The 70,168-nt window shown below is 36.3% G+C and overlaps 7 protein-coding genes and 1 non-coding gene across 13 annotated transcripts; 4 read left to right on the forward strand and 4 right to left on the reverse strand.

Moving 5' to 3' along the window:
* The first annotated feature begins 424 nt into the window (after positions 1-424).
* Positions 425-13,962, forward strand: eif4g2b (eukaryotic translation initiation factor 4, gamma 2b). The gene is made up of 21 exons (XM_053500105.1): positions 425-495; positions 1,976-2,086; positions 2,205-2,270; positions 4,346-4,471; positions 4,620-4,722; positions 8,322-8,453; positions 8,536-8,602; positions 8,689-8,840; positions 8,936-9,046; positions 9,140-9,322; positions 9,434-9,572; positions 9,703-9,857; positions 10,011-10,109; positions 10,370-10,483; positions 10,595-10,699; positions 10,827-11,042; positions 11,171-11,429; positions 11,568-11,772; positions 11,894-12,102; positions 12,203-12,324; positions 12,768-13,962. Exons 1-21 carry the CDS (start codon positions 425-427, stop codon positions 12,831-12,833), a joined length of 2,811 nt encoding a protein of 936 aa, XP_053356080.1. The 3' UTR covers positions 12,834-13,962.
* On the forward strand, positions 10,148-10,298 carry LOC128528401 (small nucleolar RNA SNORD97). The gene has a single exon (XR_008360953.1). It is a non-coding gene; the product is annotated as a small nucleolar RNA SNORD97 (small nucleolar RNA).
* A 234-nt stretch (positions 13,963-14,196) lies between the features above and the next one.
* LOC128527482 (uncharacterized) lies at positions 14,197-14,826 on the reverse strand. Its single transcript, XM_053499883.1, has 3 exons — positions 14,736-14,826; positions 14,576-14,643; positions 14,197-14,484 (listed from the first exon to the last, which is right to left on the reverse strand). Exons 1-3 carry the CDS (start codon positions 14,799-14,801, stop codon positions 14,325-14,327), a joined length of 294 nt encoding a protein of 97 aa, XP_053355858.1. The 5' UTR covers positions 14,802-14,826; the 3' UTR covers positions 14,197-14,324.
* A 436-nt stretch (positions 14,827-15,262) lies between these two features.
* Positions 15,263-17,395, reverse strand: LOC128527642 (cytadherence high molecular weight protein 2-like). Its single transcript, XM_053500106.1, has 4 exons — positions 16,828-17,395; positions 15,961-16,101; positions 15,605-15,805; positions 15,263-15,454 (listed from the first exon to the last, which is right to left on the reverse strand). The coding sequence occupies exons 1-4, from the start codon at positions 17,101-17,103 to the stop codon at positions 15,263-15,265; spliced, it is 810 nt and encodes a 269-aa protein (XP_053356081.1). The 5' UTR covers positions 17,104-17,395.
* Positions 17,396-19,741: 2,346 nt separating this feature from the next.
* lyve1b (lymphatic vessel endothelial hyaluronic receptor 1b) lies at positions 19,742-22,540 on the forward strand. The gene is made up of 6 exons (XM_053500640.1): positions 19,742-19,895; positions 20,062-20,230; positions 20,392-20,531; positions 20,739-21,149; positions 21,248-21,326; positions 21,439-22,540. The coding sequence occupies exons 1-6, from the start codon at positions 19,811-19,813 to the stop codon at positions 21,596-21,598; spliced, it is 1,044 nt and encodes a 347-aa protein (XP_053356615.1). The 5' UTR covers positions 19,742-19,810; the 3' UTR covers positions 21,599-22,540.
* Positions 22,541-22,683: 143 nt separating this feature from the next.
* rnf141 (ring finger protein 141) lies at positions 22,684-29,650 on the forward strand. The gene is made up of 6 exons (XM_053500008.1): positions 22,684-22,794; positions 24,693-24,890; positions 25,046-25,154; positions 26,191-26,372; positions 27,068-27,175; positions 27,264-29,650. The coding sequence occupies exons 2-6, from the start codon at positions 24,754-24,756 to the stop codon at positions 27,412-27,414; spliced, it is 687 nt and encodes a 228-aa protein (XP_053355983.1). The 5' UTR covers positions 22,684-22,794; positions 24,693-24,753; the 3' UTR covers positions 27,415-29,650.
* Positions 29,651-30,361: 711 nt separating this feature from the next.
* ampd3b (adenosine monophosphate deaminase 3b) lies at positions 30,362-47,791 on the reverse strand. 5 transcript variants are annotated; one of them, XM_053500003.1, is made up of 17 exons: positions 47,585-47,791; positions 47,015-47,059; positions 46,776-46,857; positions 39,942-40,164; positions 39,663-39,840; positions 38,729-38,894; positions 38,391-38,610; positions 38,105-38,234; positions 37,430-37,624; positions 37,219-37,350; positions 36,948-37,111; positions 36,728-36,854; positions 35,608-35,771; positions 33,937-34,057; positions 33,166-33,339; positions 32,956-33,066; positions 30,362-31,766 (listed from the first exon to the last, which is right to left on the reverse strand). In XM_053500003.1, exons 3-17 carry the CDS (start codon positions 46,855-46,857, stop codon positions 31,590-31,592), a joined length of 2,364 nt encoding a protein of 787 aa, XP_053355978.1. In that variant the 5' UTR covers positions 47,015-47,059; positions 47,585-47,791; the 3' UTR covers positions 30,362-31,589. The 5 variants fall into 5 exon arrangements, with proteins under 5 accessions (XP_053355978.1, XP_053355979.1, XP_053355980.1 ...); XM_053500004.1 differs by lacking the exon at positions 47,015-47,059; XM_053500005.1 differs by lacking the exon at positions 47,015-47,059 and having other exon boundaries at positions 46,776-46,869.
* Positions 47,792-55,643: 7,852 nt separating this feature from the next.
* Positions 55,644-58,251, reverse strand: admb (adrenomedullin b). Of its 2 annotated transcripts, XM_053499997.1 has the most exons (5): positions 58,101-58,251; positions 57,600-57,721; positions 57,413-57,508; positions 56,559-56,830; positions 55,644-56,205 (listed from the first exon to the last, which is right to left on the reverse strand). In XM_053499997.1, the coding sequence occupies exons 2-4, from the start codon at positions 57,707-57,709 to the stop codon at positions 56,572-56,574; spliced, it is 465 nt and encodes a 154-aa protein (XP_053355972.1). In that variant the 5' UTR covers positions 57,710-57,721; positions 58,101-58,251; the 3' UTR covers positions 55,644-56,205; positions 56,559-56,571. The 2 variants fall into 2 exon arrangements, with proteins under 2 accessions (XP_053355972.1, XP_053355971.1); XM_053499996.1 differs by having other exon boundaries at positions 55,644-56,830.
* Positions 58,252-70,168: the final 11,917 nt, after the last annotated feature.

Below are 70,168 nucleotides of genomic sequence, written 5' to 3' on the forward strand. Positions count from 1 at the left end.
GTGCAGTCAGAGAGTGAACCCAGTAGCGGCGGGCTTTCATATCCAGTTCCCGACACACTGCCCCCACAGGTTAACACACAAACTACAATTTGGGCTGCAGGCTGACGTTAAACTGAGACAAACGAACGCCGGTGTAGAAGTCAATCCAGCGCCACTACAAAAACGCAACATAAACGTCTAGGACTTTCAGAGCAAGTTTGTTTACCCAAAAACTAAACGCCCGTGTGTACAAGGCCTAACAAACTGATGCTTCACAAGAGCAGCATGATCGTTTCATTGTCAAATATGCAAGAACAGTACTATAACACAGGGAATCAAGCAACCCAAAATTATCCCTGGCTGGCATTAAAGTGAGAACTGGGAGAAATGTAAGGTACGGGATGCAGTGGACCAAGCTGGATTCTGGCGACAGCAGGGAGCCCTGATGGGGGACAGTGGCACCCAGCTGAGCAAGACTTGCTGCCTTTGCAACATCCTGCTACAACCCAGCCCTGGGTAAGGACAGGTTCCAGCTGGCCCAAGAGAAGGTGATAGTCTGATGGCAAGTTGTAGTGCGGACTGCGTAGTCTGCTGTGGCGACCCCTTGCTGGGAGCAGATGGTGGGGATGTATCAACAATGTGCATGGACAAGATGGGAACTGGTGTAAGATCTTCTGGTCCAAGTTTTGGCATGCTAATTCTTTCTGCAAGTTTCTGTCCAACCAGGGTGTCAGAAACTGCCTTTGTCAGAGCAGGAAAGACGCTACAGTCCCTGACGAAGACATGGGGAAGTAGCTCTAATTCTCAGAGACCACTTTAAAGTCAGACTCAATGCTGCATTTTAACACATTAAAGGAAGAGGCCATGCTGAAGCTTACAATGCTCTGGGTAGAGATGATGGAGGAGGCCAGAGAAAGTGAGCTAAAAATGTAGAACTGGTGGAAGTTTGCAGCAGTGCAATAAATGCATTGAGGCTTCTGGTTGTGTTAAGTCGATATATTTATTTTTAAGCAAGGTGAGCACTTAGATTTTTTATTTCAATGTAGTCAAAATATTATCAGTTTATTAATTTTATATCTGATTATGATATATCACCACACCGGTATATCGTTACATCCGTGTGGTGACGTCATATGCGCCGTCGTGTTGTGTAGATAACTAGCTGGAGCGCTCTGCGAGGAGAAATCTCGTGATTCCTTTTATACAGATTAGCGTGGATTCAATTTAGCCGGCTTTTCTTTGTATATATATATATTTTTAAACAATTTTCTCTTTTTGGTTAGAAAAAAAATCGTCAAAGCTGAAGTTGCCTCGGTAAAGGTAAGGGCGGAATGTATTGTAGGTAACCGTTTCAAAATGGCTGTTAGCTGATGTTCAGTCCCTGCGTTGGCTTTGAGCAGCATTAGCTTTCCGAGAAAATAACGCAGTTAGCTGCTAGCTAACTATAAAATGGCGTCGGGTTCCCCCCTAACAAAACCGGTGTATATACCAAGTCATACAGTTTAAGTATTTCAGTTGTAACCATTAAATAATGTATTTAACTCGGTTAAAGAGCTGGCTCAGAAGATGGGAAGACATGCTGTTTGTTAAAGGTTAGCCGGTTAGCTGGAACTAGCTTAGCTGCAGTGTGTGGTGAGAATGCGCAGTTATTAAATGCGACACATTTAGATTGACCAAGTTTAAACTGGTAGCATTTGTTAATTGTTGAGAGAATACTTCTTGACCAACTTATAGATAATTCAATTGCGGTTAACATGTCATTTACTATATTGACTATTTTTTCCCCTGTAAAAAAAATCTTGCAGGCCAAGGATGCTAAATGGCCTTTGCGACATGCTGAAACTTCATTAGCGCTATGATCGTGTGTCATTAAGGAAACATGTGACGTGAATCTAGATGATTAGCTTAGTTATTATTAGTGATTAGTAACTAGCATAGGTGATGCTCGTCCTCTTGTGCATTTCTCTAACGCTGTTTGTGCTCCTGTGTGGTGCAGCTCGCTCTTTCCTCCACCCCACCCTTTCTTCTTTATTCTTTGGAAGATTCATCGTTATCAAGCCGCCAAAGTGGAGAGTGTGATCGCAGAAGGGGGTTCTTCTCGTTTCAGGTGTGTAAACTCAATGATTTGGTCTTACCTTTTAATCAAAATTTTGTTCATTTATCTATCAGTGAATGTCAAGCCTTGCAGGGATTATTTGTCGAGCTGTGATTCTCTTTTGTTCCAGTGCTTCTTCGGGCGAAGGAGGAGGTAGGGGTGCACCTGAGCAGGATCCCAAGACTGCTGGAAACAGGTGAGTAATTAATCAGTGTGTGTATATATGTGTGTGTATATTTATTTTTATTTTATTTTTTTAATTACAGGTTGTTGATAATTTGTGTATTATCAGCCTAGGTTATGCAGCACTACCTGTTTTATCAAATTCCTAAAAAAAAAAGCCTTTGTTTTGTATATTGTTGTACATATCTCATACTTCCCAAATTTGTTTTAAATCTGCAGTTTTAACTTTGCACAGAAGTCCCTTCATGATATATATATTTTTATTCATATGTAGGTCAGTTTTAATAAAGAATGTACATAAGAAGGGAACAAGGCATTTGTCTGTTGTATTACCTTGGCGTTCAATCTGGGGACGATTTTAAATGGATTTGTAATTTAACTCCTTACACATGTTAGCTTAGAAATGTAAGTACTGCCTGCATACTGAGGTTCTAATAACCAAATCTTAAGTTAGTTAAAAGAAAAGTGAAAAGAAGAAAAGGGGAGACCAAACCTAGCAACCGGCCGATTATCGGCCATATTTTGAAACGTGGATGTAACTGCCCCATTTCCTCTTTTTGTGCAAGTCTTTCCATTTGATTCATAAGCACTTTTTTGTACATAGACTAACTAAGTAACAGAAGTACTGTTGAGTGATTGCTGATATTCGTTATGATTCTGCTATTTTTTTTTCTTGTTGAGAAATCTGAGGAAAGTAATTTTCACTTCTGATATCTAAACAAATTTCTCTTTTTTTATTTTTTATTTTATTATTATTTTTTTTTTTACTTTAACACAGGTAGAAATATAAGTGGAAAACATCTACCCTAATGCACGTGTAAGATTTTTCCCCCTGTTAGTTGCTAAATTTAAGTCATGAGCATAGCCGTTTACTATCTCAAGCTGTTGGTCAGCAGATGTTGCTAATCTTCCTTTCCTACTAGTTCGTGGCGTGATTATATTAGAAAACAGAACACCACTACTGAACTAGCTCAGGCAGCGCTACAAGGCCGCGTACTACAGGGTTATTGAACAACTAGCTAATCTTTTAATATTTACTATAGTTCTTGCTCAGTTCAGAATTGCGTTCATCTTCCTGATGAGACCCAGGTTTTTTTTTTTGGATACAGATTTTCCTACATAGGTCTTTTCTTTACAAAGTAACGCACGTAACCCTTTAAAACCAGCAGGAGCACTGGTGATATAAATTTCAAGTCTGCAGTTAAATGCCATTGGAATCATAATCAAATACTGTGCAATAATTCTTTTTGAAAACACAATCAGAAGCTTTCCACATTCATGTCAAACCTCCAGCATGTCCATGTGACACCTCCCCAACCACCCTTGCGTAAATCTGTTTCTAACAAAAACACAAAAAAAGCATTTAATGTCCTTTCATGCATGTTCTATAGATTCAAGGTGTGTGTATACATCACACGCATGCCATAGACATGTCTTGTGTGCGCATGCTACCATGCTTGCAGTGACATCACAGACAAACATTTGATTCCTCACTCTTTCTTTGCTGCGTTATGTTTTTCTTTTATTTTTGTTCAATCCTTTTTGGCACAAATCTCATTCCATAGTACAATTTAACTTAAGAATAAACATTTGACTTTCACAGTTTTAATGACAAAAGAAAAACTTTAAACAACCCATCTGCCTCAAAAGGAACAGAAATGGTAAAAATGGACTTTTTGAAGTACATGCTGAAATAGTATTTAATGGTAATGCATTCAACCTTACACATCTATTATTGAATGCTCTTTTCATCAAAATACTGTAGAAAGGCAAACTAACTGTTTTTGTTAATGAGGTTTGTGATGCAAGTTTATAGTTGATATAGATAAAATCTTCAGAAGGCAAAAGAAAATCTTTCACCCGTGTCCTTTTACTGAACTGCCCTTTCTCTTGAGAAAAAAAACTGCTTTAGTTAGAAAAGCAAGTGTTTTTCCGGGGTTTTTTTTTTTTTTCCTTTTTACTGTTGCAAAACTTATAAATGCTACAGCTAAACTGTACATGCTGGCATTGTCGTGTATCCATTTTTGCAGACACTGCACTATAATTAATGCAGTGCTACTAAACCTAACCCTGCCTTTTCCTCCTTAGCGAGTACCTGGGGAAAACCCCGGGGCCTAGCGTTCAGAAATGGGTTCCTTCACGAAGCACTAGACGAGATGTCAACTCCACTGATGAAAAAGAGCATCAGGATGCAATCTTTAGAAAAGTAAGAGGGTAAGTGTCGAAGCCTTTTGTTAAATTGTTTTTTAAATCCACTGATATAGTCTAGCTTAGATATTTGCAAGTATATTTAAACATGATGGATAATATTTTTGGTCTTTTCTGTTTTTTTTTTTTTATTATTATTATTTTTTTTTGGTAGGATACTTAATAAACTGACCCCGGAAAAGTTTGACAAGCTATGCCTTGAGCTCCTCAATGTGGGCGTAGATTCGAAGCTCGTCCTCAAAGGAATCATCTTGCTGGTGAGTGAAATTTTCTATAATGACATCTCTGAGAGCATTGCAAGCTATAAACAAATCATTATAATTGTATTTGTTGCAAAATGGTAACACGTCTAATATATGTACACTACCAGTCAAAGCTTACGCTTTTTTTTTTTTTTTTTTTTTTTGTAAAAAAATTATTGAAAGCATCCAAAATGTACAATAATCTCCTTTTGAAAAGTTGATATTGAGAAGTCTGCTACTTATCCTTTGTAAAGCATTCATAATGGCTATATTCTCCGGTGAATAATCCCTCCACACACACCAAAATAATTGGACATTGGGTTTCTCACCTGTTCCATGGTCTGGTGTGGTTAATGTAAAGTCAAAGAAGCGGTCCCTGCCAGTAACCAAAGTTTTCATACGGCTGAATTTTAAAACCAGCTGCTTATAGGGATAGCATAAACATTTAGTGTTGTGGCTAACAAAATGGCCAGGAAAACTGTGGTTGGTGATGAGTTCTTTAGTTGGTAAAGAAAAACCTTATTACAACTGTTGGCCAAATCAAGAACACCATCAAAGCCATCCGTTAAGTTAAGTGGAAACGTCCCTAGATAAATACAGAGGGTTTACCACAAGGTGATGCCTGCTGGTAAACTGGGGAAACAAAAGACTAGATTAGAGTTTTCCAATAAAAGTTTAGCTCAAAAAGACAGGAAGAAAGATTAAGTCGAGTTGAAGGAGGGAACTTGCCTTGATTTGAATCATACCACCTCGTCATATGGCATGGGTGTGTATGGCTGTATCTATTAATATGACTGCAAATGAGCAGCCAGATGAATTATTAAATGTATGATATAAAATAAACCCAAGATACTTTCAGGTTAAAGGAGTAGAGTGGGAGGGCCATTATAGTCACCATACCTGAACTCTATTATGTGCATTTTTGCTTGATATAATTCAGACACTGTGTATCACCAACATGCGTTGCTACTCAGTGGAAATAACTTGTTCAATATAAATGTTTTCGTGGATCTGTTAAGAATTGTATAAAAACAATTATGATGAGCACATATTAATAACAATGTGTAACCTTTGAAAATTGCTGTCATATAAGAGAAAAAAATTGTTGTAAAATTGTAATCTCATGGTTTCTCAATAAATTGAGTAAAATATTTATACAAGCTTTTCTTTTTCTAAAGTGTGTATATTGTTATATTTTATATATGTCATTTTGTTTGCTGAACCTGTACATGTTTTTTTTTTTTTTTTTTTTTTTTTTTTAAGTGATTGTGCCAAAACCAATCGATATGTTGTAACATTACATTAGATTATCGGTAGTCTTAGGCCTTGTACTAACTGCAGGCAAATCCTATTTGCTTCAGAAATCTGATCTTTAGGACAGACTGTCCACACTGTTATTTAAAAGTGATCAGTTTTGATTTGGCTCTGTTCAGACTGGCAGCCCAAATCTGACACCCTATCTGCATTGGTTGCTGTGGTAACAACTACCAATCTTCGTGTGTGTGTTTTTTTTTTTTTTTTTTTTTTTTTTTTTTTCCAACTACATGAACGCAACCTGATTCCATGTGGCAAAAATTGGATTTGGGCAGGCAGTCTGACCAAGACCTTAATAATGTCCACCATTTTAATGTTTATTAAATTAACATGTTAACTTTAGACACACAAGCTTGTTTAATAGTTACCAGGGGTGCGTTTCCCGTACAACGATGTAGCTCTTTACTTAACCACCGTTGTACGATGCAACGTTAAGGAAAATAACTAACTAGTCACGACTGTTTCCCAACACCATAGTACCTGTGTCGCACTTCTATCGTTAAAACCATGTTGGTTTAATCTGTCGTTCTTCTTCTTCTTCGATACAATGGCGGAGTAGTGCCAGAGGCACATATTGCCCCCTACTGTAAAGTGTTTTTTTCTCTCTTTTCGGCTTGCATTCAATGCGCTTTCGCAGTGACGTTACGTAGAAGTGGTGTAATAATGTCACAAACGCAACATTCATTATTTGTACAATAAAACATACATAGGCATACACAGTTTAAATGTGCTCTTTTCGAATAACAAAGTCTATAACTTTTAGTTATATTTCATTAGAACTCATTTTTATTTGTTATTGATACATAAGTACAATTAAAAATAAATTATGAGTTTTGAAAATGCTGGGATTGTGTTGTGAACACCTGTTACCTATTTTGCTCAAGATCATTTCCTATATAAGTCCCTTTACATAAAGCCATGTTTTAATGAGAGTTGATCTGAAAAAATGAAACGGAAACCGCAATTTACTAAAAAAAGAGCTTGCAGTTCTTTTGGAGGAGGTGGGAAACAATCAAATCTTGCTTTTCTCCAAGTTAAAAAACACAGTTACAAATTCTGAAAAAAAAAAGAAAACATGGAATGAAATCGCACAAAAAATTAATGCTTCTGGAAATGGGTATGAGAGAAGCCCAGAGAAAGTCAGAAACAAGTGGAGGGACTTTGCAAGTGTGACCAAACAAGCAAGTCCAGTGGTGGCCTGAAACTGAACCCCTCCAAAAGCTGCTATGTAATAGTTACTGCAATTGTCCACAACATTGCAGTCGAGGAAAATTTCCCGCTTTTTGATAAGGAAGAGGGGGTCTTTCTGGTGCTGCTGTGAATGAGGAAGATGACACTTCTGATGAGGATATAAGGATATATATATATATATATATATATATATATATATATATATATATATATATAAATATATTATATATATATATATATATAAATATTTTATATATATAAATATTTTATATATATATATAAATAATTTTTATTTTTTTTAACCTATGAATAGTCCATATTCTACGTCTACTTCTGAGAGCACAACAAAAAAAAACTCACTTAAAAACTCACTTTTCTTCGCACAAACGAAACCAAGGCTGTGTTCCAACCGGAACATAAATTATGCTTTCGTAGGGCACTTCGAAGGGGGAATAATTGCGATGGTATCGCTGTTATATCGTTTCAAAGTAAATTTGTAATTAAAATAACCAAAAAATGAATAGCCTAATATCTGAGCACCAACACATTAAGTTGTCCAAATCGCTCAAAGTGGTTGGGAAAATATTTAGAAACTCATAGTGCGTAGGGTCGTGAACTGTGAATAGAACACACCCAGCCGCGGCAGGGAACTATGCTTCTAACCACAGGTCGAAGGCTGTAGTTCCAACCACGTAAGTTTGCGACGCTGTGTGCGAATGTTCGTTTGAACTATGGTTTCGAGAAACACCGAATTGTTGAACTATGTTGGTAACGACGGAACTTGCGACCATAGTTGGCTAACGATGCTTTTGGGAAACGCACCCCAGGTTGGCTAGCTGTATAGGATTACTGTTTCTAAATTGCATATTCGTGCTTATTCATACTTTTTAGCAACTTAAATGGGTATGAAGTTTCTGTGACAGTTTGGATTTTTATTTTATTTTATTTGTTTCAGTGCTACTATTAAGTTGTTAAATAATGAAATGCAAGCGAATATATTAACATCGTTATTGGAACAAATTTTCTACTGCTTGAGGTTCCTCATTAGGTAGCAGTGTAATCTTAGTTCCATTTATTTTAGCTGATCTTTTTTAAATCTCCTTTTGCAGATCGTAGACAAAGCCTTAGAAGAGCCAAAATACAGCTCACTCTATGCTCAGCTATGTCTGCGTTTGGCAGAGGATGCACCAAACTTTGATGGCCCTGGAACTGAGATTCAAACCCCACAAAAACAGAGTACAGTAAGTACGCAGTACAGTGATGTTTTTTTTTCCCTTCACTGTTTTGTGGCTAAATCCTGTTGCCTTGCATCCTGCTTCATAGACTTTCAGAAGACTTCTGATAACCAAACTTCAAGATGAATTTGAGAACCGCACCAAAAATGTTGAAAGTGAGTTATGCCAATTTCTCTTTTTTTAATTTTGTTTATGAATTGAACGATCTTGCTAACATTTATACCTTTCAATCTCTTAAAAGTTTATGACAAGAAAGATGGCCCTCTTACTTCAGAAGAAGAGGAGCAACGTGCCATTGCCAAGCTCAAGATGCTTGGTAACATTAAATTTATTGGGGAACTTGGCAAACTTGATCTCATCCATGAATCTATCCTTCATAAGTGCATCAAAACAGTGAGTATTATGTGCTACATTTATTCCTTCCCATATTACAGCCTTTTTTTTTTTTTTTTTTTTTTTTAACACAGTCTTTTTTAAATTTCTGTAAGCTTCTGGAAAGGAAGAAGAGGATCCAGCTTAAGGATATGGGCGAGGATCTGGAGTGCCTCTGTCAGATAATGAGAACTGTGGGTCCTAGACTTGATCATGAAAAAGCCAAGGTAAATGGTCTGGGTTTGAGAAATATTAATTTCACCAGGAATTTAAGTAACACTCAGATTTCTGTTAATAATAACATTTTCTTAAACCCGCAGTCTTTGATGGATCAGTACTTTGGTCGCATGCGATCCTTAATGAACAACAAGGACATGCCAGCCAGGATTCGTTTCCTATTGCAAGACACGCTGGAGCTACGGGAGAACAATTGGGTTCCTCGCAAAGCCTTTATTGATAACGGACCAAAGACGATTAATCAGATTCATCAGGAAGCAGTAAAGGTAAATTATTGCTTTATTTCCTAATTTTTTTTTTTGTATTTAGTAATTCTCCAGACCTTTTCTACAGCTTATTTGATGCAGTGAAATTAACAAATGTCATCCTTTTTCTAGGATTTGGGTGTCTTCATTCCACCCATGAACCATGGATTCAGAATGGACTTCTTTCTAGAAGGGCCCTTCATGCCATTCAAGATGAAACTGGATAGAGAAACTCTGGGAGGATTGGCTGACATGTTTGGACAAATGCCAGGTGAATGTGGCATTAACAGTGAACATAGTGTTCATTATTGTTATGAAACACCTTTCTTCTAAACATTTTTGTTTGTGTGTGTTTTTTTTTTTTTAAGTATGATTTATATCTGCCCATTGCTTGTGTGTAGGCAGTGGAATAGGAACTGGTCCAGGAGTAATCCAGGACAGATTCTCACCCACACTGGGACGTCACCGCACAAACCCGCTTTTCAACGGCCACATGGCTTTTGCACAGCCATCTCAGTTTGACTTGGCTATTAATCCCTTTATGAAGTCTAATCAGGTTGGTAATTGAAGCTACAATCATCTTGTTAATATTATATAGTTACAAACAGCTAATACTACAACCATATACATGTGCGCTTCTCTGAACATGTTTATAAAAGCATATTGTGATATTCTAACACAAGGGCCCTCTTTTTTCCCCTACACTTAGGGACAGAATCAGCATTTCCAGATCCATTCTGCTCAGCAGCAAGTTCAGTCAAAGGACATGCACCCACGCTTCAAGAAGGGACAGCTCAATGCAGATGAGGTAAACCACAAGAAGAAAACCTTCTGTTGTTTCTTTGTGCACCCGGTGATTATAAAAAGACGCGTTATTCTGAGGGTTTTTGCTAGAGGTCAGCTTTTCTGCTTTTTTCTCTTCTCTATTCCTTCTCCTATTCTCTTCTTTGAAGCTGACAACTAGTCCGTTGACTGCGATTATGAGATATGAGGGTGCAGATTTTTAACAGTATTGTTAACACAGTGAAATTTTTAAACCAACCTAATTTAACTCCCTATGTCCTGTAGATTAGTCTGAGACCAGCTCAGTCATTCATGTTAAATAAGAACCAAGTATCAAAGCTTCAGCCTCAGATTCCCACTATGATGCCACCCAGTGCTCAGACGCCACCACTTGGACAGGTTGCGAATCTCTAAATATTTTGAGTTAAACAAATTAAAAGAATTGACTAGTTATATTGCATATCTCCTTTCAATCCTAATTGTTTCCTGTGTTTGTCTATCATGCTGTAGCCTCCACAGCTTGGTCTGAAAACTAATCCACCTTTGATCCAAGAAAAACCTCAAAAGATCAATAAGAAGCCTGCCCCTACAAAGGAGGAGTTGCTCAAAATGACTGTATGTGTTAAAAGAATCTGGTTCTTTTATATATTTTCTTGTTTATATACATGTTTATTCATTTTTTTAAATGTAATCAATCACTTGTAATAAAAAAATTACATCTAAGACTGATGTGTGCCTTTAGGAAACCTTAATCGCGGAGTACCTAAAGAGTAAGAATGTGGAGGATGCAGTCAACAGTGTGAGAGAGATGAGGGCTCCTCGACATTTTCTGCCAGAATTGTTAAGTAAGATTATTCTGTGTTCTTTGGAGTGGTCTGATGAAGATAAGGAGCATGTTGGAACTCTCATTCATGCCCTGCGCACAGAAGGACTTGTCACAGGAGAAAATTTCATGCAGGTAAAGTTTTATTCATAGATTTTGAATATCTGCTTGAGATGCACCAAATATTTTAAGGAAAGATAAATCCCAACGCATTTTTACTGTACATGTTGTATATCATTTTATGGTATGTTTCCTCCCCCCAGGCTCTCATGAATGTGCTGGATCAGTGTCCTAAGATTGAGACGGACATCCCATTGGTGAAGTCTTACCTGGCTCAGTTTGCCGCACGGGCTGTCATTGCAGAGCTAGTCAGCATAGCAGAATTGGCCCACCCTCTTGAAAATGGCACCCACTTTCCCCTATTCTTGCTGTGCCTACAGCAAGCATCGAAGCTGAAGGACCGTGACTGGCTCACTGAACACTTCCAGCAGAGTAAGGTTAACATGCAAAAGATGCTCCCAGGTGGGTATTTTCCTTTAGGATGCACAATGTTTAACACAAGTGTATTTGGGTTTATTTATCTTTACCACTGAAGTGAAAAAACAATTAAAACTTATATCACTGACTAAGATTCTGGGTGGTTCTCCCCCCCCTTTATAGAAATTGATCAGAATAAGGACCGTATGGTGGAGGTTCTGGAAGGGAAGGGTCTGAGCTTTCTCTTTCCCCTGATGAAACTAGAAAAAGAGCTTTTAAAGCAAATCAAAGTGGACCCTGCTCCCCAGAGCATTTACAAATGGATCAAGGATAACATCTCACCAAAACTTCATACAGACAAGGGCTTCATTAACATTCTCATGACCAGGTAGAAAATGGGACTAAACTCTGATATTATAATAATATAAAAAGTTTAGTCCGATAAATGTCCATAATGTACCAAGTAGTACTGTTTTGTGGTAGTGCCTAATCCATATTTTGTGTTTCAGCTTCCTGCAATACATCTCGGCTGAGCTTTGCCTGTCCGAGGGTGATGACCATCTGAGTGCCCCCACTAAAGAACAGTTGGACCAGGAAAAGCAGCTGCTTCTGTCTTTTAAGCCAGTTATGCAGAAGTTCCTCCATGACCATACTGATCTTCAAGTAAGTGCCCTGTATGCTCTACAGGTGCACTGCAACACATATGCTTTTCCCAAAGGTAAGCCACTTGCAACTGCTTCTTCCACAATTTTGGCACATTGATTTGAGGAATCAGAAACCAAATAAATGTGTGCTTTTTCCTGGCTTCTCCTGTTCAGGCATGTTGCTTCGTTACTTTGTTCACTTTTATGATATGGAGATCATTGAAGAAGATGCCTTCCTTGCTTGGAAAGAAGATATTACACAAGAGTTCCCTGGAAAAGGAAAAGCTTTATTCCAGGTAATTGTTTAAAGTATTAAGCTTATAACTGAAGTGAATTTTAACTTGTGCACAACCCTCCCTTTATTTTCCCATTTTGATGCAACACTGTTGTGGTAAAGCTAAACACCAGCAGAAAGTTGATGCTAGATATGGCTGCACTTCGGACAGCCACCAACCATAATATTGGTTTGAAGTACTTGTACAAATTTGAGGACTTAAATTCAGAAAACCTCGGTCAAGTTCAGTCTTGAAAGGCCGAATTTTAATAGATACATTTTCAACAGCCATGCATGATGAATGCAGTTTGGCTGCTGGCTATTGGAGCATGAGGCCAGTTTAAATTTATTTTTTTCCAAGTGAAGTATTGTAATTTAAGGAATTAATAAATGCTCTTTAGTAACATATATGATATCATTGTGGAAATATGTGTTTTAAATAACGGTCTTCACCTGTACTTCTAGGTGAATCAGTGGCTGACATGGCTGGAGACAGCTGAGGAAGAGGAGTCAGAAGAGGAGGCTGATTAAAATAAAAAATCAATTATTACCTAATCCACTAGACCCCCACTGCAACAACACATGCTTTTCCTCCACACATTCTGCTATGCTGCTAGATCCAGTAAACATATTGAAACATATTATTGTAATCAAAATATTGGCTGTTAATGCAGTATGGCTATATTTACTTAAATTTACTTTAATATAGATCAATTTGTTTTACTGGTGAAAGTTACACATAGGGGCTCGCTTGTCAGCTAAACCTGAGCAGTGATTTTAGTCTGAGTTGTTAACGCAACAATAAATGCCTGTGTGATTTGGTTTAAATCATTTTAGCATGTCTGTGTATTTGAACAAATTTGGTTGATGCATCTAGATGGTTGCTTCTAAGGAGCACACAAATAAGGCCATGTGACTTTAGGCAGTGCATTGTCTGTTTATCCTTCAATGTGCATGACCTTCAAACTCTAATCAAGAGATTTTTGTTTCTATAACCTGTTAGTTGTTGTCCATTTCTACCTCGTTTAGAATATCATGTACAACACACTACTCGTTTCCAGGATTTGCAGCAAAGCTTTAATGTTTATTAAATACTATTAATGATGGTTGGAAAGAAAGGAAAAAATCTAAATGGTGACAGATAATGTCCTTGTTCTCCTGCATTTGTGTTGACTTTAGCATTTGACTCTGAGTTGATGAGCAATGCCTTTGTCAGATGTAGTGTTGCAATAGCAAATTTTCTGCAGTATTATTGCAATCTGGTTGCAATGGTAGATGCAGTAGCCTGTTTATTGCCTTGGATATAAATTCTACTTAAAATCCACCCAAGTAGATATTTTAATCATTAATAAAGATTAAATAAATATTAAAAATGAGAAGATAACCCATCAGTCTGTTTTTATATATATTCAGAGTACATGAAAAGCTATTTCCCTTGTCAATAAGTAATACACAGGAAACCTGTTACTGACAAGTGTTTTAAATTGACTCGATTTGTATTGATTTTACATTTTCTTTGAGGTGTTTATGGCGATGTGTATGTGAGAATATATATAACTCATGGTTTTGTCATGGTAAGGTTTTTAGTGCTCTGTATGCTTCTCTACTGTTTAAATTTCAGTAAAGGAAATCAATTCCCAAAAAGTTAAGCTTCTTATTTTAAATGCGATATAATGGTATAACGTTGCTTTACACACTATCCATTTCCATAGGGATGCTGTCACAGATGGGGGAAAAAATGCTACTGTAATTGTAAAAGCATTTTTTTTTATCTTATTTAGCGTCATCTAATTTTGGTGATGAAAGATGGGTTAACTAAAAAGTGACCAAAAAGCAGAATGTCATCAACTTTATTATAAGAGAATTTCTATCCTTATAATGTAACTTGCATCACAACATAACTCATTGTCTAACACAAAGTAGTGGCATGAACTTGTAGAGTGTAGTAAAGTGTGTACCCTCTTGGTGTCCTACTAGTTTTCTGGTGTACTTTAAGGACCTCATATTATTGGTAATGATACATTATTCTTGGTCAGTGGGAATCCAGAAATAGTCAACCACTTTTCGACTTTTCCTTAAAGCACTGCTCTCATGGGCATCTGCTCCCATTGGTGTGAGTTCACTAAAGTGAGCTGGTCCAGTGTCTCTTCCCACTGTAGGAGCTGTGACTCTGAGAAGGGTCCTTAAAGAAAAAAATTGCACACCTGATGATCTTTGAAGGTTTACTTTTTGAAAAAAGGGAAACATAACATGAAAAATGCCCAGTGATGTACCTTCCTGAGCTGTTTCCTGAATCTTCATCACTGGCTTGAGATGCTGAAATATACACAGGATCTCCCTCCTAAATGGTTAAAAAAAAATCTGGGTAATTTGCCTTATTGGTAATTAGTGATTTTAAAAAAGAAAAAATAACAGGAAAAAGTTTTAGTGTACCGTGAAGTTTCTCGGAGTTCCATCATAGTTCTTTAGAATCTTTATTCTTTGGTCACTTTCGGACATACAAAGAAAATAGCTTTTTATGTTCACTTGACACTAGATTAAAAAAAAAAAAAAAAATTATTATACATTGCATTAATTTATAAACCCGAGGTACACAAAGTGTTCAAATAGGTTTAAATATAAGTTCAAAATCTAATGCTCTGTTTAAGATTGGACCATTATCGAGACTCACTGCTTTGTTCTGCCTTTGCGATATGAGGTCCTCCTGTGCTCTAAACATGTCTGCTAGAGCTTGGTGTTTTTCCCTCCAGCTTAGACACTCACTAACTGATTTGTCTTTCTCTCTCTTGGCAAGCCTGCTTTCATGCTCGGCCTGCTGCTGCTCCTTAATGGCTCTCTCGCTCTGCTCCTCAGCAGCAGCAGCCCTGTGTCTCCAGGTCACCTCCCTACAGCCAGAATGCTGTAAATGTTAATGCAAATTCACATTAGCAACTTCTCATCTAAATTCAGTCATAAATGCCTTACTTTTCTTTGAGTGTTGCATTTTCATCAATCAGCTCTTTAATTTTCTGCCGTAGAGAGTTCTTCTCATCCTCCAAACCCTTGTTTTCCTTGAGGAGAAACTGTTTCTCTCCAGACACCCTCTCCAGTTTCAACATGGCCTCAAAGTAATTTTTTTCAGTCTGGGCCAGAAGCAGCTGTGTGTTTTTGTGCTGTAGAACACAATGTAAAGTAAGCGGATGGTTGATTGCAATTTCACAGTGCGTCACTGTATAAACACTTCATTAATACAGATAAATAAGAGAAAGTATGAATCTTCACCCAACGTCGAGACATACTCCACCCTAGAGATGATTGTGTACCTCCTTAATCAAATTTTGCAGCTCTTCACTGACTTGCAGTTTATCAGCCAGTGCTGCATCTCTCTCTCCTTTGCTTTCTAGTGCCCGAGCCTCTGCCCGTGTTTGATTCTTTTCTGCCTCACTTCGTGACTTGTCTGCCTCCTCAGCTGCCCTGGAGCACAGTGTCGCCCTCTGCTGGTTCAGATGCAGCTTCTGCTTTAACTTATAACGCCAAGAGGAAACAGAATCTACAGTGAAAATACAACCTACTACCTGGTATAGCATGTAGCAAACTACTAAAAAATTAGAGCAAGCGTTTGTTTTCCCCCCCTCTCCTACATGCCTTGATCAAATGGTGGCTAACTGAAATGAAGTACCTCTTTAACCTCGGCCTGAAGTTCCTGGTTGAGGTTTCTAAGGTTCCTCATGGTAAGCTCACTCTCAGTTCTCATCATGATCCTCTCCATGTGAATTTCATTGGATAGGTACTTGTTTTCCTTCTTTAGGTCCTCACATTCCTAATGATATGGGAGGTTAATCAGGAATAAACAATTAGATGTAGTTTTTATTCTTAGTTGCCCAGCAGATGGAGCAAAAGAAGATTCAAGCACCGTAAAAGAAAAAAAACAACAACAAAGAAAGAAATCCTCCTCCTTAATGACCTTGGCAAAGAAAGAAAACTCCATTTTTAAAACAATGTTTACACAGTGGTCCAACAAACCTCACTTTTCCTGTAACTGTATTAAACACTACTTGTACTGAATCCCACCTACTATTTAGTTTTGTTAGCATGCACAAATAATGAATGATCTTTTCAGGATCATGAACATGGGTTTGTGTACAGTTGCTGTAAGTTTATGTTCTTTACTCTTTATTAATGTAAGAAATTAACTAACTAGCTTACCCTACTGTATGTCGTTATATGATGTACCACTTTTTGTGTACACTTTTTACCTCAGATTTCTGTGATACAAAATCATGAGACTTAACTAGTATAGTTAAGCTTACTTGAACTTGCCCAAAGGTTTGCTTGTAAATTTATGATTTGTCCATCCTTTGTAGTGAACCGATGCACCAGAGTTGGTGTGTGTGTGTGTGTGTTCTAATTCTGTAAACCATAGTGCTACTCAAAAAACCTTCCACCCCGCCATATATATCATAATAAATATCCCATGACATTGAACCCAGGCTGAAAAATAACCGTTAGTTTTGTAAAATTTTGATTATCCTCAGTTAGTGCTCACCTTTCTTTTGCGTACCAGCTCTCCTTGCAGGTGGTTAATCTGGAGGAAGGAGCCACTGACACTGAGAGCACTCACCGGCCTCACCGCTCTCACAGGCCTCCGAGGGGGATGAAAAGGTTTAGACACCACCTTGATCTCCTCCAAACTCTCCTTTTCAAATCGGCCTCCAATATTGCTGCTGACCGAGTAGGACTTGAACATACTGTTGTCTGAAGCTGGCAGTTTTGACAGAGACAGATTCTGAAGGTCCCCGTGAGACACCGTCCTTAGGCTCATGATTTGATAAAGTGTTGTTCATGTACACCAGGTTTTAAGGTTTTGAAGATTGGGAGTAGGAAACTACAAATGTGTTGCTGTGGCTGAGCTGGAGTTTGGAAAAATTCTCTGATCTGTGTGCAGCTGGGCATGTGAAGGCTTGAGTTCTGACAGTCCTGGTTAATAATCGATGAGGCCATCGGATACCTTTTCGTGAGGGTTGAAAACACTGCATGCCAAAAGGGTGAAACAAAGCTCATTTCTTCTATAACTAATATCACCAGAGCCATCTCTACCTGCTGCAACTGTTCATATTCTTTTAACAAATTATACTGATTATATAATTTATATAAGAATTTTAACTTTTAATGTTAGTTATTAATAACATTGTTGTATGCATAAACATTTTTAAACAGCTTTTGACTTGGAATATTTAAACCACAAATGCAGAGTAGCATAACAACACACAGCTATTTATTTATTTATTTATTTATTCATTCATTTATTGGAGTAACCCAAAAGTCCAGAAGGTCTGCTAGGCAACATTGCCATGGCAGGCTACATGAATGCTTTTAAAACTTTACAAGTGTTTTGTCCATGGGTGATTCACCAGCCTTTCCGTTAAACAATGTATTATTCAGAGCCAACTCCACTATCCTGTTTAACTCTTTTACTGTTTGGGTTTTTACTAACCATGGCTGCAGTGCTATAACTAGGACTTATTGTGAAAAATCTCACAACAGTTAAATAATAATAATAATAATAATAATAATAATAATAATAACAACAACAACAACAATAATAATAAAATTTTCCAGTAAGTGTTGCCATTTTTAACTCTTTGTGTGAAAGAAATTATGTCAAAGAAAAAGCTTGGTGGTGTAACATTATATAAGTGCACCTGCTTCTATCCACTGTGGGATGTATACAACTAAACATGCCTAGATAATCTTGATTTTCAAGACAAGAGGTAAGAAGAGAAGATATAAGTGACTGAAAGAAGGTTCATTATTGGGCCAAAGATAGCAGGAGCTAATATCAGAGGAAGGCTTTTGTTGCAACAGGAAGTAAGCAGTGTGAATTGACATGTACTGTACTGTACAATAGTCTTGGACACATGCAAATAACTGCTGTAGAGTAGTTCATCCAAAAAGTTCACATAAAAATAATTTATAACTATAATTTATTAACTAATAAATAATAGTTAATAAACAAGTTTGGAAACTGTATAAATAAACACAAAGATTTTCAGCCTGTTCAAGTTTATCCTACGATGAAACAATTGCTGATGTGACCACCGTGCAACCAGTGGCTGGGGTTTGGGCATTGGCTGGGAATTGAACACATGCCTTTGGCACGGTAGGTGAGAAACCTACCACTGTCCTATCAATGCCCATAGTTCTAAAGACTATATATATATTATAAAATATGATTATAAATGTATATTCAGTGATAACTTGCATTTAAACTTGAGGTGGGTCAACCTAAATTTTTCTGTAGCTTTAAAAAAAAAAATTATTGTCTGCAATTCTAAATAGTTAGATTTTATATACGGAAAAAGCAGTGAAAATTACATTACAGACTATACAATATAGATACAATATACTGTATATTGATCTAATATGTTTTTTTACTGATTTGATTTGTAAATTGAGATAATGGAAACCATTCTCTGGAAAAAGTTTTTACATTCAGAGCTAATTGTGGGTGTTCTTAAAATTTCTCCACTGAACATGTCATGACATTGATGTTGTATCATAACCCTTTGGCAGAATTGCATTTAAATGGGCTTGTTGATTGTCCTTTTGACAGCTGAAGACATATCTGTCTTCAAAAAAAATCTCTCCAAAAAAAAAAGCCTCTCAAAAAAATTAATAAATAAATAAAACTTTCCAACAGTGTTCAACTGATGGTGCATAGTTAGTAATCCAGTAGTCCATTGTAAGGACCTAACCATTGACAGAAACTTGAGCATTTTCGTAAAATAATGGATAATGCCTAAATGTCTAATGTAAAGCTTAAATGTAAAAATGATGGTTATGTGATTTGTCAAGAAAAAAAAAAAAATCACACTTATAGGAACTTTTTCCATCTGAATGCGCACCATTGTTAAGGTCTTTGGTTTTGCAGTTATATGAGCATAATTTGTCAACCACCTATTAAATGAAAGAAATTTTACAGAATCTTCATATAATAATAAATCTTACATTTAATCAGCTGGAAATTGAAAAGGAACATTCTTCCTGGAGTGAGAGAACAATGTTTAAAAATAACTATGAAAAGATAACATGGATGGGCTGATTAGGCAGGAGGAAAAATATTCATTAGGAAGTTAACATTCCTTTGATAGAATGGCTGACTAAGACAATTTTGGAGTATACAATGCATACCCAGGCCCCTGGTTAGTTGCCTTATTATATGTATAGACCAAAAGGATGACAAGCATCAAGAAAATTAATAGGTGCAATTTTAAAACCTGCCAACCACAGAAACAGAAAAAAACAAACATATTATAACACTCAAACAATTTGAATCATACACTTTTATACCAAACCATGATTTGTCTTATGACCTTTGCACGCATCCCCTCTTGCCCTGATCTGGAAGGTCTCTTAACAGAACATCCTCTATCTCCTGTTTCCTGTTTTCCCTTATCTTAAGCTGTGGGTAATAATGTTTGCAGCATGGTAGTACATTCTGCGCAAAACTAACTTTCAGTGGAGTTACAATGGTGTCCAGTGTATGTTCAGTTTTGTGTCTTCTTCTCTCTCTGGTTATTTGCACAGCCAGTCTAGATCTCAGCCAGATCCAAGGTAAGACAAAATCTATTCATGTAAAAAAAAAGAAAAATAAATAGCTTCTAAGAATCATGTTGATCTTTTTTTTTTTTTTTTTGCAGTATTTACTGTAATCCTATATCTAACAAGTTGTTTTTGGCTCAGTGCATTGTTAAATGTCTTTAATTTTGGAATTTTTCAGTTTATCCACAAAATGGTGGGATCTCTAAAGTATTTGTAGTCCAGCTCAAGAACCAAGCATACAAGTTTAATGCCACTACAGCTATCGATGTATGCACAAGAATGGGTGTTAGTATAGCCACCCGTGCTCAAGTAGAAACAGCGCACCACAATGGCTTAGAGACATGCAGGTATAGTAAAATGCATTAAAAGAGTATATTGACTTGATATTTAAACATTCTTTTCATTTAAACATGATTTGACATTTATCTAAATATACAGTTGAAGTACTGTAATTGACATAATAAATTATGCAGTTATGTTTAAGTTAGCCTATGTTTATGCTTTGCAGATATGGTTGGGTTATGGAGAAAATTGCTGTTATTCCTCGAATTAAGAAAAATCCAAACTGTGGCAAAAATAAAACTGGGGTCATTGTTTGGTCTACTCTTCCTAGCCAGTTATTTGATGCATTTTGCTTCAATTCCACAGGTGTTATATAACTATATTATTATTATTATTATTATTATTATTATTATTATTAATAAGATGTTTTTATTTATTATTTTTTGTAATTATATCTACAGCATTTCAAGCACTAAACTGCAATGATTTATTAAAAAAAAAATCTAGATTAAATACTTAATACCAGCAAAATGCATGGCATTGGAGGTAAATTATATGTCCTATGAAATACAGGTCAAACTGAAGCAACAACATCCACTGACTCAAATATGACAACGGTGTCTCCTGGGAGGACTGATGCTAAAACAACATCTTCATCGTTTATTAAGTCAACTCAGCTTAACAAAAACTTCATTGGCTCCTCTCTATCTCCACAGCCTATTTCCACTGCTTTTAACACCTCTGTGCTACCTACAACCTTTCCTTCAACTGTTGCCCCTATGACAACAAAGAGCTTTCAAACATCCCCACCTTCTAGTTCCCCACCAAGTGCTGGATATCAGCCCTCCATTTCCTCCTCGCTTTCTACTTCCATCACTTATACAGATCTTTCCTTACATCCGTTCATTTATTCCTCCTCTGTAACCATTTTTCATAATGAAACAGATGACCAACCCCTTTCTGGGAAGAGATTTTCCTTTGGAGGTAGAGCTCAAACTCAATTTATATGCATTTAAAATATATATATATACAGTATATTTGTAACAACTTGTGACACCATTTTCTATTTCCATCCACTACAGCAGTGCCTATTGCATGTGTCTTCCTTGTTGTGACGCTCCTGGTAATGGCAGGAACAGGAACATTTTGGTATTTCAAGATGTATGTTTCTTAATGTATGCTCTGCTCCCTTAATGAATTTTCATGGATGTCACTGTGCACCTGGTCAAAGGGAGTTCACTGTCTGATGGTCTCTATATGACATCTTTTTCAGTAAACAGCAACACCGTCTTTCACCATGGGAAAGAATTCAACACAAAGATATGTTCGAGACTGAGATGTGGAGACACACAGAAGATTTCAACATGCAGAATGACAGCCGGAACTGTAGTGATGATATAACACTCCAGATGGAAGATGAAATATCATCCTAAGAACAGTTCTTTTAGGGATGGGATGCAAAGGGAAAAGGAAAGGAATGCTGCAATGCTCTGAACGACTCCTATTATTGTAAATAACAGTTTAGATTCAAAGGATGAGGGGTGTTCAAGTCGAACCGGGACTTCTGATTGTGCAGAGTAACAGAACACAGTTGTAAGATTAAAAATTACCTTTATTTATCTATAGAATCCCGTGCTATGCCACTGCACTTATCCCAGTGTTTCACTAGAGCTTGAATGCCATCAAGGTATAAAGTTTCCTCAGGATGCTGGAGCCATGACCTTCTTCAAAGAAGCCATGATCTTCTTAATGGTCTCACAGGAACTCCTTTAATGGCCCAAACATGTGAAAATCACTTGGAGAGAGGTCAAGACTACACAGGGGATGTGGCAATAACTTCCAGATCATTTCTTGTAATTTTCAAGTATTGTTTCTAAATGATTGTGCGTACAGTTCCCACAGACAGAAGCATCTCTTTCGCAAATTGGCGACAAGTTATTTAATTTTAAGGATCAGGTGTTCTACTCTCGTAATGTTTACAGGAACGATTGCAGTTTGCCCCGAGCCACTCTTAGCCACAATGCCATTCATGGATGTGCGGCTTTGTTTAAAACGTTCCACCCCAAGCAAATGTTTTACTGCGGCTAAGTGTCTCATCACTGTACTGTGCTTGAGGTCTTCTGTAAAGGTTAATCAGTTTTAAGCCTTCATTAACAAGAAATTCAATCACAAGTCCCAGTTTGAGTTGAATACCCTTTGTAGAAAGGTGATGTCGCTTTCTGTTCAAATATTTGAAGCACCATATATATTTTGTTTTATGATATCTATGCAGAAGGATTTGTAGAATGATTGTGTTTCTAAATGATAGGGTATTCCAATTGTAACCGCTCTGTAACTGTAAACAAATTTACAGAAATAAATTTTTTTCCCTTTAAGCTGTAGATTTTTCCTGCAAACTGTACGAAACTACTTATAGATATTTACTTTTTCAAACTGGGGCTCAAGAAATGTTTTCTACACACTCTTTAGTGCACTTTGTAATCAATGACGAGCAAATTGTTACGCGGCCCTCGCCGTCGTGACGTCATCATTAAGCGTCCGTGTTTATCACCAAAAAGTGGCTAACTACGCGTTCTGAAAAAAGTCAATTCATCTCGAAAATAGACTTGGATGGAACGTCCGTCAACAGGTTCGCAATAATTTCTTTACCTTAACACGTCTTATATAAATAACGTGTGGGATTACGTTTACTGTTTTTATTGATCTAGTTGTTAGATTGTTATCTACCTAGCTCGTTTGATTTAACTGGCGTTGTTAATCGAGTTAAGGGTTATGTGTGGTGATGAATCGTGCTAAATAGATTACGTCATGTTTAGTAAACGCTTTATTTAGACATAGTTTACTCTACGGTGTCGTATCGGTGGTCTGAATAATGTGCTGGTTATATCAGTATTATTCAGGTGTTGGTGTATTTATATGTACTTGTGTATTAATGTTATATAGATCATTACACTGTAGTTATTTGTAACAATCAGTTTTTTTTATGATTATTAACGTTCGTTAGCACGTGTTGTTATCAACAACAACAATAAAATGAGAGTTAAACTGAACAAATGAAAGAAATTCGTTAACCAGTTCTACAAACCACAGTAAACTTGGAGATAAAATGACTGATTGGATTATATATTTTAGCTAAATAAATAAATACCACTGTTATACATATTTAACATTATTACACTTTCCAAAAGAAATGTGCACACAAGAGTTTGTAGATTAATACAAGGGTGTATCAAAAAGTTTCAAGATTCTCACAACACAGATCCGGTCGCTTTTGGCATATGTCCTCCCTCAGACACCTTAAACCCTAAACCTAAAACCCTGGCAGTAGAATTTGCTATTGGCAATCTGGCTGTGGATGAAATCTTGATGCTCTATGCCATGAATGTTGAAAAAAGGTGGTTGAGCTGTGGACCTCCCTCTTCCTTTTTTTTTTTGTTTTTTTGGTCGTGGAAATAATGGGCCCTTTAACTGTGAAGACTGTTGAATTGTCTTAAGATCGTACCCATACACCCAAATTTTGTTACCGCTAATGATCCACAACACACTGACAACATTCTTGGCAGACTTTGATGCGATATTCCTTATGCCCCTGGGTCAGCAGCTTGAGGACGACATCAGGATTGCCTGGATTGTTCCGTATGACACATTAACAGTGGCAGCAATGTTGTGGATTGTTTTTGGACGATCATAATGCACAGGTTGTCGCATGGTTTCAACATTTTCGGTGAGTGAGCTTGTTAAAGGTCTTCCTGATGTCTAGACATCTTTCAGTGATGTTCTGTTCTTGAAGTGTGTATGCCACTCAGAACACCTCAAATGACTCATTGTAGCATCACTGTAAACTTGCCAAATCATGTCAAACGTCTGTGGGAGATTTGCCCAGTTTTATGCAGAACATGCTGTCCATGATAAAATCGCAGATGTGGTCAAAATTGCCCTATTTACATTACATCCGATGTACCCAGGGCAATGTCTTTTGGCACACAGACTTATGAAGGTTGGTGCTCCCTGTGACCGTGGAAGCAGGCTTGTGCTGCCATCTGTTGGAGTGTCATAAACCTCCCTCAATTTTAAGATGAACAAAAGTCATTAATTTTAAACAAGTGCTTGATCCTGTTCAGGGTCACTGGATGTATCATTGGAATCCACCCTGGATAAGACACCAGTTCATTGCAGGATAATCTTACAAGTGTTCATATGAATTGGCAGTTCAAATTCTTCTGTCCTCCGAATGGCAAGGTTTGGGGAGAAAGGAAACTGGAAACCCAGAAAAAACCCACACGAGTAAAAATTGTGCTTACGAGCTGAAGGTTGACCTGGGTTACTCTCGAGCTCTGTGGCAGTAAAAATTTTTTTTAACTAGACCTTCTGGTGTAGTATAAGTAAAAATTCCAAAATCATGATAATAGGCTGTACTATTAATCATTGCAAATAAACTCTGACTTTTTCATGGTGTTCCACACCCAATTTCTATAATATTTACAGTAATTTCCTGTTTTATTTCTGTGTTTTTATGTTTCTCTGCAGGGCGTTGAGCACTGAATGCAGCCTTGTGTTTTCTCTGCATGGTCCTCCTTGAGGAGTTGAGATGGGCCAGCAAATCTCTGGCCATGTTGTGATGGGCAAGCTTCCTGAGAAGCTGCTTAAACATGCTGGATTAGTGCGGGATAGTAGCTATCTCACCTATGAGGAGTTTCTGGCCCATATAGCAGAGCTAAATGATGTGTAAGCTGCAGTTTCATCAGCTCTGTGGATAAAAAAATAAGTGTCCTTAAATAGCAGTGCCTAACTGCACACCTAGATTAATATAACTTGGCCAAACTCTGCATGCCTTTTTGTGCTTTAATTAACTCTTTCTTTTTTTTCCCTCTTACTATTAGCACTGCTAAGCTGGCAGTTGGCCAACCGAAGCATCTACTGTTTGAGGTTCAGCCTGGATCTGATGCATCTGCTCTGTGGAAAGTGGCTGTGAGGATAGTGTGCACCAAGGTGAAGATCATAATCATTTTTTTTATTAAATAGTTTATTTCATTTAAAAACTGTTAAAAACAGTACTGAAAAAAATGAACATGGTAGGCCACAGGCCATATCATGTCAAAAGTACCCTGAAGGCTTTTAATGATATGAGTGGTTAGACTTGACTTAATGATGAGATCTTTCTTAATGCCAATCAACATAAGGACATTTCTTACAATTTTTCACTTTTAAAACTTTTTGATACTGCTGTTTTGCTTATAGTAACTTTTTTTTATTTGTTAAAGTAAATGGCACACTGTGTTCTGTTTTGATTGTTTTTTGGTTTCTTTTTTGATAGTTTATCACCTTTCCTTTTTTATATATTCATTCTGATTTAATCTGGACATCACAGTATCATTAGAATTGTGCAAAATGGCGAGAAGGACTTTGTTTAAAGTTTGTAACACTTTGTGTAAACACTTTATTACACAAATGTAATTTGGAATTTCTAAGGAATTAGAAGTTCCTTAGAAGCTACTGATATGATTGGGACAATTAAACAAATGTAATTTGGAGTTCCAATAATTATATTGAATAATTTTAGTGATATAGGTGCACACATACCAATCATGGGTCAAATCATTGCTCACTTTGGCTGAATTATAAGAGCCAGAAGTAGTACTAAATGAAAAATAGTAAATTCCCATCACTATTGCCTCATTACTTCCTGTATCAAGTTTTAAAACGGGGGGAAAAAAACATGTTGTGGTTTGCAAATGCTTTATAGAGACATGAAAATTTAAATAGCTTTCTGGAACTTTTTGCATTCACTGATCACGTGTCCAACAGTAAGAGGAATTTTGAGAAACAGAAATTGCATAATACGTGTGTAGGTTGTGTGTCTGTCTGATTATTTTTTTTTCTTCTCATGATTGCATTTAAAATAAGAAACTTTACTTCCTCTAATCACACCAGTCTTGTAGAGTTTAGTTCCAAAACTGGTTTTATCTTTAATAATTCACGCCTCACTCTTAAGGGAAAAATATGTATGCATTCTCTATAATTACAGATTAATAAGGAGGATGGTATGGTGGAAGCTTCACGCATTATGAACCTGTATCAGTTTATTCAGCTTTACAAAGACATCACCAGCCAAGCAGCAGAAGTGCTGGCAGCAGATGGCAGTATGGAGTGTTCCTCTGGACAGCTTTCCTCCCCAGCTTCGTGCCAGGCCAGCATGTGGATGGGCAGGTACAGCAAAAACCATCACATGCTGCCAAGCCAAAATAAGAATTTCTTAAAGGCACAACTAGATTCTATATATGCTGCATGCATGTATAGTTTTATTCAGTTTTTTTTTTTAGTTAGTTTGCTTGTTTAAATTGACACCATTTATATTTCACAGGTTGTGTAGATTTGAGCTGGGTAAAAGTACCCTCATACCACAGCACTGTTAAAATCTCAAATTGGATCTGTCAGATGGTTTTGATTAACATTCTGTAACAGCATGTCTCTGATAAATAAATATTCAATAACAGAATGTCTCAGAATGTTCAATTTTATAGAAAAAACATACACAATGTAATGGTTTTACACCACATCATTAAAAAAAATAAATAAATATATATATATCCGTTCCTTGGCCTTATTGACATCAAGAGAGAGGAAATTGTGGCTGCTGATCACACAACATTAACTGTTGTAGTATGCAGTAACGTCACTGCAAAAATATCAAGACAACATAATGGCATGTATGATTAGTTCTCCCTGTTCACAAATGTTGCCGATGTAGGAGAAGTAAAAACACTTTAGGACACGTTCACATGGGTAAATAATGAACTAAAAGATAGTAATGATCACACGTATCCCAAAAGCTTGTTGTTGATTTCCTATACCAGTACACCTGAAGTGTCTTATTCCATATGTACAACATGATCATATTGCAGGGTGAAGCAGCTGACAGAGGAGGAAGAGTGCTGTATCTGTATGGACGGAAAAGCAGATCTCATTCTGCCCTGTGCTCACAGCTTCTGTCAGAAATGTATTGATAAGTGGTATGTACTAGTCCTCAGCTGAGATTATTATTTTCTTTTTGTGAGACTCCCATTCAGAGCGTCTCGTTTTGCTATCTGTGTGTTGTAGGAGTGGTCAGAGTCGAAACTGTCCCATCTGCCGGATCCAGCTTACGGCTGCCAATGAATCATGGGTAATGTCTGACGCGCCTACAGAGGAGGACATAGCCCGATACATTCTCAATCTAGCTGATGAAGCTGGACACCCTCACAGACCATAATCTAATTCACTACATCACTTTCACACTTACTGTCTCTAATTATTAGATGGATTTACCTACTGTGAACCTTTGAAATGCAGGTTTTTACCTGTTCTTTGTTGTCTTATTTGCAGGCAGCAATAACTACACACTGGGCCTCATTTATCAAGCTGAATGCAAATAAAGTTATTAGTTATGAAAACCAATAAGTTTTACAAACACACACACATGTATGTATATATAATTTTTTATTAAGTGCTCATGAGTCAGTGTCATTTTAATTGCAAACCTATTATTTAAAACAGAGCAGACTAGTTAATACCAACCGCCACACCTCACCATACCCAAAACCTTGGGTATTCCCCCACACCCTCTGAAGAAGGGCGCAGCCAGTCTGCTCTCTACCAACAGATGTCTGACCAGCGAACATGTTTGTTACATTTATATATTATTATTATTATTTAGTTGTATTCAGCTCATTTTGAGCTTTTACCTTTATTCAGTTTTGTGGGCATCGCCAAATGCAAATCAGCTGTGGCATGAATGGACTTTGCACCTTAGAGGCGGTTAGCATTTATTAGAGCACTCGAGTACAAGGAAATGAACTGAAATCTGGCTGAAAGTTTTTTTTTTTTTTTTTTTTGGTTTCTTTTAGCATAAACATTGATGAACAACATTATTAAAAGATTGATTAATGAGGCCCATTGTTATTCAAATTTATGTGATTTGTTAAACTTTACTCTTTCAAAATATGTTTAAAAATATTTATCAAAATATTTAGATTTAGAACAGTTTTATTGTGTGAAATTTATTGACTACTTGCTGCTTTAATTTTTAATCTCTCATTAGCTGTGTACAGAAATGAATGAAAAGAAATTGAGGTTCTAGCTAACTTTTTTTTTATTTCTCAGAATTGTTGGAAGTCACTTTAGTAAAATTAGTGTGACAGTTTGTGGACTGATAAATGCATCTACTGTAAATTCTGCATTAGATGTCCTGTTTCTTTTGGTGAACTTAAGCCTGCTTAAACAAGAAGTGTTGGGAAAGTGTTTTGTTTCAGGTCACAGTAATTTATTGATTATTAGAAAATAAGTTTAAGCTAATACATTTGTTTGATTTAGTCGTTAAAATGTGACTACATTTTAGCAGTTATAGCTACTGAGGTTATTTTAAATGTTTACCCAGATCAATCAGCCATAACATAAAATCACTGATAGGTCAAGTGAATAGCATTGATTCTCTCATTACAGTAGCACCTGTCAAGGAGTGGGATATATGAGGCACTAAGTGAACAGCCAGTTTTAAAAGTTGTGGCATTTCTAGGATGCAGCATTGAGTATCTGCCAAAAGCTGTCCAAGGAAGGACAGCCAAAAAAGCACTGAAATAATCATGACCAGCCAAGGCGGATTAGAGCAAAGACATGCTCATCTGCTCCGACTCCACAGAAAAGGTATCGTCACAAGAATGCAGACAATGTTACTGCTGGCTATGGAAGAGATAGTTTTACCTCACACAGTGCCCATGCTGACCCCTGCCCACCACTGAAAGCACCTCAGAACGTGAGCATCAGAACTAGGTCATGGAGCAATGGAAGCAGGTGGCCTGGTCTGATAAATGATGGTTTCTTTTATATCATGCGGATGCCTTGGTGCGTGTGTATCACTGACCGTTCTGCTGGGAATCCTTGGATACCACCATTCATGAGGAAGCTACTTTGTCATGTTCCACCTACCTAAACATTGTTACAGACTAAGCATGGAAACTGTATTTCCAATGCCATTGGTATTTTTCAGCTAAATAACCACTGAAACAATTGTTAAGGAATGTTTCCACAAGAGTTTAAGATGTGGTCTACAGACTCCCCAAATCTCCATCTGATCGAGCATCGCTGAGCAAACCATGTTTCAACCATGGAGGCTCCACCTCACAACTTCTGCTGAATCTGCTGCTCATCTTGATATCACATTCCACAGCACACCTTTAGACAGGCTAGGGTATTTAGCATAATGGAGATATAATGCAACTTTATTTTAATGTTATGGCTGGTTAGTATATATTGTATATTGAGACTTGAACTAGCATTTTCTTTCCTCTTAATTTTGTAGAAAATGATTTAAAAACTGCTGATCAAAATGCATTTTCTGGTCTGTATCATGATCTGTAATAAGAGTTGCACACTTGATGTATATTTTTCTGGACATCCTATCATAAATCAATATAATCCTAAATATTAATAATTAAACTTTTTAAGTGTCAGCTCTCCATGGTAATCTGTTTCTTCCACAAAAGCATGCACAAAAAAATCAATAAAAGTATTTCTTTTGTACAGTAAAGCATTTATTTAAATATATAAATACCATGTAACTTGTCCTATAAAGACTATAACACACTTTTAGACAAGTATGGAACTGTTGTTTTTAAATCGATATGGGCATAGTAGATTAAATAAGTGTACCGTACATTTCATTTTCATTTATATCATGCAAGGAGAGGAAAAAATACAATAAAGAAGCAAAAATACATGTACTCTGGTCCTGATTGTAACATGTAGACATGACAGGCTTGGAAGTATGAGATGGGGAGGGTGTCAGCTAGATTGATGTCACCTCAGGTCTCCCCAATGGAAGTATGGCATCTATGAAAAAGTGAACCTCTAACTTTGTCCAGCACTGCACTTAGCGAAATTGGTAAATGCCTCCAAATAAACCACAATCCATTCATAATACTGTGCATAAAGGAGGGGTGTTCAAGTCAAACCGGGACTGATGATTATAATATGATGCATAATAATGTGCTACCCAGGAAAGCCTTTAATGGCCCTTTTCTTTTTAAAGAGAAAAACTGCCTGGTTAGAACCTACAAATGCGTTATTTGTTTTGCAGGAAGATGCGCAACCTCATACTTTCCACTGACCACTTGCACATTACAGGAAGTTGGCTTGGAGGTATTGCCACAGTTCTGACCTCACTCTAAAACAATTTTTACCCATTTGGCCATTAAGGTTTTTATCGTTTCAGACGTGAAGCAGGCAAACTGATTATGCTCCAGTGTACTGAGAAAACCTTCTACCTTGATGGTAACCAAGCACTAGTGAAACACTAAGTGCATTAGTGTAGCAGGGGATTATATATATCTGCTTTGAGACAATGACCATTGTTAAAAGCGCTATATAAATAAAATTGAAAAATGTAATATATAGAGGAATAAAGGTAGTTTTTAACTCATAACTGTGTTCTGTTATTCTGCATTCTTTATATCAAAAGTCCTGGTTTGTCTTGAATGCCTCAGTGTTTAGGCAGGTATTTTTATCTTTTTGTGCATTAAGAAAATTATAAAGTTAGCATACCCCCCAAGCTAACTGGATTAGCTTTGACTCTTAGTTGACATTGTTGGGTAGATATTTAATGTACAATTTGGCAAAATCAGAATCTAGATAAAAATGTCCAACAGCAGTTTAGAAAATGAGGAAAAAATAAGGGAAGAAACTGGCAAAAGATTAAGGTCTATGCATGTTTTCTCTTTATGAGTATCATATAATGATTGTAAAAAAAAAAAAAAACAGGTTGGTAAACACTTGTGTTTGTTAACCCATGTTCCCATATCCAGCATTACATTAGATTTTTCTTTCACACAGCAGCTTGTAGCAAAAACAATTACTATTCATCTAGAACATTATTGATTTGGGTAACTTTTATTGAGGTGGATTTATTAAGGTTTTCTAAAATTGGACTGGTCCTAAACTTAGTCAAGAGAAGTTCCAGTGCTCTTGAAGAACTTAGAAGGTGTATACCTTGTGCAAACCCAAATGCAGATTTACAAGTTTAACAAGGTACTTAGTGGCCTAATCACTATGCCAAGTTAATGCTTGGTTTGTATTTTCGGCAAAACAAATATAAGTGCTTTTCATTAAAAGTGAAACCAAACCAAAAACCTTAAGAAATGCAAGGGAATATCATTAGTAAAACAAACCCCTTTAGTCATTCTGTTTATAGAAACCAAGCATGTCTGTTGTATATTTTTTTTTTACTGGGAGGAATTTTCCATTGCTCAAACAATTAGACTGAGGACTTAATCTGGCTCAGTGCAGAAGCAGCATGAGAATTTCCTTATACAGGAGTCCCAATTTAATGCTGGATTTTTTTTTGTAAGATTTTTGATTGTTTAGCTTTTATATTTATTATTAATTCCAGTATGTTTACACTCTCTGCGCAGCCATGCACTCATTCTTGACTGCATCCACCAGAAGGCTGAGCTCATTGCACATGGTCTCATGCCTGAAGGCCATGCGGATCTGGGCCACGTTGGTACAGCGGATGTCGTTCCCTTGTGGTCCGTCCTCTAAATACTGCTCACCTAAGAAACGTTTCTTTTCCTGTTAGAGACAAGATGAATTCTTAGACTGATAGTAAAAAGGCAGGCAGGTTATAATATCTGTAAACTAGAACACTAGCCGCTGTACATATAAATGAGTAACATGGCAATAAAAGCCAGGGCATGTTTAGGCTGGAAAATAAAAGAATTTTAACAACCATGTTGTAGATAAATTTCACATAACTTATTTTCGGTTCAGATCATAATGCTTGATTTTAAATGAAAAAAGAAAATGATTGAATATTCCTCAGTTTCTCTGATGAATATTATACTGTACCACAGCACTGTTTAATGCGTAATACTGATTGGGCAAAAAGTGGTTCTTAATTTTATAAAACAGTATGGCTTGGGCAATAGTTCTGGCTGCAAATTTATGTTTCACTTCAGTTTTGCAGTAATCATTTACATATGTCCTTGAAGTACATTGAAAGATAAAAAAAAATGTTTGTAAAGATTGATACTTAAAGTATTTCCAAAGATTTTCCTGTGTCATTGTTGTCTAATATTCAGAGGTAAAGTTGTAAAAGCATTTGTAAGCATTTGCAGCATTGTATCTGTAACATGCCAAAGCTGCACATCTTTTGTGCTTCATTAATTCAAGACAGAAAAAAGAGAAGCATATAGAGGGTAACAATAGAAGCAATAATAGGAACTAACATGTTTCACCAACTTTCCACACTATTAACTATGCTGTATTCTGTTACATACAGCACACAATCGAACTCGCGATCCCCGGATGATAGGGCATATATAATATTACATATTGTGTGCTGCAGATAGCACAGTATGCCATGTGGGAGAAGTAAATTATTTGCAAAGTCTGGTTAAAATTGTGGCAACATCTAAAAAAAGACCAATATCAACTCGGGATATTAATAAAATTGTGATACTAACAGAATCACAACACAGATAAATATGGCACCTCTGTGTTATGTTATCGTCTCGGCTTAAGGGTCACATTTAATGGCTGTTCATTCGTATTCCAGAACTGACTTATCATTAAATGATACAGTAAATGCTTCAGTAAAACCCTCATATCCCTAAAACAGGAAGTTTCCCTCTCACATAAGGTTCCTAATAGAGAGAACTAGATTCATTAAATATACAAAGTATCCCATACACCTGACACCCTTGAAAAACTGATATCAAATGTATCAAATAACATTGTAGGCATGATGCTAACAGTGTACCTGATGTGAGATACCACTTTGTAGGACGCTGTTTTTAGCGATCTCGCAAACATCACATGTGCTGAGCTTCCACAGCTGTGCTGCAATAGCATACTCCTCCATTAGTGCCTCCTGTCAAGTACAAAATGTTAAAGAAAGTGACTTAAGGAGTAGTTGATGTGATCACTTTACAGTTATCCTGGAGTGTGAGAGGTACAAAGGTACACGCACTTTGGTGTAGTGGAACTGCATGGGGTCGTCAGTGGACAGTGAGACACATAGGCCCTTATGCAGGAACTCTCTTAATGGGTTCTTGGAGTACTCCAGGAACAGGCTGTTGTTGCTCAGAGGGGACATGGCAATGGGTATCTGGGCAAGGTAGTACAGGTACTGCAGCACAGGACTCTGCAGAAATGGTGAAAGAAGGTCGAGTTTAAACATATTTAACATATTTCACAAGGTAAAAGGATTATCGAATAGTGTTTTTTGGTATTCAAATTTCCTGATTACTGTATATTTCTCAGAGATTATCGAAATAAAGACAATCTTTTTTGCTGTGATTTGAATATGGCTACGATTAAAAGTATGAATACCATACAATTTTACCAATTACTACATTAAATACTCTGCACAAATAACTCTTAGAGAAATTGTGCTGTCATTGTTTGAATTTTTATACTTTATCATCCCTCAGCACTTCGGATCTTTCTTTTATTAATATGCAACTTTTAGCTTAAAATGTTTTTTTTTTTTTTACTTGTATTTTTAAAAAACATTCTACCGTTCTTATTAAAATTCTGATTCTTAAGCAAATTCATAATTTGCATAAAAACAGGCTATGAAAATCTGAATTCATGGCACTTTACCCAAAAAGCTCTTTGATTAGATCATTAAATACTAATTTCTAAATATTTTTCTAATTTCAAAATTAAAAGCCATTTAAAGGTTGAAATATTTATAGAAAGAGGAATATTATTCTTTGCATTAGAGAGCGGCAGTAACCTTTTTCAGGTTGAGGCCATGCGAGATGTTGTCTGCAGTAAGAAAGGCTGACACCAGGTGAGTGATGGAGCCTGCTTCTCCACAGTGAGGACGAAACTGAAAGGTGCAGAGGCCACGTTCTCTACAAAACATGACAGCTGTTAGCTTATAAAGGGATTAACATACAGATATACAATGCACATCGTTGACCAGAAGAAATTATTTGTTCTGTGTCAAAAAAGTGATAATTTATCAAAATCAATTGCTAATGCACTATATAATCTTAAAGTAGGTTTGATTCATTTTATATAAAAGCATCTCTCAAACCAGGATCAACTCCAAATCAAATCACAGGTTCATAATAATGCACTGATTTAAATGCATTATTATTTCTATTATGACAATTTACATAGATACCTGTATAGCCGACATGTCACATATGTGGAATCTTAGAATGTGTTTAATTGTCAATGTCCGGAATTATTTATTAAGCATTTTTGGGTGTGTCAGGTATCAGCACTTTGTTCCAATCAGGGAAAAATCATGGGGCAATCTCCAGTTTAAAACTATGAAGCCAAGGGTGAAGTGCGAAAACGTGCAGTTCCTTGAATGACCATTAAGCGCTTGCTCCAAACGTGAGTCAATATCCTTAGAAGCCCATGTTAACTTTACAACAGATCTAATCATATTTGTTGTCAGGCACACAAAGGTACAGTATTGGTCACCATGGTTAGATTTCCCATTCTTGACAATTGTATGGGAATGATTTTTTATGTAACTCATAAGTTTACACTGTATTAAGGCATAACATTATGCAATAATAGGGGCATGACTGATTTAAGTTACAGTATAGCAGCATTGCAGATATCAAACCACTACCTGTCTGTTATAAACCACATTAGCTAACCAACTAATGTAGTTAAAAGTTGTAGCTTAACTTACCACAAGAAATGTAGTTCTTGACACGGGACAATATGTAGGGTATGGATAATGGAGTTCATTCAAATGCAGAGTAACGTTAGTATCTCAATTATCATTAGCCACCATAGCATTTTAGCTAGCTGGTATTAACTGACCTCAGTTAATAGTAGGCCTGTTCCAACCAAGAGCCAAGGTCCATTCGTTATAGATTAACAGGGGTTTAGGTGAAGACAGCTCCTACCAATATAGCGATGATCAGAACTCCCACATTTGAGATAAAGAACTTATATTGCCAAGGTGTTAAGCTCTTTGGTTGAGCTTAAAAATCACTCTTCATAAAACCTGTGTTACTGAGGGTTTGTCTAGTTCTATACAGTTTATGGGTTAAATATGTAATTTTAAGTTTCCAGCACTGTTTTCAGAATGGGGAATTTGTGATTTCTTGGTAAAAGTCTTATTAACTTTAATGGGAAGTAAAAAGAGAGGCTTTTGAGGAAACAACTTCACTTTATGTGATGTGTCCACCATACAGGCCCCTATGTAAACTATTATTAAAGAAATAAAAATGCATTAGAAGGAGTGCATTAATGTAAACATATAATTTGCCTTGTAGTTACCATTGTCCAAACTGCTATAATAGAAAATTAATTAACTTCTTTTTCTTGGCACATTATGATATTCATATTATGACAAATGTATTACAAGATTATCATCTCTTGTGAATAAATATTTATTTCATATCCGAAGGTTTTGAATAAATTAAATATTTACTTTCGCAGATTGTTTAGCACCATGATGTTGGAATACATGTGAAAGAGGTAGTAACTGTACGGAGGATTTTCTTCCATGGTCCATTCCTCTGGTTTAGGGCTCTTATGGCAGAAAAAGTGATCGCTGTGTTTGGACTCATCATCCACACTGTCAAAGCCTGTTACCTGCAGATTAATAGTGAGAACATTTAAGTGGGAATTGTTTATTCAGTTATGTTGCATACTGCTTATACTGTGTAGGGTTGTGGGGGCTTGAAGCCTATCTTCGGGAGCTCAGGGCACAAAGTATGGGAGACCCTGGAAAATACACCAGCTGATTGTATGATACACCCATATACTAGAGTCAATTTAGGCACTAATCAGCCATGTCTTTTAACTGTGGGAGAAACTAGAGTACCCAGAGTAGACACACACAAAAAAAAAAAAAAAAAAAAACACAGGAAGAACATGAAAACTCGATGTGCACAGATCAGAGGCAAGATAACAACACCCAACTGTGGAGGTGAGAAGCTATGGGCATGTTTAACAAAAATAGAATATACATTGCACAGCGAGTCTAACAAAGGCAATCCTTTTGAGTCATCATTTCCAGATATCTATATCCAATGTTGAGTTAAATTAACTAGTAATAATAAAGTGCAAATAACTTACTTATCGTCTATACCGCTTTATCTTTTATACAGGGTTGCGGGGGGCCTGGAGTCTATCCCAGGAGTCTATCGCAGGGCACACATACTCACACACTCATTAATACACTACGGGGAATTTGGGAACACCAATCAGCCTAACCTGCATATGTCTTTGAACTGTGGGTGGAAACCGGTGGTACCCAGAGGAAATTCACCAATTACGCAGAGAGAATGCAAACTCCATGCACCCAGGCCCGAGGTGGGAATTAAAAACCGTAGGTGCAAGGCGACATTGAAGAACACTAAGCCCCTGTGTCGGTGTGAAAATAACTTGGCACGGTGCACCTGTGAAGAACATGCAAACTCCATGCACCCAGACCTGAGGTGGCAATCGAACCCTGGTCCAGGAGGTGCAAGGCGAGAATATTAAGCACTAAACCACCATGCACCTGTGCGAATAACTACTTGGCACTAAATAATTTTAGGACTCACATATTTCAGGAAAACATGAATTTCCTTGTGCTTCTGAGGGTTAACGGTAGCCTCAAATAGTGGAAGGAAAATGTTCTCAAGCATCTTGGCAAAGTTTGGAATTATCTTCTTGGATCTGAAAATGTCACTGTATGAAAAAAATACATTTTATGTAATTATATTCTACAAAACTTTGGCACAAAATAAGGTCCGATTTTGATACCATAGACATAGCACTTACTATATCCTTGGCACTTGGATCATCCATCTTAGGTTGGGCGAGTACATTTTTTGCTGGATAAACCATTTTGCTAGGTTTTCCCACTCGCTGGCAGAGCGGCCATAGATGGAGAGGCGAGGCTCAGCATACTGGTATTTACTCTCCTCCAAATTATGTGCAACCTCCTATAAACAGCAACAACATACATACAAATACATGCTTTCTGACAAAAAATCATTGGATATCTTTGCACAGAGTATTTATATGACTGCGATCAGTGCATTTATTTTACCTTTATAATACGTCCAAAATATTCCCCATTAATACAGTTGTCTGTTTTTAGGTAGATCTCACGAAGCTCACTTGCACCAACTGGGTTGTATTTGGAGTTAAACTTGTCAAAACGATGAAACGTTTGCCTGCCCTAAAATTAAATCATTTGTTGGTCAATATAATTTTCAAATGCATACATAAAGTTAAATGGCAGTGTGAGGATTACATACAGCGTGCACATCCAGCGAATCCACTGTGAGATCATAAGGGTCCATGTGGAGATCTTGAAACACCTGCTTTAGGGTGATCTTTTTCCCACCCTTTTCCATCACCACTCGATCTGCCTCTGTTTTACATGTGTCCTGGATAAACTCGAGCAGATGCTTTTGGTTCATGCAGGCTGCTGCATGGATGTGGGTGTCGACCTGAAAATATTTAAGTTCACATCAGATTTGGAACAAGATGATAATGTTTTCCAAGTAGTTTCATTTCATTTAGTTTCAAGTACAGGGATTTTTTTTTTTTTTTGGCTTGCACCTGACTCCTGTAAAGTCTGAAGATTAATTAATTTTGTAGAACCAACCACGAAAGCCACCACTGGTTATAATACAAATACAATGAATGGTATTAAGAAGCAAGGCTGATTTCCTTCTTTTCCAAAATGTAGATTACAAGTGAAAGACTCGCTAGATTAAAACTTCTATTTGGCTGATATTTTTTTACTTATATTTTATGGGTATAATGAATGCATGAATGCTGAATTATTTACTCTTTTATACTTTTTGTGCCCAAAATATTTTAAAACTACAATTGAATATACTAAATACTGTATACATTTGAAACACTTAAAAACACACTTGAAAGACTTCGAAATCATGCTTTCACACTCGATAGCTTTTCTATACCTTCCTGACATTGTAGAAGTCCCTATGTGGAACACTCTTCAGTTCCTTCATCTCTGCCAACTCATTTAACATCTCATGCAAGTAGAACTTGGACATAAGGAAGTTGAGCCTTCTGTGACAATAGGTCTTCCTGAAAATAGGTGGGAAAATATGTCAGTTTTACATTTACAATCTACATTAAACATACATTCACTAGTTTAATCTATATGAATCTATATCCATATTATAAAAGTTACACTTCTTGGTTTATGTTGTTATAACATTCATTTTTGAATGATGTTCTTACGTTGGTCCATCAGCAATCATGGCAAGGACATGAGTCATTTCAATAGTGAAGGTCTCCATGTCAGGATAGGGTAAACAGTGTGGCTTATCTTCACTCAAAGCTTCTGCATTATCATACACATATATAATGCCATCCTTCATCTTCAGAATGTAGTCCAGGTTCTGAGGGAGGTCCTCCATACTGTATGGGTCCTCACCCTCAGTTGGGCATGGAGTGTTATCTGTAAAAGTCATAATATACACACATTTAAAGCATACATAACACTCTGTTTACAATGTGTTTAAACAGTACCACTCTTACCTTAACTTCTTTCATACAGTTAGTGCTTGCACACCTACCTGGCAGAACCTCATCTTCTTCACTCCATGTGTCATTATTAGCACTCTTTAGAAACCTGGCGGTGGTTCTGGGAAAACGGTGGTATGCAAGCCGGGCATATTTCTCTCTGATGAGTAATGCTTTCAACAGGCTTTTTGCTGCCTGCTCATAGTCTTCAACTGTGACCTGCGATGATCAATAGAGAACATCACTCTAATTTTAATCTATATTGCGCCACGCATTCAGTTCTTTGTTAAGTAACACCTGGGATTTCATTTATCTTTGGTTTTAAAACTGAAGTTTTCAGTACAAACGCTTTTTGTAAAGGTTGAGTATACAAACTCAGTGACTAACCACACTGTACCGTAATGTGCTTGCCTTGACTGTTGGCCGGTCTCTGGAGTGTGGAAAATGTAAAGCGTAAAATCGAGACGTTGTGTAAAATAGTTTAAAAACAATGGCAGTTACAAAAGGCCGTTATTCCATTTTGTAAGGCTAAGGACACACATCTTGGCATCTACATTTTCCTGTGGTTCATAATAATGTTTTTATTATGTGTTTTTATAATACCTACAATTAGTCAAATTATGCAGTCATAGCATAAAACTTCAGAGAAAATTAGGGATGGTTTGAATAGCTACATTAAATCAATATAACAGCTATTCAACAAAACTATATATATATATATATATTTTTTTTTTTTTTTTTTTTTTAATATTGGTTAAAGTAATTCTTTTGCTAAAATAATAGTGTGTTCCATGTCATCTGATTTAACAAATAATCTATGTTAATAGTATTCTGTTGCAAGGCCTAAAGAAGATATATTATTTTTGGAATTTCGTTGTTGATTTATTCTCATCGTGTTATTATAATCAAGAGTTGAACTATGGGTTATTTTACTCTTCTCTGCAAAAACAAACAAACAAAACAACAACAACAAAAAACAGCTCCTACCCCTGCACAGTAATCCCCATTGACAGTGACCCTCTGGAACTCTGGGACATTGGTTAGGACAGGTGCATCTGGTATATCTGGGGTGAGGAGAGGACGAATCACAGACATGGCCCACTCAGACGCACCAGGTATTTGTAAAGATACGGACTGGGTGCGCATAAGTTTAAAACTCTTCTTTCTAGAGTTTGGCACAAAGAACAAAAATGAACACATGTTAAAACAAAGGCTGCCTTACTGACAGGTCAATTTTCTTTTTTATGAATCTCTGAGTCCAGTGACCTTTTGATGCTCTCTTCTGAATTTTCCTCAGCTATTTCTTTCTGCAGCTCTCTCAGATTAGCCTGATGAAGGCCGATGGGGCAGTCCTCAGGCACCGCATACATAGACATGACATCTTTTGTGTTCTCCTCCTTTATTGCTGTAGCATACACTTTTTCAGCTAGCCGCTTCACCTGCTCATCCACCTCGCTGAACGAGATCTTCTGAAACTGCCGCGGCATTTCTGCAAGATAAACCCAAATACAGTTTAAGGAATGACAATAAAATCAAAATGATTCACTCACTCATCATCTATACCTCTTTTTCCTTTATACAAGGTTGTGGAAGGCTGAAGCAGATCCCAGGACCAGCAAAACTACCTAATTAGACGGGGTACCAATCCATCGCAGACCACATACAAATAAACAGACTCATACGATCATTCACATACTACGAGTAATTTAGGAACAAAAATTAACCTAATCTGCATGCCTTTGGACTGTGGAAGGAAACCCACTAAGCACAGGGAGTGATTCATATGTGTTTTTCTAGATTAACGGAGAACTGGAAGAAATTTTTCTCAATTGAATTTTCAAGAAGATCTATGAAGTTATGAGCAAAGTTCCTTTTAACATTCCACGGTGCCATGACTATGACATGATTAGACATGTTTAGAATTGATTCAAACAGTTAAGGCAGCACAAGCAAATGCAAACTTTTACCCAGAAATTATATATATCGAGGTTCTGAAATAAAAAATTGTTGGTCTAAATCTTTTTATTTTATTATATACATAAAATTATATTAAAATATTACCATATGCATTTTCACATTGACTCTTAACTGTTGGCATAAGTTGCAAGACACTCGAGCATAAGCAAATCACACTTGTGACATTCATGCCCCACCACGTGTAAAACCAAAAGCAGAAATGTTCTGCACTGTTGCTCATACGACAACAAGTATGAAACAGGCAGTAGCAGTAACCTGAAAAAGAAGTTTCACAAAAAAAAGACCTGTACAATACTGTGTTAATGATTAAAGGCTCTACACTTGGGTGAAAGGCGACAGTGCTACCCACCAGGCATATCTGCAGTATAAATCTTGTCAGTGAACTATGAGGGAAAAAACAAAGACTGAAATGGATGTCCAAGCTTATGATGCAAGAGCATAAAGGCTGTGTACATGTCAAATGTCTGTAGCTCCAGCTCACGTTTCAGTTTGTGTTCTGCCAGTGTTTTAGTCAAGTTACTGTAAACACTGCCAGGGACAGTACCCCCTTTAATGGTCAGTAGATTCTCACATTACAGCATGAATTGAAGAGTTGGCTCTCTGCACCATGGACTGAATTCCTTTACCAGGAACTACTCTAAGAAGTGTTTAAGAAATGTTTATGTAAAGCACATTCATGTGAGACAAAAATAAATATATAAACAAACAAACAAACAAACAAATAAATAAACCTAACTGGAAACCTAAAGCAAGTACTTGGGTAACTAGGACTAGGTTTTATACTGTAAGTTGTTTATTAAAAAAGAAAAAAGAAAAAAACCTAAAAAAAAAAAATCACTTTTCTTAATTTTTTTGATTAATACAATAGAGTGAGTAACTCTTGTAATATGCTTTAACTCACCGTAGTGTTTTACACTGTACCAGTAATATTGTGATAATGTTTTGCTTATTGTTAGGGCACAGTGATGACACTGTTCCACTCTATACTCTATATATGTTTTTCTTGCATCCTGTCTAAGGCTTGTGTTTATGTTGAAGCCCAATGATCAGTATGCCTCAGGGTTGCTAAATGTTTGATTTTCATTGACATGATAAATATAGCATGCCTTTTCCCACTGCATGCCTTTCACAGCTGAGCTATAAGTGGTTTTATACAGTCATTCTCCTTTTAAACATTGTACCTAATTTACTACCTGAATCATTTCTGTTTAAAACTAATGACGTACAGAGATTGTGAGGCCAACAAAACTAGGTCACTTGTAAAGCGTGGCTCTATAAACAGCCCAAGCACTTATTCTTAAATTCCTTTCTATTGACTTGTTGACATGTAACTGACCCCAGTGTCAACAGGCTTGGCATGATAGTGCTGTGACACTGCTGTTTCCAGAGCATTCCCATCTAGGAACACTGCATTCCAGCAGGGCCTCCTGAATGTTCCCAAGAAGTATAGAACATATGGGAGTTCATTTTCAAGTTTATCTCGGCTTAAAATTACAGCATATGACCCCCCCCCCCAAAAAAAAAAAAAGTTTATAGGGAGCCTAAATAGGGAGCACAAAACATATTGAACTTTAATTTGATTAAACTGGATTGTAAATACTATGGATGGGAATCAACTAACACCCCCCAATACGATATTATAACGATTCCTAGACATTGATTTGATTTGTATTGCGATTCTGTAAGTATCACAAATTTATAAATGTCCCAATCTGACATTAACTTTTTTGTTAATTCTGTTACAATTTTAAACATAAATGGTTTGCTCCTATACCAACATTTTAGTTCAAACACAGAAATAAAAAATATATATTCTAGAGTCAGTGTGGTGATGCATGAGTTGCCACACAAAAGAATCAAGAAACTGAATTGTGTTTCCTCACATCTCCAGTAAAGACTTTTAATTGAATTTGATTTATAATCGTGTACAATGTGATTTCATCCGGTTGTTGTATTGATTGTGAGGATTAGTGAATCATAAATGTCATCTAACCATTTAGGTATCATCATTATTGCCTGATCCTTTTGAGCATCTCTGATTTACAGAATATCTAAAATTTTGACCACCACTCACTTCTGTGATATATATTTTCTGTTATAGCTAAAGCAGGAAAACACACTCTGTTGCTTACCTTCTGAAGCAATCTTTGCCATAACAATGTTTTGAAAACTTCTAATTCTCAATGCTTATGGTCTGATGCACAGTGAATAAGTGTTAGCATTTTACTGTCTTGACTGTCGTTCTCTCTCTCTATTTAAAGAGGCTGACAGTGACAGCGTCATACCGATTCAGGACACGGAGTCTTTCGAATATGTCACAACTGGCAGTCAGCTGGGTGCGAGTGCTGGAGATCAGGAAGTTGAAATGCTGGTACTAGATTCTCATTCTCAGTATGCCTACCTAACACTATGTTTTAATGTGACACAGTTAACTATTTGCAGTGTGCTTTCTAGCCAATTATGCAAATGTAAACTCTAGAACAAACACACAACAGAAAGGACCCGCATTAGGTACTGGCTATTGTTAGGTTATATCCGTCCTGGATTATAGCACCCTTCAGCCACAGGATGCCACATACTCATGCCATACACTTGAGACACATGATCAAGAACACATCAAGCATGTTTATGGACAGTGTGCACCTCTGTAAGTCACATTTGTATAGCATTATTTGTAAAGCCATATGTTGAATGCTTGTGTAGTTTGTCTGTGTTACTGTTTGACTGTCCTAGTCTTTGTTTGCATTTGTGTACAATTAAAGTGGGTACCTTGCTGCAAACTGTTTGTATTAAACAGTCTAACTGTAACTAAGCAAAACACAGGTCCTATCTACACTCCACTGGCATATCATGTGTTGGCCACACCCAAGAAATAACCACTGATGCCAAACAAACACAAGCACAGTCCTGCCCTAGGAAGAAATACAATCTCATGCACATGTCACTTTCAACATATTGTATGTCTGCTTGCAAATATGACTTCTTTTTACCCACTCTAGAATGTAAACTCTCTACCACTGTCCAACACTTACAGAGACAGTGAGCACATTACTAATGACAGAAGCTAACCTAACAGAACACAATGACTTTGACACAATGGCTTAAAACAACCTTGACGCACCTTTCCAACTCTTCGTAGTTTTAACTTAGTTGAATGTTGCACTAAGCTGCTAACAGCCCTGCTGTGTGACAATAGCTTTAAATGCATATCCAGAGCCCCATTATTTAATGTCTAACACAGAATTGGATAGCATTTCCTGATACACTACTGCACAAAACACTAGATGAAGTTTTGCCAACCACAGAAAAATGTTTACCTGTGTGTATTGTAGATCAAGTTGTTCCTGTCTTCGCTTGTAGTGTTTGGAAACACATGCAGTGGCCAACTTTTTTGTGTTTAGGTTATACCTGACCTTTCCAGTGCTGCCAAGAAAACAGTCGGGCAAAAATCAGACTCCGCCTAAGCACATAACTCCTGATGTGTACCTGTCCATCCCACTAACTCTAGACCAAACTCTCACTCCCACTTCTGTTTCACTGTCCAACCTCTTTCACACAGTCCTCAGTTACACAGTTTTTTTCTTTAACCATATTTGAGTACAGACCTGTTGTTCCACTCAAAGACATCTGAACAAAAGGATTAATAAAGTAAACATAGCTTTACATGTAACAACACAGTATTGTATGATAGCCAACTAGTAACACAAGAGTTTAACAATTCATACAGTGTTAACATTAAATGTATGTATTCTGTTTTATCCATGAACAAGATAACTGAACATCTTGTACAAACACTTTGGGTGTATAAACATCCTAAATTCCTCCCAGCGGATTAGTGGCACACACACACATATATACACACATTATACACACACACACATACACATACACACACATATATATGTATATATATATGTGTGTGTATGTGTATGTGTGTGTGTGTGTGTATATATATATATATATATATATATATATATACACACACACACAGTATATGAAAAATGGCCTATTGAGTTTTATTTGCACATATTTATTATAATAATGACATGGACTAGTATATGATATAGTTTTGAGGTGAAGAGAAAAATCTATACAGTTTTCATAATTACACTGCCCGGCCAAAAAAGGTCACCAGGTGGATTTAACTAAGCTAATAGTTTGGCACTTTATATTAGATAATTACTGCAGTGATTAATCAGGTTCAGCTGGAAACAATTCTTGGAACACTTATCAGTAAGGCTAATCACTGATGGCATATTGCAAGATGCCAAAGACAGGATTCACCGGGCACAAACTGTAAGTGGCCGGAACTGAGTGGTTCAGGGAGCATGAGACATTATTTTCCCACATACAGTAGATGGGCCATGACGCAGTCCAAATTTTAACCTTATTAAGAAGATATGGGATGTGCTGGAGAAGACTTTAAACAGCAGTCCAACTCTCCAATTAATAATAAAAGATCTTGGTCAAAAATTAATGCCACACTGTATGGATCAAATGTTTTGACACTGTGTAAGCTTATTGACACGATGCCACGGCGGATACATGCCGTGATCAAAGCAAAAGGCGAGCCAACAAAATATTAGTGTGCAATTTTTTAATTAATTATTTTTTTTATTACATTTATTTTATTCTGACAGCATAAGTATTTGCTCCCTATTTATGTGAAACCCCTAATTAAGTATTAAGAATATCCATTAAGTATTTAATGGAACACATTTAATTAGTATTCTTAACTGCTTGCAGTGGGTAAACTATTATACTAAACTGTATTTACAGCTGCCCTTATACATACACTAAACACTGTAATGTATGCACAGTTGTCCCCCTGCTCATTCATACAATTATTCTGTCAGCCAACTATTTGGCAGCAGCACAATGCATTATATTATGAACAGTAGGCACAGGTAAAGAGATTTAGGCGGTGTTCACATGTCTGTGTCTGTCAGAGAGGATGGTTGGAGTTTTTCAGAAAATGTTGATCTCCTGAGATATGTTACACAACAGTCTCTAGACAGAAAAAAAGTAGCAGCAATTTTGCAGATAGTAATACTTTGTTGTTAAAGAGTAGTTAGAGAAGCATGACCAAGCAAGTTGCGGGTAGTATACTCAAATAACTTGCCTCAAGGCCTTAAGGGTTCAAAGTTTTATCTGGAACATGAAGATCTAAGATAATGAGCCATTCACATATTCTACAGAAATCCAGCGAGGTGTGACATAGGGAGTATTAACATTAGGGAATGAGGAAGAGCTCAGGAACGAAGAGAACCAATGGTAAGTTAACACTGTTGAGAGAAAACATCAGATTCTTTGAAAACAGTGAGAGGAATATAAACAGCCTTACCCACGTGTATAGCTTAATTTATTGTAAACATCTATACAGCCGCATTATATGACTTGTGATGTTTTGCTCAATTGTATTTAGGTCTACATGCCCGAGGAGTGTTCGGGGTATAAACTGACAAGTTGAAATGTTTTTTAAACGATAACAATACATTTAATTTTCATGAAATACATAATTACATTTTTATATTTGATCACATTTAAGAGTCAACCACAGGCCATTGCACAAGCTTCCAGACACTGTCTTGGGGGGGAGTGGGGTTTAGAGGCATGATCTATACCACGTGCCACTGCCTTTATTGTGTTGTATGATTGATGGGCATAGAGTTATTTTAAGACTTATCTTATTTATCTATATTTATCTTAAACTTATTTCAAGTTATTTTAGTCATGTTGTAATGTTGTTGTAGCAACTTTGTTTTAAATGAAGTTGTACTTTAACAATTTACAAATTACTTTAATAATGACTACCAGGACAGTGTTACAGTTACTTGTTCTAGCTTTTGTGACCTCATCGTGTCAGTTGGCAAGTCCTGTGTGTGTTTTTTTTATGCAAATTAAATTTTTTAACCAAACCAAAAAGGTTTTGTTTTTGCCCACCGAGATTAAGATTAGAGTTTGATTCATGTATATAAATAACATTAATTAGCTGCATTTATAATTATATCAGTGACAAGTCTGCACACTGTCACAGTCTAGTTTGTGGTTAGCATGTGTGCATGTGCTAGGAGTTAATCCACCTGTTTGCCATGTTATAAGTGAAGTTGATTGTGCACTCACCCTTGCCTAGAGCAGGCAAAGTTTGCTGCTTGTTCAGAGGATTCATCTTCCTCCTCGCCTTGGTTTGTGCATTTGGGTCCATCTAATTTTTGATCAGAGAAAAATTGAGAAGTCACACACATTGCTCATGTAGACGACTATAAAGTATGCTTGAAGTATTCATCATAACATTAGAATAACTGACTTAAACTATACAACCAGACTGATGGATTATAAAAATAGTCCATTGTGCTACTTACTTAACGCAGACAACGAAAAGCCTAGTTTCAGTTTCCTGTGTTTTTCTAAACAGGAAAAAGAAAGCTGCTTGTGCTGTGATGTTGCATTTACTGCTTGACTCATACATTAACATGATTAACTGAGACTGCATATTAATAATCTTCTTGTACATGCAAAGACCTACAAGCCTAGATAAAGTGAGTTATTGCATCTTCAAAAGTAATGTAACACATACATACTTTTAGTTACCATTGTGTTTGCATGCACTATTTCTAACAGACACTAAAGGTTTAAATGTGCAGGCAAACCCAGTGGAGTCTGAGTGGTTGGATGTTTATTGTTGAGTTGGCGATGGTGAACTGCATGTTCAGACATGCATGGTGTAAAAAAATTGGGGAGTTTATTCACAGAAAATAAACAAGTCCTATTTGTGCAAACTGGTTAAAAAAACAAACAAAAAAAACAACAACAATTGTGCATATGTAGGACAAATTACAGCAAATTAAAGAAATAATTTATTAAATAAGTGAATAACAAACAAGTAAAATAATTGTAATAGCTTTAGCTAGGATAAGCTTAAGAGTACTCACCTCTTGAGTTTTTCTTATTTTTGTGCTTCTCTCTCTCTCTCTCTCTCTCTCTCTACATGTGCCTACTCTGAGGAAGATGTCCCTCTGTCCTTTCTCTGGGAATGAAGATAAACAGCGAGTTCTGGGCTAATCAGCTTCTACAGGGGACTGTCAAGCATGTTTAACCCCTCCACTGCTAGTTTTGTGAAAGTGAAGTGACAGTAAAGCAGCTGGAGGAGTGGCTTCAAGTCTCTTCCTCTGAATTATTTCCTCCTTTTACAGTTTGCCTTCGAAAGTGTGACTCTGAAACTTCACTCAGTAGGAAGAAAGAACTACTTTTAAAACTTCTAGACCACAGCTAAGTGTGTGTTGTCATGTGTCACATGTACATATCAGCAGAAGCAACTGATAAACACAGTGTGCAATGCGAAAGTGTGAACTCTGCACATTAGCATAAAAAAAATCTTGTTCAACATACTTTTAAAACGTAATGTACTTAACTAGTGTTTAATATCAACGCACAATTTAAACAGATCTATAGATTTGCTCGATAAAACGCAAAGGAACAAAGAAAATGAACTTAGCACACTTTTCTCAACTTAAAAGAACTCCGAGAGCTCCCCCTACTGCATATATGTAGTTATAACATAGGACACAGTTGGGCCTGTTATTCTGGCTGAGCAATGATCAGATCACAAGCTGTCAATGCTTACCCAGAAAGGGCCTGTATAGATGCAGGCTTTCATTCCATCCAAGCAGATGCCACACCTGATTGTCTATTGAAAGTTAAGAATGACTAATTAAACACTTTTGTGGTTTATGCTTGATCAGAATAAAAGCCTGCACCCATACTGGCCCTCTCTGGTTCAGGTTTGACACCCTTGTCTGAGATTTAGGCACAACCGTTACAGCCCTGCCCATACTGTAAGTACCTGCTGTTCTGTACAGGACAGCAGGTACTCATGGGCAGGGCTGTTATGGTTGTGCCAAAGAGGCCTACTGTTTAAAATCCCTTTCATCATTCAAGATCATTTATAAAGATGAATCATGTGTGTTGGAAATAAGGTACCACTCCAGGAGATACACCAGGACAAGGATTGGGAACCCGGTGGATTAGGGTGATCAAGGGCCCCTTGGCTACATATTAAGATTATACAGTTTAATGGTTGATAGTAAGTCATTAAGTTATGTAATGGTAAGTCATAAAATCTAATGATAACTGAATTACCCAAACAACCCTGATCAAAAGTTTACATGTCCTTGAATGTTTGGCCACAGGTTTATATAAGCACACAGGTTGATACACACAGGTTTAAATGGCTATTAAAGGGAAGTTTCCACATCTGTGAGTCATTGTAATTGTAATCAGGGTCTGTGCATAAATAGTCAGAGTTTCTCAGCTCAGAGGTGATGTTACTTGGTTGGAGACTGCATCATAGGGAAGATAAAAGAACTGCCAATGGTCCAGTGTAATAAGGTAGTTGAACTGGAAAAGGATTTGGAATGGAAAGAAAGATTTCAGCCATTACTCCCAGCTGAGTTAGTCGGGACGCAAAGAAAAACCCACAAACAATTTCGAGAGAAATAAAAGCTGCTTTGGAAAAAGTGGTAATGTTTTTAAGGAGCACAATAAGAGGTACTTGTATGGTGGAGTTGCCAGGCGAAAGCTGTTACTGCGTCGATCCCACAAAAAGGCCAACGTGCAGTATGAAAGACAGCACCTAGACAAGCCTCACAGCTTCTGGAGGACGGTCATTTGAAGTGATGAGACCAAAATTTAACTTGTCACAGAGTAACTAGTCACAGAGGAATCAATAAGGCCTACCGTGAAAGGTATAGCATCCCCACTGTAAAGCATGGTGGCGGATGTCTTATAGACTTTTGGAGTCTAAACAAGTAAAGCCCCCACAGCCATTGATAAAAAGCTCTCTTTATAATACAATCATCTCCCAATCCAGCCCCCAAGGACATATAACATATCTCATAACATCTGTCAAACACCTTGTTCGCAGTTAGCACTGTTAGCAATCAGGGCTCCAAAAAAAAAAATGTAGACAATTGTTACGCAGTACCATTTCCATACTGTTTTACCTAGTCTACACTGTATAAATTTAGGCTATAAGGAAATTGCAAATAGTTTGTCTGTAGCCAACTACTTTGTCAACACAGTGGTTATGTGGTCAAGTCACATCATGGAACCTTACCTCAGACCTACATCTAACTACCTTGTGCCAATTTTAATCTGAAGACTTCAAAAGTAATTATTTTTTGAAGATTATATTGGACAAAAATTAAAAATTAATGGAGTATAATAATAATAATAATAATAATAATAATAATAATATTTTTTATTTATATGGTGCCTTTCCAGAGCTCAAGGACACTTTACAATGAGGAAAAAAACAGTCAACAAACAGACAAAAAAAAAAAAAAAACCCCAGACATGCAGAGGACAAGTGGATTCAAGTGTAACATTTTGAAAACAAATGAGTTTTGAGTAAAGATTTAAATATGGAGATGTTAACAGAATGGAGAGAGTGTAGTGGAGAGTTCCAGAGTTTGAAGAGAGGCGGTACCGAGGGACAACAAAAAAAAAACTGAGGAACGTAGTGAACGAGTCGGAATGTAGGGGGCAAGCAGATTAAAAAGGTAAGTGGAAGCTAAGCCATTTATAGATTTGAAAACAAGGAGAAGAATTTTAAATTTGATACGGTAGACAACTGGAAGCCAATGGAGTTCAGACAAGATTGGGGTTATATGAGCAGAGGGTTTGGTATGAGTGAGTATTCTAGCCGCAGAGTTTTGAATATACAGTATTGTAATCTGGAGATGGAGCAGGCAGGTAGACCAATTAAAAGAGCATTACAGAAATCAATGCGTGATGAGACGAATGCATGGATGAGAGTTTCGGCATCTTTGGTACTGATGAAGGGACACGGTTGGGCAATGCGGCGTAAATGAAAGAATGCAGGTTTAGTGACAGATTTAATGTGAGGCTGAAAGGAGAGTGTGGAGTCAAAGATTACACCTAAATCTTTGAAAGAAGTAGATGTTTTGATGTGAGAGCCAGCAATCTTACAGGTGAAATTGGTGGAGATATTGCTGGTAAGAGCTGGGGTGCAGTTTTGTGATTTACTATCTTCTTATCCAATATGTACCATTTGTATTTAAAATGCAGGTACACTGCTGATTGTAATCCTGAGGTGTTGCTCCCCCAATGCTGAGCTCTGAACACTCTTCATTGCACTGGACTGCAGACACTATATTGCTCTTTTTGAGTTTTGGTGTCCAGTCTTTTGAGTGGAACAGTCTCTGTCCTACTTTGTTAGTAGGTATATTAAAAAGTAAAAAAAGTTATGATAAAGTATACTTTCATGTAATATAAAAGTTTTCCAAATATCCTGTGGATTTACCATTGGCAAGTTTATGTTAGCAGCTAGTATTAGTTAGGTAACATTTTGCACTAATGTTAGCTTAATATTGTGGCGTGGGCAGGGTTATGATTAGCAACCATCATGCTTTGCGGGAGGGGTTATGTGTTCACCCTGTTGAGGAAAGGTGTTTGGGTTAGTGGCTTCGGCTAAATGTTAACTTCTAAACAGAAAATAGAAAAAAGTCAGTAGCCTATACTGTAACCCTACAGCATTCTAAGTCTTAGCTGTGTGGTTATTTTTTATTATGTCAGCAACTGTTTGATGTTGAAGAATGTTACATATGACATTTTTATAGCTTATGTGTAATATTCAGAAAGTTTGATCCGACATGGAATTTAATAATGTGTGAGAATTTTTTTATCTTCGCTTCTTTACTGTAGATTGGCTTGTTTTGGTTTACGGTCAATTTTTCTATTTGTCATTGGTTCACTCACTGATTTCAGATTTAAATGTCCTTTCCCATATCTGCTACATATAGCATTGGCAAAAGTATAAATATTTCTCATCGTCTACACCAATTTATCCTGTATTCAGGGTCGCGGGTGGGAACAGATCATATGGCTTTGGAAACACTCAAGGACTATTCTCAAGATCTAGGAAGAGGGAACTGTAAAAGAACACTGAACAGAATGTTTTTATAGGTCTTTTCTTGGTTACCCCTATCTTTCCAGTTGTGAGCAACTGACATGTTGGGGCCCGATACAATCAGTCATGTGGTCATATCGCTCATCGCTTATTACTCAACTGAATTGGCATTTGTTTGTTTAGTGTTATTGGAGAATAATTCCTCTTACACATGAAATATAAACCATCTAAACCATCAAGCTCTTCCAAAACCTTGTTGCTACCTAAAATTCACAACATAACCTAAGGTGTCATAAATACTACATATTGGCAGATGCTGGCCAAGTGTTGGCTGTAGGGAAAGTATGTTTGTTTACTGGGTGCATGGAAATCTATAAATGGCTTGATAGGTCCACCTTCTTCCATAAAAAAAACATATAGTTTTTTCTTACTTTTGCATTCATCTCTTAAGAAACAGCTTTAACTAAAATACACAAGTGTATGATAGTTAAGTGTTTGATTTAAATTATATGCATTAAACCTGAAGTCAGGCTCATATTTCAGAGCCATGAAGCATACATATAGTAAATGAGTCAGTGTGTTTGCAAATAAATAAAAATATATGCACGACCAGTCAAAAGTCTGAAAACACCTTCTAATTTCATGGGCTTTCCTGATTTTTTTGCAGTTTAAAACAATACTAAAGGTATCCCAAATAACTTCTCCTCTGCAGCAGATGTACGTCTTGCTCTCCTGGGCTGGTCTTCATGAGAGTTAGTTTCATTATGGTGCTTGATGGGTTTTGCAAATGCACTTTGCAATCTGTCTTCATGTCTTAAAATATGTCTTTATGTCTTTTACTGAACATAGATCTCTTCCTAATTGTTCTGTCATACGCAATTAAACACTATATGCAATTAATTCAAATTCAAATTTTATTTGTCACATACACAGTCATACACAGTACGATATGCAGTGAAATGCTTACACGACTGCCAGTGACCTTAAAAAAATAAAAGCTTATACATAAGAAAATAAATATGAATCAAAGAAATACGTTAAGAATAAAAATTAACTAGTAAAATATACTGTACAAAAAATATACTGTAATAAAAGAAATATGTTAGAAAATAAGATTAACTAGTGAAATGAGAACAAAATATCAATATAACAGATATAGAAATATAAAAGAGCGCAATAGAAAAAGAAATTTGTCAAAACAGAAGTTTTAAATTTAGAAGTTTGAAATGGCTCTGTTGTGCAAATATGCAAAAAAAGTGACTTCGTAAGTGTCTTATTTAAAGTGATTAAACACTATCAATATCACGTTTAAACTGTCACCTCTTAAATGCCTTCCTTACTATACTTTAAACAATTACTGTAAAAGCATAAAGATGTCTTAAACCAGCATGCCTTTGTTTTCTATGCATCTCAATTTCTCCAGCAGCCTGCGTTGGCCAAATATTCAGTCAAAGGCTGTTGCCATAATGAGATCAGACTTGAAAAGCTAGACATGAGACAAAAACATAAGAACATTTGGGCCTCCGAGTGGCGCAGTGGTAAAGTGCTCGCCCTATCATCCGGAGATAAATGTTTATAAGAACATTTAAGACTTCCATGACTGGATGTTATTCTTAAATGGATTTGCAACTTACAGTTGGCTTCGGGTCAAAGTTTAATGTTCCTTTTGTTAACAACAGTTTGAAAAACTGTACTCCTTATTAGTGGATTTTGCTTGTTCTAAGTTATGAATTCAAATGAATTGGAATGGTCCACTGTGCACTTTTTTAAGTCCAGGGGCAATGTAGCCGTCTACCAGGAGATTTTGGAGCACTTAATTTGGAGCGCTTCCTTCTGCAGACAAGGTTTATGGGGATGTTGATTTTATTTTCCCCTGCCCACACTGCTAAAAGCACCAAACCTGGTTCAATGACTGTGGGATTACTCTGCTTGGTTGGCCAGCAAACTCGCCTGACCAGAACCCCATAAAGAATGTATGGGGCATTGCCAAGAGAAAGATGAGAGACATGAGATTTAACAATGCAGAAGAGATAAAAGCCGTTATTAAAGCATCCTGGTCCTCCATAACACCTCAGCAGTGCCACCGCTCATTGGAGTTTTCATGAGCTGTATGCCATAATCATCTCAGTTATGACAAATCACGGCTTTAACTATCTTGCTTTGCATGATTTGTAATGAGTCTATCTCATATATTAGTTTCATCTTCTGTTGCATTACTGAAATAAATGATTGCACCATATTCTAATTTTTCGCATTTCACCTGTATAATTTCAGAAATAGAACTTTTACTAAGAGTAGAAATAGGAATTCAACTTATAAAAGTAAATTTATTTATTATCTGATTTTTGCATTGCCTGATTTATTATTTTATTGTTATTCTATGTTCTGTAATCTTACGATAAGAAATAGTAAAAACATTCAACTAGACAGAAAGATATTTAACAGACGTGTACATTGGCACTTAAACTAATCCCCTCCCTTTGGAGAATGTGTACTCGAGTACTTACACTGCCAAAGACTTTTTAGTAACTCAAATCTTGATTAGTTGTCTATCTGAAATAATAGCTTTTTATTTTGCTTGAGAACGTTTGGTGAAACTTCTACTAGCAATCACATCAAAATTTTGCTAACTTTTTTGGTCTATGCAAGAATGACACAAATTTGTTAGGGATTCTTTTGGATCAGCTCTTATTGTTGAGCTGAGAAATACACTATATGAACAAAGGTATTTGGCCAAACCTGCAATGACATTATCCAAATACATATACTTCAATATTGAGTTAGTCGTCCTTTTGCAGCTGTAACAGCTTCCCCTCTTCTTGGAAGGCTGTCCACAAGAATTTGGAGTGTTTCTGTGGGAATGTGTGCCCATTCATTCTGTAGAGCATTTATGAGGTCAGGGACTGATGTTGAACGAGAAGGCCTGGCTCACAATCTCTGTTCTAATTCATCCCAAAGATATTTGATGGGGTTGAGGTCAGGGCACTGTGTGGGCCAGTCATCAAGTTTTCCCACATCAAAGTAATTAAACCATGTCTTTATAGTCCTTTCATTGTCCACTGGGGCAAATTCATGATAAAATAGAAAACAGTCTTCCCCAAACCGTTGCCACAAAGTTGGAAGCATACTGTAGCATTGGCCAAGAAGTCTTGGTATGCTAAAGAATAAAGATTGGCATTCACCGGGGAAAAGGGCCTGAATTTCATAATTAACAGGTTTGGCCAAACACGATGAAAAGAGTAGTAGAAGTTGAATACTCATTCAACTGCTAAGCCATGAGCTAATTTTTTTTTTTTTTTTTACTTAATGTTATTTTAACACTCAGTTTATTTGTGGTCTGACCAATCATGTGATGCTTGTTAATTCAAACAAACTCTCACTCTTATGCACATCCCTGTATAAAACGTAGATATTTGTCCTTAGATAGGTTAGCGTCTTTTTTCTATAAAAGTAAAGACAAAAATTCCTAAAAACAGAAGTTTGTCATTAGATGGCGGTATAACACTAGAATTAAAGCATCTTTGAAGCAGATGTTTTGAATGAATATTAAATGAGCTAAAATTAGGTTGTGGTATATTATGGTATTGTGAAATGTGTGTGTCTAATATTCTGGTTTCATGCACACTATATTTAGGATAATGTATCATTAGAAATACCCAAATAAATATAAAGTTGTGTAATTGTATCATGACCTCAGGTCACTGATCAGCAGGAACAGAAAAGGCTTTTGCAGTGTGTATAATTAATGGTAAAACTAATTACCATATTTAGGGTGTGTGGGGGGTGGGGTGCACAGGACTCATTCTGCATTGTTATTGGAGGACTGTACTGCAGCAGCATGCATTATCTCGCCTGCACTATTCATGTTTTTCGTGCTGTAATTTGTAGTATATACCTTTTGCAGCATCTTGTAAATGTTACTTTGATTTATTTATCATTTATTCATGTTCATATAGCATGAATATTTAAGAATGTATGAATGAAATATGGGTATCCATAATGGTGAATTTAATCTTTTTTTTTTTTTTTTTTTTTTAAATAGAAATAAATCACTTTCATAATTTTTTTCTGACAAATGTTTAATAGTTTTTTTTATACCATCTGTTTTTTTTATTTGACATTGACAATGCCTTGACATAGACATAAGCTTATGAATTTAATAAATTCAATATAAAAGTAATGGTTAAACATGTATGTACATTATACAATTCCCATATAAATTCATGTATAAAAATAGTTATCTTTCTGATTATAAGTCTATTATCATTAAATGTAAAAAAATATGAATCCATAACATACATTATTCTTCATAATATACTTTTAGTTTTTTATGCCATTATTGATGGAATACATACTGCTACAATTATTGCACATCCACCCTATATACATATTTCCAGCTTCAAGTATGTAAGAAGGTGAGCAGATATTGGTGTCCAAGCTTCTCACATCCAGCATTCACAAAAACCTCTTCTTCCTGTTAATTTCCCTTATGGAGACTTATAAAGTCTTTTAGCTGGTAATCAAGATTCTCTTTCCACTTTCCCTTTGCTTTAAACACAGATGTGCGGGTAGTTTCCTGGATATCACCATTGCTTCCCCAAAGGGTTGAAGAAGTGGCATGTCCTGCGTTGGGGAGAGACAGAGAGCCTTGTCAGGTCCCAGAACGCCGTTAGATCGAGAAATATCCCAAACTAATGCACTTTTTTTCATACCGCTTCCATAAACCCACACCCTTGTTATCTCACTTGATCTCCTGCTTCTCTTTCTTACAAAACAGAACTGCCTGACCCACTTTATACAAATACTCAATCTTCTCAGATGACCCGAATCCTTATCTTTAGTCCTCTCTCTCTGGTAAAGGATGGAGAAAGAAGTTCCAGCTGCGTGGTAGTTCCCCTTATTTTTGTGCCTGCAAAGGAGTTGTCAGTAGTATTTCAGCAAACTGAGCCAACATAAGAAAAAGGCTCAAGACAAACCACAGATTGATGCTTAAGTCAGTTTTTGAGGTGAGTCACGTCTCTGGGCTTGCAGTGTGGAGAGATTCAGTTGGCCCTCCCCGTGGGCTGGAGCGATGGTGCGTTGAAGGAGGGAACGCCTCCGTCGCCGGCCGTAACCACAGGGACTGATCTTGCGTGGAGGGGCGTTATTTGGCTTATTTTTGAGTGTATTGTGTAAACGGTAAGCTAGGTCATGTATTGAGCAGGTGAGCAAGTTACAGCCCCGTTTCACCCTTCCACTTGACTGATCACTGCAAAAAGCAAACAAGCGAGAAATAACGAATAGAGATCATTCTAATTTACCATATAAGTCTCCTGCAAGCCTGTTCCACTCTCCTTTAGGTTAGTGAATGGATATTACATACATATTTAAAAGTGGTCAGTGTTGGTGTGTTATTTCTAAAAGAAGAACTGAATTGGCATAGAATCTGTATTGCATTTTAAATATGTCAAATGTGTTAAGATATTCGGTATTTGCTTTGTGCATTCGTTTGCGAAATCATGAAAAAACATGAGATTAAAAGCCCGGGTGTGGCCACTTGGTTGTTACAAACTCTGCCTCCCAAATTGACACCTTAATACCGACCTCAAGTCACATCTCAGATTGTCTAATAATCCTATGCAATTCAAACCGGTCCTTATAACCTTTATAGTTACATAGATTGTCTTGATTGTCTTGATTGTAACATAATAGTCATTCATTTATATGTATTCATTAATAATGAATATTGATATATAAATAGACCTTTAATGTCATTTTTATCAAGTCAAGCCACCCCTTGCCACCCATTGTCTAAACACCCTGACATGCTAATGGAAGCCAGGAAACCTACCTATTCTGTGATATAGGTGAATCCCTCTTCTCAACTGAGTCGTCTGAACTCCTATTATGCTCACAGAGATCCTTTCTCTGGAGCTCCATATGCAGCCTGTCACAGAAAGACATGCATAAACATATCAGCATCAATCCTGCAAGTCCACTGTGTTATTGCAAAAGAAGATAAAAATGCTGATGCTTACATGTCCTTATTTTCTTCATCCGAGCTGTTGGAAAGTGTTGCACTTGTGACACAGTGCAAAAAAGAAGCCAGCAAACAGTAAAACAAAATAGCCTGAGAGCGCACCTTCATTTTGACTTCAACCTGTAGAAAGATTTAAGGTAATTGTCTTAAGTTATGAATTCCTAAATAATACATTTCTGTTTAAGATAAGCAGTTTCTTCAAATACAGATGACAGAAAAGTCTGATCAGCATTCATTCCTATTCTGCATAGCCAGTGTATGACAAACATGCAGCATTCAGGCAGATGTAATTGGTCCTATAATGAGGAATGGAGCAGGCATGGAGCTGTGCTGCTTTGTTGGGGGTCAATAAGTGCTGCCTCCCACATGATGATTTCCATGCTGCAGGCAGCCGGATGTCTTTCCAACACAAACTTATTTTATCATTGACTTTTGAGGAAATGCCAAAAACATTCCACTGATGATATTTATGTCTGAATAGCATTGCAAGGGTACATACCTGAGAAGCTTTGTTCTTGAGTAAGAATCAAGAACTGTACTCCTGACTTCTCAACACTGATTGGTTGGTTTAGAGAAATAGGATTTTCCAAATGATGTCCAGTGTGTGTTTGTGTATGTGTGTATGTAGGTGTGTGTTAAAGAAGGATGCAGCTGTGACACTACCAATCCTCTGAGTCTAAAAGGCAAACCTGGGAGCCTTTTATACTTTACAGGGGGTGGGAGGAGGCGGGAGTTAGGATGAGTGACAGTCAGCCACATCCCCAACCTTATATGCCCTATCTTGTGTGGACAAAGAGAGGATTTTACAGACTCATTAACAATAAGTGTCCACTGACGATGCCATAGCATGTGTTTTAATCAAGTTAAAACAATATTTAAGTCTATGCTTTTTTTCTATACAGTGAGAGTTTGGGGTCTTATAAAGTCTTAATTAGTGACTTTATTTATTCCAGATATGTTGTATAAACCTTAACCGCATAAATCCTCAAGATCCATGGACTGAATCTTGATTCATCTGTTAGTGGCTATTTTTAAGAATTCTAAATAATAATTTAACACCTGCAATTTATCCACCTAGACATTTTGCTTGTGTGGCTTTATCTAGTACAAAAAACAAAACAAAAAAAAACACACACACACACACACAAGTTGTTGTATTTTTTGGGTGCTCATCCTTGTAAAGTTCTCATTTTTTGTAAGGCCTGTTACTACCCAAGCATCCCAATTAAATTAAGGGGAATTCATTAAGAAAGTTCTTTAAATAAAACTGAGAATGCATAATCATTTTGTGTAACCTTTGACCCTGATATTTGACTGATATTTTAGGGTGATACCTTTTGAATGTTATGCTCATAACATCTCAGGCCAGTTTTAAGCTGCAGTGTTGCAGTACACTGGCTTTGGTGACCTCTTCTGTCATGTTGGAGTAGAATTGCAAATATGCTTCTCTTTGAGATTTGGTGACTATGGTAACCTCACGTTAAGCCCCTCACATGTCCCTGAAAATAATGCAATCAATTGATCAAATGGGTTGTACGTGCTGAGAGCGTTGCTTAATGCTCTGAGGCATTAAACAACACCCAAAAATTATTTTTCACAATACGGAACATAACTGAAATTAATTCATCCTTACAAAGGATCCTTTCCAGATGCATCTCTGAAGACATATATTACAATTTCCCTTGTTGGAATAAACAGCTGTTGGTCATATTACGTGGCCCACTGTGTTATCTGGCCAGTCACACTTCATAGCAGCTGAATTTTGTCTTGCCTGGAGGCTTATGGGTAAACAGTGTCTATATTCACTGTGGTTCCTTGTGAGTGATATGATAAATGAGTATTTGGATTCAGTAGGACGTAGTGTTCCTGGCCTTGTCTGCTTTATGATTCTTATTGTTTAGTTAGCATTAAAATTTGGATGTGAGCAAGCAAGCAAAATGGGATGTACATACTGACTACACAGGCATCTAACACTGCTTTGTGCAAATGTTTATGATCGTGGGGAAATGACAGAAATAATTTTGGATAGTAACCCACAAATATTTAAAGAACTTTATTATTCTGTATAAGAAAACAGTGATAGGAGGAGCTGTAGCATTAGATCATGTGACAGGTTGAATTAACTTGTGCGATGCTTGTGCTCAGACTGATAGACTTCAGCATGTTGTAGCATGACTGGATGATATCAGCATTCAGGGATAAAAGCCAAGTCTTTTCACTTCCACTAACTGAGGAGTCATCACTATTTTGCAGAATGTGTGTAATACTGATTATTTTCAACTCTTGTGCACTCTAAGCCCCTGCTGGGTTCTCTTCTCAAGCATCTGAACTGCCATCTGAAATATTGCTATTTATTTCTCTATATAAGTCATCATGAGTGGTTTTCCGTAATATCAATGTGGTAGACTTTTTAAGATTGTGTTAACCATTAGCATTGCTACATATGTAATTTATTATAATTGTATTTACTTTTTGATCAATATTTATTTATTTAAGTACCAATTGTATAAACAATTCATTTGAACATGACAGATGGGTGTAATTAAATGCTCAATGCTTTTACACTCCCAGTACTATATAATGAAGGATTCATTTGAGAATAAATGCAAACAGATCTAGCTCTTTATCGTCGTTTCTAACGTGCTGTTTTTTAATATGTTATGCTTTACATGATCAACATGTGATACGACTGTTCACCGTGTTTAACTTACATAAAGCATGTCACGTCACTGTCTAGTAACTTATCTGCATATGTTCTTCATTAATAAATGGAAAGCGCAATACATGTCTTAGCGTTGCGTAAAGTTTTAAAGAATGAACTACATTCCACATGAGAGGCGAACTCCACATGTTTCAGACAATTTCTCAGTATATGCACACACGGTCTTTTTTCAACACTCGATCCACAAGTCATTCCTGCACTCACTGCTACACCTTGACTACTTCATTAATCTAAAAGGTCTCCAAAGAGTTATGCCTCCATTAAGAGCTCAAAATAGAAACAGGCACTCCTCAACAATGTAATGTTACAACTTTCTTGGAAGCTTTAGAACATCAGCTGTTTTTAAAAATGTCAAGAGTTCACATTAAAATAGATCCATTAATTTTGAGTTGGAATTCAACCATCACATCATTTAGATGTCAAGAACACACATAAGAACATAAATTGAGGAGCCACTCAAGACTAAATCGTTGTGAAATTTTACCCTTTTCCATTAACGCTTCATTTATTCACTGTATTCACAGTTTTGTTTGGTAAATATTTGTTTGTGGTGATGTTATTTTAAAACAAACATGGCATGGAAGCAGATTGTTAGTGTTTAACAGGATGTGAATGCACTGAAATCTTAAGAATGGAATGTCGTATGCATAAAATGTATCAAGCCAAGATTCTACGGAATAAAAATACGACTCCCTGTGGACTCTGGCTGAGCTCTTTTTGCTGTGAGTGGGTAGGCATTGTGCTATTTATGTCCTAATTCTATTACACAAGGCTGATAGAAAAGCCATCAAGATGACATGGACATTGTTAATGGTAATGTTCTCATGACTTGTTTTTTACTCATGCATTCCCTCCTTCAAACCGAGTAACACTAATGGTAAAATAGTAATGCATGACTGGTTGAATTTACATATGTTTGTTTATAGAAGCCAATATTTTCAGTCATCTGAATTTTAGATGACTTTTAATTTATAAGGGTATCATGGCTAAATTGGTACATAAATAATGATAATAAGGTGCGCAAGGAAATTTTTATTAGAGCAACTTTAACTAATCAAACCAACATTTTAAAATGTAAACTTAAAAGAATGCTCAGTTTCTGATTTTTGTGCTTTCCATCCCTGGCCTTCCTATACATTCCAATCCTATATACGCCTACCCCACTCACCTTAGCTCAATCCATTTCTCCTCTCCTGCCCCTCTACCATTCACATGCCAAAACATACTTTTTGTATGCATTTATTTATATGCACTATGTACAGTACTGTGCATAAGCCTTGAGGGCCTTCACAAACAACAACACCATTTCTTCATATTATGCTTTCAAATCGCCAAACGCATAACAAAGACTTTATGAAGGACTTTTTGGCTCTAATTTTCAGTCCAGTCCCTCTACCTGACCAGTTTTGTTTTTTGTATGTTAAGCCAGATGACTTATAAACCATTCAAGCATAAAAAAACATCTAATTTAAGACACGAACCAGTGAGAAACAGGTACAGATTATCAGGCCAGTAATTAGTTTACTGTTAATGCTGAATGCTGAATTGGAACAAATGAGAAGGGAAATTAGGTTGCTGCTGAGGTTGTTACATAAACTTTTACACAGTATCTTTAAGAACTTTGCAGCATGTTGTGAGAAATCATGTGTTGCAATTTCTTTACTTTAATCTACATCATTTATTTTATAATCTCATCCTATTGCTTAGCTGTTAAAATAACATTCACTGTGTTAGAAGGCCTTCTACTAGAATGTGGAGATTTGCACATTCAATCATAAGCAAATTTGTGAGGTCAATCATGGATGATGTACAAGAAGGCCTGTGGCACACTGCCGTTCCAGTTCATAAAGATGTTTACTGTGGTTGAGCTCAACTCAAAATTTCCCTTCCCAAAGCATGGCAAAACATGTATTTATGGAGCTGGCTTTGTGCACTGGGTCACTGTCATGCTGGAACAGATTTGGCCCTTTTGGTCCAGTGAAAGTAAATTGCAAATCTATACAAAGACATCTCATAAAGTTTCCAGTTTTGTGACAACAGGTGTCCATAAACCTTTGGACATATAATATATGAGCGATAACATTTGTGCCAGGGTTTTGCCTTAGCTTGTTAACATATGTTGCCAAATAGCACAGCACAGTCAACAGGCAAGACAGGCAACTGCCCTATGCCAGTAAGGAGGTCTGCGGGCTAACAAATCTATCTGCTATTTATAAGGTAATGGTGATGAATGCTTGTTGGAGAGGCACATTCTGGAAGTCTCTGGAATTGCCTCTGGCCAAGTAAGATGCATTGCTGCCTCACAGCTCCAGGGTTCCTTGGTTTAATCCTGAGCTCAAGTAAATTTCAATTCATAGGTTTCCTCTCAAGGGTCTCCACTTTCCTCCCACCTCCCAAAAACATGCTCACTTAAGTTTAAAATAAACTTTTAAATAATAAATGAGTGATCTGTATTAGCAGGATATAGCTGCCTAAGTAGAGAACTTTAGCTTATTTCAGTCACTCTAAAGCCAGTAAGAATTTGTTTAAAGACGAGCAAGAAATTTAACTTAAATATTTCGAGAATGTCAATGGTTTAGTGTAAAGATGTTTAATGACTTCAATTGTTTGGTTGACACTTCAAAGGAGCCTATTAATCATGCTAAAACGTAAAATGTTTTTTTTTAATTAGGCAGTGTTAAGAAAAATAGATTATAATATAAGAATATACTGTGACTCAACAAATTCTCTCTGCATGACATAAGTAAAAAAAAAAAAAAAGATAAAGTTTGTGCAGCCTGGGCAAATGTTTTAACATCATCAACTTGCAAGTAAATGGCACATGTTTTTTTTTTTTTTTGCTATAATGTAGTGTAAAACCTATCTCTATTCACAAGTAACTAACTGATGAATAACAGATTACAAAGAAATTAATATGCAAATTTCCTAATAATACCCAAAACGGAATTGGAGAAAACTTAGTTCTGCAGCACTTGTCTCGCTCTAACAGCACTTGTTTCGCTCTCTGTTTCTGATTTGTTCTGTGCCCCATCTAATTTTATATAAATGTTTCTGGAAAATCAAGCCATTTTACCAAATTAGTTGTAGGTTCTTTCATATGCATAAACCAGCCATAACATTATGACACTGACAGGTGACAGCAAACCGGTGACAGGATCATAAGGACCCAAGGCTCAGTCTCACGTGGACAAAAAGCTAGCTGATCCAATTTCACAGAAAAGCCATTGATGGACATGAAAGAAAGGTAGCAAAACACAAAAGGTATCAGAACACCACAGTCCACCAAAAGGCCCAACAGGGAAAGAACCCAGGGCCTCCAAACTCCCAAGATCCCAATCTGATAAAGTTCCTGTGGGATGTGCCGGACCTACAAGTCCAATCCATGGAGGCCCCAGCCCATAACACACAGCACACAAAGAATCTGCTGCCAAATGTTTTTAATGTTATGGCTGATTAGTGTAACTAAACAAAATTATTTGTTACATCAAAAACTTTTGTTAAATTTATATTTTTATTACCAAACGAGATATTATTTGAGCCTTTTTATATTTTTCTCACATTATCATTTTCAAGCTGAATATTCTTACAGTCTTCCAACCATCGATTTATGCCATTGTGTGCAAGCGTTCATTGCGTGTTCGAGCTGGAATATAAAAAAAACCTTTTCAATGACCTGTTTAAAAAAACATGCTGATATCTGAATTAAATCTTACAGGGTTTATTTCCTTTTTCATAGAATATGCACTTTTGCAGTTACACCTTTCAGATCTTCAAGCCTTTTAATCTCCTGGATTTTAGCAAATCCTTTTAATCATGCATTCGAGAAAATGACATTGTGTTTATGTATCTTTAAGGAATTTGTGCACTGTTTGGAATGTAGGGAGGATTATAGCAGGAAATCAACAGGTTATTTAAAGTTCAGATTAATGTGTGAAGACAGTTTTCTGCATTGTGTGCGTGATCAGAGAGGTCAGGTGGTGAATCATGCTAAGCATGAAACGTTATCATCTTGGGGGTAATGGCACGGATGGTTTTAATGCCTTGAAATCTATCCTCTAAAAATGTCAAGAATTTTTCTGTTTATCTTTCTAGTGTGAGAGAAAATAAATTTTGAACTTTTCCAATTTCCGACATGTGATTTGAATTCGTCCCTTGTATAAACACCTGATGTATTATATTTAGACTTAATTCCCTATGCATGATCAAATAATCATTCATAACACATATTGACTAGGGCCATGTTTTATTCCTTTCAGGTATTTTTTATTTATTTTAATTTTTTTTACACATTTTCTTGGTTCTGTTGAATTTGTACAGAAATTCCATCATTCTGTGCTTGTGTAGTCTTCCTCTGTTGAGTTGTTATCTCACTTAAGGACTTGACATAGAATAGTAAATACTCTGACGGAACATAACAACAGTGTTTGTGCATTTTCTGCATGTTTAGACTTTTTCATTTATTTATTTTTGTGGGGTTACATTAAGCAATTTGCTATTGCCATTGCATGCTGTATTTGTCATTAATGTCATTGACGTTATGCTAGCCACTGCAAAAGATGGGTTTAATGTGGATTAGTCATTTGTAGCAAAACAGTCCATTGTTTTCTGAGTCTGCTTTGTGTTAACTGTCCTTACACTCTTTCTCACACTTCATCTTTTACCACATTCCTTGTGAACATCTTGACCTAATCCAAATCAGTCCATTATTTATGGTCTGTGACAGAATTCAATGTTCCAGATGAGTTTTGACTCAGCACGTCAGGTTTTAAATTGTCATTTATACAGCTGCTATTGAAAAACAGGGGTGAAATTGTATTATCTTAAAAATTCTGCACACAAATGGGTGTGCAACACAAGCAATGTTTAAGCTAAACAATTAACCAGAAGATTCTCAATACTGTATTTATACAAAATGCCTAAAATTATGCAGACAGGTGAACTCCTTTTTACATACTGTACCCAAACACATTCTATGTTTGCTTATACCAACCATTTTTAAAAATAGAAACAAGAAATGGTTAAGGTAGTAAGATTCTATTTATTTATTTAAACATACATTTTCTGTCACCTCTTTATATTGTATCTTTTAATTGTTAATGCCATAACACCTGCCTGTTAGTCTGTACAATAAAACCTGTTACAAAGTTTGACATGAGTATTAGGTCTTATACCCTTTTAATAATTAGACACATTTTATATGCCACTTTGCAGTAGATGGTAAACTCGTCCAGAATTTCTGTACTAATTGTTTCTGACATAGGCTGTGCAACATTTTTTGGCACAACAGTGTATAAATAAATTAATGAATAAATAGTTCCTATTAGGCAAAATAGACAAACCTGCTTATTAATTAAAACTAATAAAATCCTGCTGTACAGTGACATGTAGGAATAAGCTCTACATATTTTGTATCTTTACTGTTTCTGATTAGAGTTGAATGTTGAATATAAAAAATGTTTAGCCTTCATCCATCCTAGAATGAAATCAGCTTTGAAGTGTTTATGAACCCATGTGGGGTCCTTTTGTAATTAAGGCACTTCTTTTCACATGTGACTTATTTGATTCAAAACATGTGGTTTGCGCTTATTTTTGTCATTACACTAATTTACAGTGATTGTCTTGGAATGCATAACGCAGTCGTTATGCAGATGCACTTTGCTATCTCCAAAATATCACTTGGATGAAATATGATAACAATACAGTCTGAACATGTGCAACCAATCGAGAATGATGTAATATGTGCGGAATGTACGGTATTAGTTTTATGGTGACTCAAGTGTCAAAAGTCAAATGGCAGGCAGGGCAATGATAAATGTATTCAACTATAACCACTTGTAGCTTCACATCAAAAAGGTATGCTTTTCTAAAAATAATGCTCGATAATGTGTCAACCTTGTTCACTGTCTAAGCTTAATGACTTTAGTGGCTTGACCTAACCCCCATCTGTAAAATTGCTCATGGATGCAATTACAAATGTATTTTCCTAATGGTTAATAAAAAATATGGCAAAATATATAAATTTACATTGTTAAGCTGCTGTGGCTGCACTAGAAATCTGGAGTCAATTGACATTAGATAATTAAATTGTTTCCATTAATTTGTGCTGCATTTTATTGTGCTTAGGCTCTTTTTGTGAAAAACAATTCAGTAGTTTATAAAACTAAATAGTACAATGTTGCTTTTGACTAAAAAGCAACACCAATATCTCAAATACCCAGACTGTTCTGGAGTATTTCAACATTTAAAATTACAGGTAAATTAATTTTGAAAGCATACATTTTTTTAATTTCAATTATTTTTTATTTATTCTTATATTTTTTTAAACAATATATCAAAGAAGACATGCATTTTAGCAATGTATTCAATTTCACAATATTAATTTTTTTTACAAGGTTTACTGTCGACATTTTGGTCCTCAATAAATAAGAAGGCTTGCAATTACAGGATTGTGCTTACAATTAGCAAAAATACAGAATAATTAGCAAATTTGTTTTGGGGACATTAGTCTTTTTTAATGTGAAAATTGGACACCACTAATACTTTTACCCATACTAAAATATATACTTATGTCCTTTTATTAAACTTAAGTAATGTACTAGTTTATTTTTTTGTTTAAAAAAGCATACTTAAATTGTATAGTAAACTTTAAAAACATATATAGTCCCTATATTTACCATAACTATACTGTTAAGTATGCTACTGTATATTTAAAGTAATATAATTTAATACAAATTTTAACTAACCTAATTTTAGTACTAGGTTCCTATTTAGGTATAATTTCTTATAGTTGAAATATATATTTAACTGTTAACTAAGTTAATTTCAAGTTAACTAATATAAGCATTACCAGTGGATAAACATTTTTAAAATATTACAAGGCATATTCAGTATTAAGAACATATTTATTTAAATGTTTATTGTATTAATAAAAAATTTAAATAAACATTTCACAGACAGGACAAATAACTCAAATCTTAGTTAAAATATGAATTTAAATGTTATGTTTATAATTTATTAGTTAAACCTCATTATAATATGTATAAGGGGCATTGAAGTAAAACCAAGACTTGTAATGAAATTACTCATGAATGAAGGCATAAAACCAACTAACATTTATGGAAGACTTCAAGCACATTAGACTCTTAGCCGCACTAAAATATTTGATTGGTGCAAATGTTTTAAAGAAGTACATACAATTGTGAATGACAATCTCTGCCAAGGTGGCGCAGAGTAGACATTTAGCGAGTGGAATGCCTGATCCTTAAAAATCGACATGACTTATTGCCAGCTTGAGGAAGAGACCCATCTGTCTGTGGGAACTGTACACTCAATCATTCCCAAACACTGCTTGCCCTTTGCAGGAACTTGGCTGGAAGTTATTGCCACATCCCCCATACAGTCCTGAATCTGCATGGTTTCTAAATGTTTCGTCACTAAAGGAGTTCCTGGAAGGTCGGCGTTTTAGACATACTGTAAAGCAGGAAGTCCAAGACCTGGATTATTCCAGGTTAAATAACCTGATCCTTTATATGATTTGAGATTCGTGAATCCTTTTCTTTATTTACTCGAATCAGTAGCTGTAATTTTGAGTTTCTTATGTTTCTGACCATCCAGGAAGTTTCATAAACAATTTAGCTAGTAACTGTAGGAACAAGTAGCTAACTAACAACTACTGTACTTAGATTAATGTAAACTGAAAATTACACTTCAGTTTACACTACAATTCGGTTGTTTTATGTTGTTGCTAGCAACAAGATAATTAGGACTCAACTGATCAGAGTTTTTGGGAAATCACAGTCAGTTACTCAAAGGTAACTGACTCAAGTTACTCAAAGAATTCGTGAGACTCGGATCAGTTAAGTGAGTAATTCAGAAGGATTCAAACCAGTTAACTGGTTTCTTATCTCTACGTGTACTAAGAAATCTTTGTATCTTGCTGGTATCCAAAGCGCAATCAAAAGTCCCGGTTTGACTTCAACCTAAAACCCTAAACAAGCAAACTGATGATGCAGTATTGTTATTTTTCTTTTTTATTTATTTACTTCTTTATTTTTTACATTTCTTTGGGAGAAACAAAAGCAATCTCCACTCAGTCACCCTTTACCTGTGCCTGAGAATTTTCCCATTGTATATGGTAATGTTTTATAATATCAGCCAGTATGAATGAAGTCTGTTATTACAGTCTCACATCTTGAAAGAATTAGCATTAAAATCAACCAAATGTTTATCTGTTTCTGTGTGGGTTAATAACACTGTGTACATAAAATACCATGTAAAGTTTCACCCATGTACTCTTTACTCAAATTCCACTCCAAACTACAAGTTGAATATAATTTTATGGTTAAGGCAAGAATATTTAATAAAGTTTATCATGAGTAAGTTATACTTACATATAACATTTTTTAGTTTGTCTTTAATAACTAAATATAAAGTTTAACAACTCACTATATCACTATTCCAGTTGGTCAAAAGATTACAAACATTAAGGTGGCTGTATCTTGAAACAGCATGGAAAATTCCAGAAAATGATGTCATGGATTTAGAAGCTTCTGTTAGGCTGAATTGACATCATTTGAGTCAGTTGGGGTGTAACTATGGATGTCTCAGTGCCTCTTTGTTTAACATCAATATAATATCATCCAATATAATAACATGTATATAAACTTCTGGTTTCAACTGTATCATTGTCTTTGGCAAAAAACAAACAAACAAAGTGCATGTTTTACATAATTTATAAGAAATATTTAAACAGAATGTTGTGAAGGACATGTTCACATTTTTTAAAAAGAAATTTTATCATCACATACTAGTACATATTTGTAAGTATAATATCAATGTCATACAAATGGCATACAATTATGAAATTTCATTTATTTCTGTATATTTTATGTGTGTAATAATATATGTTACAGGATGCAGTATGCATAATCAATTAGCAGTCAATAGCGCTGCTTGCCTCACTCATGAATTCAATTAATTTATTGTTGACCTTAAGCAGATAATAGTGTCCTGTTTTCTTGTAACAAGTTCTGATCCCTTTAGTGTTTTAGCCTGAACATATCATATATTAATTAAAGATTCTGTGCATCTGATGTTTTGTTCTTACTCTCTTTGTGTTGTTAATCATAATTTTGTCTCTATACTGCTGATGCTTTTTTGGCATTTACTGTTAAGTTCTTTATTTTACGCAAGAAATTTAAATAACCGTTGTAACCTTGAATTCATAAATAGTTACAATTTAGTATTATAGGGGAATTCGACAGGCATTTAAAGCTTGAAGCAGTTCAGTACTGTGCCATTTGTTCACTTTCAGCTTGGGCTGTGGTCAAAGATAGACAGCTTCACTGCCTCAGCTCTCTGAATCTGCAGCCAAGCAATATGTGAATCCAACAGCCCTGCGTCATGTCTGAGGCATCTGTACACATTGGAGGGGGCATTAGAGGGCTGTAAAAATAGAATATGAATCATTCAGATTTGCACATTCAAGTTGCCGAGTGCTGCAATCCATGTCTTTCCGTAGGATAATACTGACATCCCTTGTTATTTTATTCACTTTGTTAGAGGTTAGTTAGTTTAAAAAAACAAATCACTGCAGCACCTGTTGTGGACCTGTTGTGTCTTGCTTACCTAAAACTCCTGTGCATTAAAAGAAACACATGGAAATTTTGGTTTTAAAAAGACATTTGTAATATTAAAAGTATTTGGCCCTCTGCTAAATAAATGCAATGCTTTAAGTATTGCTGCAGATTTTAATTAAACATCATGGTCAAAACTATTGTCTATAAACTTTTATATACACCTTATTTAGTCTGGATGTGAATCATTCATGCGATGATTCATTCCGG

This window comes from Clarias gariepinus, chromosome 7, assembly GCF_024256425.1.
Source record: "Clarias gariepinus isolate MV-2021 ecotype Netherlands chromosome 7, CGAR_prim_01v2, whole genome shotgun sequence".
Lineage (NCBI taxonomy): Eukaryota > Metazoa > Chordata > Actinopteri > Siluriformes > Clariidae > Clarias > Clarias gariepinus.

Excerpts from the sequence above, each read along its gene's own strand:
- eif4g2b (XM_053500105.1), top strand. The coding sequence starts at position 425 with ATGGGGGACAGTGGCACCCAGCTGAGCAAGACTTGCTGCCTTTGCAAC. Across the intron at positions 9,047-9,139 it reads TTGATCATGAAAAAGCCAAG|TCTTTGATGGATCAGTACTT; the intron begins GTAAATGGTCTG and ends TTAAACCCGCAG. Across the intron at positions 12,103-12,202 it reads CACATATGCTTTTCCCAAAG|GCATGTTGCTTCGTTACTTT; the intron begins GTAAGCCACTTG and ends TCTCCTGTTCAG.
- LOC128527482 (XM_053499883.1), bottom strand. The coding sequence starts at position 14,801 with ATGTCCGAAAGTGACCAAAGAATAAAGATTCTAAAGAACTATGATGGA. Across the intron at positions 14,644-14,735 it reads GAACTCCGAGAAACTTCACG|GAGGGAGATCCTGTGTATAT; the intron begins GTACACTAAAAC and ends TTAACCATTTAG. Across the intron at positions 14,485-14,575 it reads TCAGGAAACAGCTCAGGAAG|GACCCTTCTCAGAGTCACAG; the intron begins GTACATCACTGG and ends TTTTTCTTTAAG.
- LOC128527642 (XM_053500106.1), bottom strand. The coding sequence starts at position 17,103 with ATGAGCCTAAGGACGGTGTCTCACGGGGACCTTCAGAATCTGTCTCTG. Across the intron at positions 15,806-15,960 it reads TTCAGGCCGAGGTTAAAGAG|TTAAAGCAGAAGCTGCATCT; the intron begins GTACTTCATTTC and ends TGGCGTTATAAG. Across the intron at positions 15,455-15,604 it reads TGCAAAATTTGATTAAGGAG|CACAAAAACACACAGCTGCT; the intron begins GTACACAATCAT and ends TGTGTTCTACAG.
- lyve1b (XM_053500640.1), top strand. The coding sequence starts at position 19,811 with ATGGTGTCCAGTGTATGTTCAGTTTTGTGTCTTCTTCTCTCTCTGGTT. Across the intron at positions 20,231-20,391 it reads AATGGCTTAGAGACATGCAG|ATATGGTTGGGTTATGGAGA; the intron begins GTATAGTAAAAT and ends TATGCTTTGCAG. Across the intron at positions 20,532-20,738 it reads ATTTTGCTTCAATTCCACAG|GTCAAACTGAAGCAACAACA; the intron begins GTGTTATATAAC and ends TATGAAATACAG.
- rnf141 (XM_053500008.1), top strand. The coding sequence starts at position 24,754 with ATGGGCCAGCAAATCTCTGGCCATGTTGTGATGGGCAAGCTTCCTGAG. Across the intron at positions 25,155-26,190 it reads TGAGGATAGTGTGCACCAAG|ATTAATAAGGAGGATGGTAT; the intron begins GTGAAGATCATA and ends CTATAATTACAG. Across the intron at positions 27,176-27,263 it reads CAGAAATGTATTGATAAGTG|GAGTGGTCAGAGTCGAAACT; the intron begins GTATGTACTAGT and ends TGTGTGTTGTAG.
- ampd3b (XM_053500004.1), bottom strand. The coding sequence starts at position 46,857 with ATGGACCCAAATGCACAAACCAAGGCGAGGAGGAAGATGAATCCTCTG. Across the intron at positions 38,895-39,662 it reads ATGGGGATTACTGTGCAGGG|GTCACAGTTGAAGACTATGA; the intron begins GTAGGAGCTGTT and ends TGATCATCGCAG. Across the intron at positions 36,855-36,947 it reads ATCCAAGTGCCAAGGATATA|TGACATTTTCAGATCCAAGA; the intron begins GTAAGTGCTATG and ends TTTTTCATACAG.
- admb (XM_053499997.1), bottom strand. The coding sequence starts at position 57,709 with ATGAAGGTGCGCTCTCAGGCTATTTTGTTTTACTGTTTGCTGGCTTCT. Across the intron at positions 57,509-57,599 it reads GATGAAGAAAATAAGGACAT|GCTGCATATGGAGCTCCAGA; the intron begins GTAAGCATCAGC and ends TTTCTGTGACAG. Across the intron at positions 56,831-57,412 it reads TCACCTATATCACAGAATAG|TGATCAGTCAAGTGGAAGGG; the intron begins GTAGGTTTCCTG and ends TGCTTTTTGCAG.